Source organism: Chiloscyllium punctatum, chromosome 20, assembly GCF_047496795.1.
Source record: "Chiloscyllium punctatum isolate Juve2018m chromosome 20, sChiPun1.3, whole genome shotgun sequence".
Lineage (NCBI taxonomy): Eukaryota > Metazoa > Chordata > Chondrichthyes > Orectolobiformes > Hemiscylliidae > Chiloscyllium > Chiloscyllium punctatum.
Genome location: NC_092758.1, coordinates 90,116,588 through 90,188,676, shown reverse-complemented (window position 1 = coordinate 90,188,676; position 72,089 = coordinate 90,116,588). Strand labels below are relative to the sequence as shown.

General features: G+C 41.8%; 1 protein-coding gene across 1 annotated transcript; it reads left to right on the top strand.

Annotated features, from left to right (window-relative positions):
* The first annotated feature begins 22,600 nt into the window (after positions 1-22,600).
* On the top strand, positions 22,601-55,122 carry LOC140492266 (rab11 family-interacting protein 2-like). The gene is made up of 5 exons (XM_072591201.1): positions 22,601-23,039; positions 34,813-35,026; positions 40,865-40,913; positions 53,098-53,437; positions 54,851-55,122. Exons 1-5 carry the CDS (start codon positions 22,705-22,707, stop codon positions 54,852-54,854), a joined length of 942 nt encoding a protein of 313 aa, XP_072447302.1. The 5' UTR covers positions 22,601-22,704; the 3' UTR covers positions 54,855-55,122.
* Positions 55,123-72,089: the final 16,967 nt, after the last annotated feature.

Here is a 72,089-nt window from a genome sequence, read left to right as displayed (position 1 = left end):
TTCCCCTCCCCCACCTTACCCCAGTTCCAACCTTCCAGCTCAACACCATCCTTTTGACCTGTCCTGTTAATCTTCCTTCCCACCTATCCATTCCACCCTCCTCTCCAACCTATCATCTTTACCTCCACCTCCATCCACCTATTGCACTCTCAGCTACCCTCTCCCCAGCCCCACCCCCTCCCATTTATCTCTCCACCCCGAGGCTCCCAGTCTCATGCCTGATGGAGGACTTTTGCCCGAAACGTTGATTCTCCTGCTTCTCAGATGCTGCCTGACCTACTGTGCTTTTCCAACACCACTCTAATCTTGACTCTAATCTTTAGCATCTGCAGTACCCACCTCTGCCCTGTCTAATATAGAACTTTGGCCAGCAATAAGCAGGCTGATTAGTCTAGTGGTATAGTGACCAGTTATTAATGACATCTGCCTGCCAACAGCTATGTAATTGGCTCCCAGATCACTGAACTGCTTATGGATGTGAATGTTTGAGGAAGAAATCATCGGATCTCCAAGACAAAAGGAGCTGTCTCTTTTCTCTGCAACAAAAACCACCTGAAGGCCAGCTTATTTTTCCCACCAGTTGCTGTAAGATGTGTTCTTTGAAACCAGCAAGTCAGATCCCTATCTGAGTGTGAACGAACCACCCTGTGCCTCTTGCAAACAAGTGGAAGCTGGAGAAGGAAGATCAAGGAGCAACATCTTCATAAGCCAAATAAACCACTTCATGAACCCTGTGGACAGGGATCACTGAGTTGCCTTCCAGTCTTTCCTTCTGTGCATAACACCTATGCTTTTTTTCCTTGTAGGTGTCTCTCTGGATGTATGAGGAGAGTTATAAGAGGGTTAAAGTTTTAACTACACGGTTTTATGTTTACGGCTCATAATTGTTTATTTGAGATGGAGTTATTCATTTGTAAAGAATTGTGTTTCTTGTTCAGTACAGAAACCTGTTGCATGTTTTCTGTCGATCTGTGTCTAAACAGAGGGAAATTGGGGGATGATGTTTACTATTATACAACTTTTAAAAAGATAGGAACAGAAGTAGGCCATTCAGCCCCTCAAGCCTGGGTCCATCATTCGATGAGATCACAGCTAATCTGTGATCTAACTCCATATGTCTACCTTTGGCCGATATCCCTTAATACCTTTGTTTAACAAAAATGTATCTATCTCATATTTAAAATGAACAACTAATCCAGCAAACATTGCTGTTTGTGGAAAGGAGTTCCAAACATTTTCCCAAGTATTTCCTAAAATTCCTCTTGAATGGTCTGGCCCTAATTCTCAGACTATGCCCACTCGTTCCAGAATCTTCAATCCATGGAAATAGTTTATCTTTATCTAACTTGTCTTTTCCTGTTAACATCTTGACAAATTTGATCAGATCATCCCTTAACCTCCTATATTCTAGAGAAAACAGAGCTACTTTAGAGTCATAGAGATGTAAGCACAAAAACAGACCCTCCGGTCCAACCCATCCATGCCGACCAGATATCCCAACTCAATCTCGTCCCAACTGCCAGCACCCAGCCCATATCCTTCCAAACCCTTCCTATTCATATACCCATCCAGATGCCTTTTAAATGTTGCAATTGTACCAGCCTCCACCACTTCCTCTGGCAGGTACCATACACGTACCACCCTCTGCAGGTACCTTTTATATCTTTCTCCTCTCACCCTGAACCTATGCCTGGACTCCCCCACCCCAGGGAAACGACTTTGTCTATTCATCCTATCCACCCCCCTCATAATTTTGTAAATCTCTATAAGGTCACCCCTCAGCCTCTGACACTCCAGGGAAAACAGCCCCAGCCTGTTCAGCCTCTCCCTATAGCTCAAATCCTCCAACCCTGGCAACATCCTTGTAAATCTTTTCTGAATCCTTTCAAGTTTCACAACATCTTTCCGAAAGGAAGTGCAATCTTTCCTCATAACTTAACCGCTGAAATCCAGATAACATTCTTGTTGTACTCCCTCCAAGGCCAATCTATCCTTCCTAAGGTGTGGTGCCCAGATCTGCTCACAGTACTCCATTTGGGGTCTAACCAGAGATTTGTATAATTGCAACAAAACTTCTGCATCGTTGCATTTCAGTCCTCTAGATATAAAGGCCAGAATTCTTGATTATTTTCTGTACCTGTTCTTGACATTTGGAAGGTCTATGCACCTGAAACCCAAGTTTCTTTGGACTTTTACAATATTTATCTTTATACCATCTGGGCATTCTGAAGAAGGATCATAGAGTCATAGAGTCAAGGCCCATATCCCTCCAAACCCTTCCTATTCATATACCCATCCAAATGCCTCTTAAATGTTGCAATTGTACCAGCCTCCACCACTTCCTCTGGCAGCTCATTCCACACACGTACCACCCTCTGTGTGAAAGTGGACTCAAAACGCTAACTCTGACTTCTCTCCACAGATGCTGCCAGACCTGCTGAGCTTTTCCAGCAATTTCTGTTTTTGTCCCTGAATTCCAGCATCGACAGTTCATTTGGTTTGCGTCTAGGAAGTACCCTGATCTCTCCTTTACCAGTCCACAACAGATAATCTAACACTTACTCACACTGAACTCCATGTGCCACAGTTTTGTCCATTCAAGTAGTCTGGGCCAGCATTGGTCCTGACCACCCACCTTCTCTTTTAGCAATTATAACATTTCTTCTTTCTGATATTGTGATGACTCAGGGAATAGTGGGACTTAATTTCTAGTGTACCATCCCCATGACACATAAAAGTACAAAGGGACCGACATTTCTTTGCAATATGCCACTGCAAGTTAACATGTATTCCAGTGAGCTATTAGGAAGACTAATAGGATCTTTGCCTTTATTGCAGATTCGAATGCAGTAGTAGTGAAGTCTTGCTTCAGTTGTATTTGACCTCAGTTAGACCTGACATAGAGTACTGCCTGCAGGTTTGGTCTCCTTCAATTAGGAAAGATATTAAGGCCATAGAGGGAGTGCAATGGAGTTCACCAGACTTATTCCCGAGATGGCGAGCCAGTCCTATGTGGAGAGATTGCGAAAACTGGCCATGTATCCTCTACAGTTTTGAAGAATAAGAGAGATCAACAGGCTAGATGCAGCTAAGGTGTTTTCCCTGGTTTGAGAGTCTAGAAAGAGGGAACACTTTAAATTTAGGGGGATACCATTCAGGTTGCAGATAAGGGGAACATTTTTCATTCAGAAGACTGTGAACCTATGAAATTCTCTCTCACACAGGGCTATGAGATTGATATATTTCTGATTTCCACCAGCATTGTGGAGATGGGATAGATGAAAGGCATAGAAATGTCTGATGAGCCATGATCATCCTGATCAATGGGCTGAATGGCCTACTCCTGTTCTTCCTATATTCCTAATCAGGACAAGGAAATCTCTCGAGGGCTCTAAAGCTAGTTGTAGGTCAGCATCAGTGAAGAGTCCCACCAAAGCACCAGGAGAGTTCAGCGCATCACTATGGCCTGGATTTCCTAAATATTGCACTTGTGCCTCAGACAGTGGCAATCTGACCTCTGGGCTCTAGGTTCACCTGTTCAGCACTAGGTTGACACTCCAGTGTAGTACTGAGGGAGTGCTGTACTGTCAGATGTGCTGTCTTTCAAGTGAGACTTTATATTAAAGCCCCATCTGCCTGCTCAGGTGGAGAGCAAGTAACTGATCCCCAGTACTCTGATCAATATTTATCCCTCAATCATCATGAAAACATTCACTGCCTGGCTACTGTTGCCACATTGCTGATAGGCTGCTAGTGAAGAAAGAAGCCAAAGCCAGTTTTTATTTGGAATATATTTACTTGCAGTGTTTAATATACTTCTCTCGACTCCACTGTGTCAGTAACAGTCTCTTTATGTGTACTCAAGTAACTATCCAATCTCTGTCTTCCACCTATGTATACATGTGTATGTAACCTCAAATGTTACAATTAACAATCTTCACATTGCTGCTTGTGGGAGCTTGCTGTGTGCAAATTGGCTGCTGCATTTCCTAAATTACACCAGTGACTGCACTTTAAAGTACTTGATTGGTTGTATAGCACCCTGAGATATCTGGTTGTGAGAAATATAATGTAAATGCATCACTTTCTTTCTTTTTCTCTGTGAAGATGTGTTACAGGGCTTCTATATTCTGAAGCTGAGTATTTTTCTCTCCCATCTTGATTTGTTTTAATTTGTGCTTTTGGCTAACTAATTCCATTATTGCAGACACATTATTTCACTGTTCACAGCAGTAACAACGCTGGCTCACAGTGACTGCTGACATCAGTATCGGTGTAAGCGCTAATTTTCCAGTCAAAATATTTGCTGCAAATTGGTGTTTGGAAATGAGCATCAGTAAGTTTCCTCTGGACCAGATGACAGCAATTACCACAGAACTTCAGCCCAACGTTGGAGGATTGCAAGATCAATGTTGCCAATGTGTGCTAGCGGACACTGGAACTATCCAAATCACAGTCTGTGTAACACTGACAGGATAGATGAACACCAACAGTTTAGATTTTCTCCTCAAGTGCCCTAAGCTCAAGTCCCTTAGTTAGGCAGATGCTAGAAGGTTTTAAATGCCAGGATAGTATGGTACCATGACACATAAGCGACATGGGCCAACACCTATGATTCATCATCCACTGAGTTCCAGATCTCAGCTGTACCACTGTGTAGAGGCAATGAACATCTCAGAGCTGAAAATGTGTAACAACACATTAACATTTGCCTGTTATTAACAAACTAGGAGTTAAAATTCTGGCTGGTGAAAGTGGAAACTAAGTAACTGGGGGCTGGAAAGCGACAAGTTCTGAGAATTTGCGAGAGCTTCATTTAGTCACCAATTTCACGCAAAACACAACATAGTGGTCCAGCCAATGAAACTCCAGAGTATGTAAAGTGCATGTACAACGTTTTTAACACAGGCACTTAAAATGAGTTTTAAAAGGCCACTTAGAATATCGTTCTGCTAAGATGGGATATCTTCAAGAATTGTTCCTGCAGTTTTGTTCGTACTGTACTGTGATTTATGGGAATTAGTTTCAACTCTTTCCTCATCTATTGTGAAGAAAAGGATAATGGAGATCGAGGAAGATATTCCAAACCTATCTCACCTTCTAAGAGCTTGTGCTTACACCTATATTTTCCAAAACCAACCTGTTCAGAGATGTTGTTACCCCACCCTCCTCACCCAGTGCACCCCAAGACCCCTCATGCTTATATTCTACTTCAAGCCTAATTAGAAATTTTACCTGGTTTTGGGTCCTACCAATCCATTTTGAAAACTTCTGCGTGAAACTCATCCTTTGGAATACGAATTGCAGAACAAACTGCTCCAATATATCTGCTTGGTCAATAGTTTTTCCATCAACCGTTCTTTCTTTACAGATTTTCTATTCATTATCAATTGACTGTGAAACCTTTCTGTGAGCAAATTGGTACATGTGTTTTCCACATTGCAAGAAACATTCCACTTCAACAGAACTTCACTGACCGCAAAATGCTTTGCGATTAACTGAAGTCAGAGGTGCAAGCTTTTCTCTATGTCTCCGCAAGACAAGGCAGAGAAAGCTCTTGCCACTGGGCTGGCAATTCCTAGCTGCTGTTGACACATGTATGAAAGAGAGAGAAAGAGAAATGACAGGGAGGTTGTTTCCACTGGTGGGTGAAACTAGAACTAGGGGGCACAGCCTCAAAATAAGAGGGAGCAGGTTTCGGACTGAGTTGAGAAGGAACTTCTTCACGCAAAAGGTTGTGAATCTGTGGAATTCCCTTCCCAGTGAAGCAGTTGAGGCTTCCTCAGTAAATGTTTTTAAGGCAAAGATAGGTAGAGTTTTGCAAAGTAAAGGAATTAAGGGTTATGGTGAGCGGGCGGGCAAGTGGAGTTGAGTCCATGAAAAGATCAGCCATGATCATATTGAATGGGAGAGCAGGCTCGATGGGCTGGATGGCCTACTCCTACTTCTTACGTTCATATAAGATTTACCATGCGCATTTGCTTGTGGAATTACAATACTTCAGGCCACTTGGCAACCAGATGAATGACAATGATTCTAAGCTCATGTTGCTGCTTGGACAGGTTAACACTGACATTTGAACATGCCAATATTGAGAAGTTTTGAAACATTTTAATGCTGTGTTTGGACCAATAAGACCAGAATCAGTTTGTCAGGCACAGAGTATGATGAATAATCACATGGTCAAGGTACAGCCTATTGAAGAATCACTCCCCAAAAGCAGAGATATTCCAAGTTGCTGTAGCTGAGAACAACAAATCCAACTTTGAGGGTCCTGACTGAGGTGGTGGGGTATGGAGGTGAGGGGCAAGAGGCAATACTGCTCAGAAAGGCTTTTGCACTTCCGTGTCCCATGTTCCCATCATCTCCCTCCAGCACCAGCAATAAAACACTCCCATGCTGCTGGAGACTAGACCAGCTTGGTCAACATCACTCACATTCAGCATTTGTGTCCAGGTGCTGATCTCTGAAATGCAAACTCTACACAGATGTCCTCATTAGGAATATCTGTCTGTGTTATCCTGGGAGTTTGAAATTCCAATCAATGGTCTGACTTGACTCACCAAAGTGTGGGTATGTGTGGTGGAGTTGGCGAGGAGGCAAGTCTTAAACACAGATATGGTTGAATCAGCAAATCTGCTCACAATTCCGGGCTTGGTTAAGTCATTAAACTTTAACCAAGGCCTGGGTACAATGCTTCAGGCGCTCACCCACAAAGTTACCCCCCAGCAGGTGCTTTGTTTGTGAGCCACAGCTTTTGTGCTCCTTTCTGGGGAAACACTTGTCCCCACCAGTCCCGAATTACATCTGGTCATTCCAGTGATACATCACCCAATCTGGTTGCCGCCTTGCCCTGTGTGTGGCAAACATCACAAACACTCCTCAGCTTCTTCCATTTCCATTCGCACATTGTCCTTTGAAATAGAACTGACATAATGGGCAAGTGTCATGGCCCCTGAACAACTCAGATGGGAAAGCCTGAAGACAAAATGTTTTGACTCAATTCAGTTGTAACTGGAGCATTCACACTGATTAAGGAGTTTCAGTTTGTACCAGAACAGTTAAAAGATCACCAGTACCAGCTTATTATTATTGTTACTACCAATGATGGACTCCTGATGAAACTGAACTCTCAGGAATCACACTTCTGAATTTTCCATATCTCCAATACTATTGACAATCTATTAAATGTATGATGTCAAATAGACATTTCACCCACTTTCCAGATTGAATTATAGAATGTCTCATGCATAAAACCAGCAAGTAAACATGTTGCTTCCCATCAATAAGTAAATGGAATCTAAAAATGACAACAAATAATCTAATTCTGTCCACAGATAAACAAGGCGGACTTCCATGCACACATCTCAAGGATTTGGCTTTGATCTTTATGTCACCATTGTTGACAGGAGTAGTGCCAGAAGACTGGGGGATAGCAAATGTTCTTCCTTGTTTAAGAAGGGGAGTCGAGACAACTCTGGTAATTATAAGCCAAAGTTAAAAATCACACAACACCAGGTTATAGTCCAACAGGTTTAACTGGAAGCACACTAGCTTTTGGAGTGTTGCTCCTTCATCAGGTGATAGTGGAGGGCTCCAAATCAATTATAAGCCAGTGAGCCTTACTTCGGTTGTAGGTAAGGTGTTGGAAAAGGTTATAAGATATAGGATTTATAATCATCTGGAAAGGAATAATTTGATTAGAGATCGTCAACACAGTTTTGTGAAGGGTAGGTCGTGTCTCACTAACCTTATTGAGTTCTTCCAGAAGGTGACAAAACAGGTGGATGAAGGTAAAGCAGTTGATGCGGTGATTATGGATTTCAGTAAGGCATTTGATAAGGTTCCCCACGGTAGGCTATTGCACAAAATACGGAGTTTCGGGATTGAGAGTGATTTAGCGGTTTGGGTCAGAAATTATCTAGCTGAGAGAAGACAGAGGGTGGTGGTTGATGGGAAATGTTCATCCTGGAGATCAGTTACCAGTGGCATGCTGCAAGGATCCGTTTTGGGTCCACTGCTGTTTGTCATTTTTATAAGTGATCTAGATGTAGGCAAAGAGGGATGGGTTAGTAAATTTGCGGTAGACATAGTTGTGGTTAGTGCCAAAGGATGGTGTGGGTTACAGAGGGACATAGATAAGATGCAGAGCTGGGCGGAGAGGTGGCAAATGGAGTTTAATGCAGAAAAATGTGAGGTAGTTCACTTCGGAAGAAGTAACAGGAATACAGAGTACTGGGCTAATGGTAAAATTCTTGGCAGTGTAGATGAACAGAGAGATCTCGATGTCCAGGTGCATAAATCCCTGAAAGTTGCAACCCAGGTTGATAGTGTTGTTCAGAAGGCATATTGTGTTGGTGTTTATTGGTAGGGGGATTGAGTTTCAGAGCCATGAGGTCATGCTTCAGCTGTACAAGACACTGGCAAGGCCGCACCTGGAGTATTGTGTACAGTTCTGGTGACTGCATTATAGGAAGGATAAGGAAGCTTTGGAAAGGGTTCAGAGGAGATTTACAAGGATGTTGCCTGGTATGGAAAGTAGGACTTCCGAGGAAAGGCTGAGGGAACTGAAGCTGCTTTCGTTAGAGAGAAGAACGTTGAGAGGTGACTTAATCGAGACGTATAAGATAATCAGAGGGTTAGATAGGGTGGACAGTGAGAGCCTTTTTCCTCAGATGGTGAAGGCTAACACGAGGAGACATAGCTTTAAATTGAGGGGTGACAGATTTTGGACAGATATCAGGGGTAGTTTCTTTACTCAGAGAGTAGTAGGGGTGTAGAACAGCATGCCTGCGACAGTAGTAGACTCACTGATGTTAGGACATACACGTGGATAATAATGGAACAATGTAGGTTAGACAGGTATCAGATTAATTTCACAGGTCAGTGCAACATCGAGGGCTGAAGGGCCTGTACTGAGCTGTAAGTTCTATGTTCTATGACTTGTTTGCATGTCCTCTGCGCAGAACATACTATGTCTTTATGTTACCGATAAAATCTGACTATTTACCAATAATCAATGGATAATTTACAATTTAAATCAAAGGTCAGTAAAAGCTAAGGCCAAGGAAACCATCTAAAATTCAAATTCAAGAGGGCAAACCCTTCAGACTGTCTGAATATTGCACCAATAATATTCTTGATAGTGATTCCCTCCTGCTACAGTCACCCTGCGACCCTGCAGTCGCTTAGCTTCTCCAAAATGAGTTGGCTTGCCATTTTCCCATGATGATTCTCCCTCTGTGATCAGGAACTCACCACAGGAGAGTACAGGAGCAAACTTCCATCCTACATGCTGTGGCAGAGAGTGCTGGCACAGTAACCTGCTATGCCACAGCGATGCCAACAACAATTAGTTGTGGTACTGATCTCACAGTCTGCAGAGCACGCTGTGCTGCTTGACAGGCCAGAGTTGGAGAAGCACAGAAATATCATGTGACTGGGAAATTATCAATGTCACAGCTATGTGTGCTCACTAAGGAGAAACATTCTTCAGGGCTAGCGGGATAACAAACTCAGCGGGGCCTGTGGACAGACAATGTGTGTGCCGTATATTCATCAAACTTGTATTTAGGAATTGGATGACTTCCCTATTGAACAGAGAGTTGTTTTCTCCACAAACTATCTGCAGACACTAATGATTTGGAGATGCCGGTGTTGGACTGGGGTGTACAAAGTTAAAAATCACACAACACCAGGTTATATAGTCCAACAAATAAACCTGTTGGAGTATAACCTGGTGTTGTGTGATTTTTAACTCTGCAGATACAAAGTATGTATACAAAATATCTCACACACAGACGAGAAATTATAATGATGGCTATTAACTCATAGCACTTAAAATGTGCCAAACGATCAGTTTTTGAAATTAATTTTGTGGGATGTGGGTGCCGCTGGCTGGGCCCAGCATTTATTGCCCGTCCCTAGTTGCCCCCTTGAGAAGGTGGAGGTGAGCTGCCTTCTTGAACCGCTGCAGCCCACCTATTGTGGGTTGACCCACAATGCCCTTAGGGAGGGAATACCAGGATTTTGACCCAACGACAGTGAAGGAACAGATAAAGAGCTTTTGTTTAAATGGACAGCAATGATCATAAATATGATGTAATATTAAAGCAGATTATTCTTGGGATTTGTGCAGGATGAGTCAAGCAGCACTTCGTAGTTGAGAACACTTCTAGTCAACTCTATAGTGTGGGACTATACACATCTAGAGGCCAGGCTAGAACAGGATGAATGTTTATTTGTTGAAGCGTAGGAGTAAACTAAGTAGATTTCTGCAACCCAACAACCGTTATGAACATTTTATTTGATGCCAGCTTACAAACGATCATATATGTTGGACTTAATGTCCCAACTTGCCAAGATGTTATCAGGCTTTAACCTTTGGGCTGCCAGTCCAGTATCAAACCCACTCCTCTGCCAACACTCTGTCCCTGAGGACCAACTCTTCAAGGGCCAGTCACAACATAAATTGTGTAACCGTATATGGTTGTTTGTTCAGCAATCGGACAGTTAATATGCTGTCCCAGGGGACAATGCAGTGGCAGTCCAGTAACTTGGAGCACTAAAGAACCGTGTGTTGCCTGAAATCCACCAATCCCAGCCACAATTTTCTTGGGAGTAGTTGAGCCCCTGGCTGCCCTCAGCCAGTCATAACGGACAGTGTGGAAAGACCTCACAAGGGCAAGAAAAATCTTATCCTATGGTTAGATAATGAAAATGCACACACTTTGTTCAAAAACTGCTCGTTCCATGGTTGCTGCAAGGTAAAGGTTATTTACTGTGTAATTATTGTGTTCATTTAGGAAGGAAAGAGTTAAAAATGCAGCCTTTTAAAAAAATTGGTGTATTTGTGCCAAACATTTTGCACTGTCGTATACATCGTTTGCAAAGCTTCCTTTTCATAATGGCATGCCACCATCCTTCAATTTCAAGGCAGTCATACAATGATTCTTTTGCTTCTCCGCCAGGGCTGAAGCAATAGTTTTGCTTCTTTTACAAAAGCCTGACTAATTAAGTTGTGTTGTGTCTCTGCGTCTGCAATCAAAAAGCAGGTAATTATTCGTCGGATCCAATTTCACATCCCTTCAATGCATCTTACTCATAACAGAACCATAATTAGCAGATCATGGGCATATGGGATAGAAGAGTGTCGAAGCCACAAACCCGCACTTGAATTTATACACCATCTGTCTGCAATATAGCGCAAAATGTAATTGCTAATCCATCTCTGAACTAATGTTCTCATTATCCCACCACGAGACAGTGCAATCATCACAACAAGTGTAAAATTTGTACTAAAATGCTAGCTGGAGTTGTAATGGACTAGAAAATCTGTCTACTGTGAAAGGCAATTCACACTCTTGAGTTAAACACTTACTTTTGTTCAGTTTCTGTTCAACTGATTCGCTGTCCTTACACAATTTCAGTTCGATAACTTGCGCTCTTAATTAGAAGTAGCTTTGGTATTAGGGGTGGGATTAAAGTCAGGGTTAGGGTTGGCATTATGATTGGTGTCAGGTATAGGCACCGAATTACAATGAGGTAGAAAGACAGGTTGTTGTAATATTGCCTTTGTATAGTTGCTATGCTGGTTCTATCTTTTGTGTTACTTGTGATTTCTCACTTTGCATCTGCTAGCCCCACTGTATCCCTTCATTGTTGTAAAATATAAAAACATACCCCATTGCTGATCTCAATAAATGCAACACACACCAGCACCATGATCAATGATTTATGAAAGTTAAACTGAGTATTTGGGAGAACACCCACACAAAATCATTTAACACCAGTCAGCTGGACGTGTGATTTGAGCAAGACAGCTTTAATACGACCTGGTCTTGTGGCTTTTGCATGGGTCTACAATACAAGTTGCAAAAACAAAGCTGCTTAGCATTAGCAAACTGTGTCTCATGCAGTATTCCTTTAAGACTGAATATCCACTATAAATAAAAACTTGATTGGTTCTTCATAGGTTGATCAGGGAAAGATTGTCGATGCTTGGAAAGAAAGATTACTTGACATTTTAATAACCATTACCAGGATCAGCCATTTCAAGATCATGAGGTAAAATGTAAGATGTTCATTGATCATTGCTGGTTACTGGTGAGGAATGTCAGCATCAGATACAGGGTAAAATTCCTCCATTATCACATCAAATACTTCCAGCAGTGTAGGGTATGCCAGATACTATCCCTCATCACTTCAGGGATTTGCATCTATTAGGAAATCCTAACTACTTGACATCTTTGAATATTCTATACTTCCAGCTGGGTAGTAAGTAAATTCACTTGACAGCATGATTGTCTGAAGTAATTGAATGCCCGACGATCCAAATATAGCCCTGTAATAACTCTGTGAGGCCTCAGCTAATTGCATACTAAATGAGAATTTTATATCTCAAAAATAGAGCTAATAGAATCAGAATGACTGAAACAGCCCATACTAACTCATTCAAGTGTGTGTGTAATATGTGCTCATCCCTCACTATTTCATTTAATAGAACTGTAACCAAACCAGACTAACTGACAAATATCATGTAATCTGCAAATAACAAGCAGGTATTCAAAATACCAATGGTAAACATTTAAAGCACATGAGTCTGATGTAGGCAGTTAGCATCAGCTACCACCAAAAGCTGACTCAAACTGTTTCTTCATTTTAAAAAATCACAATCTCGTTTTTTTTATCGTACTACAGTCACCACACTTTGTTATGGATGCAAAACAATCTTAACAAAGTGAGATAAATTTATGACCCGCAGTCATAAATTTACAAGTACTTCCTTAACTGCACAGCTCCCTCAGCCATCCACAGTTAAAGGTGATTGTTTAATGAACACAACCTCAGGGTCCATTAGACTTTAAGGCCTCAAAGGAACACAGCTCAGCGGTAGCTGCAAAACAATGAATCTTATGGTGGAGCATTCCCGTATTTGTAAAGTGTTATTTAACTTTCTGAAAACAATTAATTGGGCTCAAAAGAAACAATGGAATTTGGGTTAAATGAAAATGGTTAATTTTCAGCCCCACTTCTCACTTTAAGACCTCATGAAAAGCAAAGATTTACACTGGCACCTGATAGAAGTACTTAGTCTAAGGAATCTGTGAGAGCTGTTTTCCAGATAGGGTTATAACCTCTCATTACTCATACCCAGGATATTACTCATCTCTAATAATCTTTCATAAGTATCTGTGTGCAGGATGCATGTGGAGCATTGTGTAATTTGTAGTACGTAAAACATTCCTCAACTATGATATCCAGCAATATTTCTGATGTGAAGCTGCTATCACTAATTTTCAACTGTATTCAATTCCAGATTGGCCAATATGTTTCAGTATAAATGGGCTGTTTTTAATGACAAAAATATGAAAAGGGTGGCCTTTACTGGCCTGGAGATGGGATTTTAATTACTCACTTTCATTGACATATTCAAATATGCAAAGATAATCAATGTTTAGCTATTTAAACAACGGAATGCAGGTACCTTTAGATGTCCAGAAACCAAGACTTTCAGCAACTAACTAACACTGGAGACAGTTTGTAGTTTTCTAGGAAACAGCCAACAGCAGCACCCATAAAGAGCCAGAAAAATCTCACCACCAAATATGATTTCACCAAATTGGAGTAAAAGATCTGTTTGACTCCCAAAGCAAAGGTGTCTGTTCATTTATTGTTTTATAAGATAGGCAGGTTTGGAATTAGGAATATAGAAAAGGAAATTATGTTGCTACTTACATTTAGAATAAAAACATTGCCGATCTATGTTGGTTGATTTGCTCAGTTTGGTATTAATTGGAACACTGTAATCTGGAAATTTGGTCTTTAAGGAACAGGAACAAAGAAAGTAATGTTGTGAAACATTGCCTGAAGGCAGGAGCCTTCACATTCAAGATCTCTCACTGCTTTGCTGAGCGATTTCATAAGTGGAAAACTCAACATGACCTTATTGTCTAGAACTAGTCTCCTAACTTAAAACTGCACTTATCTGATCCTTAGCTGTACTGAGGCCTATCCTATAATCCATCAGAAACTAGAAAAGCAGATTCAAATCTGATTGTGGAAATTACCTGCCATACTTATTAACAGAACGATAGAGCACTAATACATTATGGGCATGACTTATCCTTCTCATCTCTGGTACTGGATTAACCAGCAAACAAGTTCCTTTGTTCCAAGTACTTTGTGTCGCTGCGGCAAAGCCTTTGTGTGTTGTCTTTTCATTTTCTTCCAGTTAAATTTGAAGATAAGTATCTACTAATGAGCAATTAAAATACTGGCAAGGACAGTACATGAACATGAGTGCACAGAAGGTAAACTGTATTTATACAATGCAATTCATATAATATTCCAGATTCCTCCGTGACCATGTAGGAGCACATCGCTGCAGCTGCTGGAATCTGTACCGAAAACAACAAATTCTGGAGATCACAGCGGGTCAGACTCAAAACATTTGCTTGCTCTCTCTTCATGGAGGCGGCCTGACCCGCTGTGATCTCCAGCGTTTGTCTTTTTCTTCCTTGACCATCCTTTGTTCTGATCTGTCTCACAATAAGGACATGGTGCCAAAGATGGGAGCACATTGATACAAAGTCAATGGGGTGGGGGGGGGGGAAACGAGGGCAATGTGTCTCTGGAAGTCCTCAGTAATCAGGCAGCATGAAATCTCATGGCTTTCAGGGAGACAGGGACAAAGAAACTGGCTGAGGTTTACGACTTTGAACACTGCCTGAGACAATGAGAAAAATGATCTTCCATGTTGAATGTCACTTGGAGAAAAAACAGAGGTAGCAAGGGCATTGACTATGTTATGGTTATCACAAGAGTCAATACCGTCTCTAATTTTTTGAACTCCCAAAGGGTCTGGTTGTCAGGTTGGACTTGGCAACTAGCAGTGAAGGAACCAAGATGAGGAACCAATCTACATGACATAGTGCCAAACAACGTACCTGTCACAAACGTATTATGACAATTGTTGGTGAGGCTACCTAACAACCTTCATGCAGGTTATCAGTCTTATCTTCTGATAGAGGGCTCCATCCATGATGTGGCACAAGGACCATGGCTAAGTGAAATTAACAAAGATCAGCTCAAGCTACTCAAACGGGCATCCATCAAGCAGAAGAACTGTGTGTGACCATAATAACTTCATGGCCCAGAATATCCCCCTCTCTGTGGTCACTATAAAATCAGATAGCACTGCTGCCTCACAGCACCAGGGTCATGGGTTCGATTCCCGCCTGACTGTGTGGAGTTTGCACATTCTCCAAGTGTCTGCGTGGGTTTCCTCCCACAATCCAAAGACGTGCAGGTTAGGTGAATTGGCTATGCTAAATTGCCCGTAGTGTTAGGTGCATTAGTCAGGGGTAAATATAGGGTAGGCGAATGGGTTTGGGTGGGTTTCTCTTCGGAGGGGCAGTGTGGAGTTGTTGGGCCAAAGGGCCTGTTTCCACACTGTAGAGAATCTAATCATCTAATCTTATAAGAGCAAAGGAGCATGCAAAGAACTTTACAAAGGATCACAGAAAATGACGTACCGACCGGTGAAGCGACAGCACATAATTATTTGCATCGACAACAAAACCACACTTTTATAAATAGAAGCAACTAACATGCATGGTTAAAGTCCTGTAGTTCTAGAACATCCATTGTGGCTATCCCGCGAGGTTGAGGATGATGGTTGTCATTCCGTTGATCTGTTAATGGGCTCTCAGGTGGCTTATGAGTTCAATCTTGGTTCTAAAAGTTCTTTTGCATTCAGGGCAAGTAGCTCCAGATGGTAGAATGGCCTTTGGTTGTTGCTGCCTCGCTTTCCGTTTTCTGCTCTTTTCTTCTCGTTCTGCCCATCTGTCGGCTTCGGAAGTTGCTGTTCCTTCTCGGATGATGGTTTGCCAGAGATTCCTGTCCTCGGTATTGGTTTCCCAATTGCTGATGTTGATGTTACATTTCTTCATGTTGGCTTTTAAAACATCTTTGAATCTCTTCTGTTGTCCGCCTCTTTTACGTTTGCTTTCCTTAAGTTGGGAGTAGAAGATTTCTTTCATCTAAACAACATGACCGCTCTATCTTAGTTGGTTCTTGATGACGTAGGCTTCAGCGCTTGGTGTTTTTGCTCATTCAGCAAGCTGACATTGGTTATCCTAACCTTCCAGCTGATAGTCAAGATGTTTCGAACGCAGCGTTGACGGAACTTTTCAAGTGCCTTCAGATGTTGTCGGTACATTGTCCAAGTTTCTGATGCATACAGGAGCGTTGGAATGACCACTGCTTTGTACACTAACATTTTGGTGTCTCATCAGATGTCGCGATCATGAAAGACTCCATTTTGGGGACGTCCAAAAGCTGTTCAAGTGCACTTAAGACAATGTTGGTACATGCTTTCTAGGGCTGTTTTGCCAAGTTGAATTGGTGGTTCTATCTGATTTGTCTCAGTTGGTGATGATTGGTAGATGATCTGAGTCTTCTTGGGATTGATGGTAAGTCCAAGTTTCATATATGCACAGTTGAAGGCAGTCAGAATCTGTTGTAGGTGGTTTTCTGAGAGAGCTGTAACACTGTTATCATCTGCGTATTGGAACTCGATGAGGGAACTCAGATGTCTTGTTTTTGGACATTAGGTCATGAATAAAAATAGAAATTCCTGGAAATGCTCAACAAACTTGGCAGTAACTGTGGAGAGAAATTAAAGTTAACGGTTCCGATTGAGTGACCCCTCCTCAGAACTGAATACCAGTGTACAATTAAATGAGTAAAAAGAGAAGGCAGGCCCATGGATATCCTTATCTTAAACTTGAGTGTAAAAGGTCAGGCTAAAATGTTTGCAGTTATTTTAAGCCAACAGTTTTTATTCATTATAGGGATGTGGACGTCACTGGTTGGACCAGCACTTTGATGAGTGGATGTTTCTTCTTGGCTTTACTGAGATCTCTAACATTGCTGATATGAGAGATTGATAGGGTTGTAAGTTTGCTCGCTGAGCTGGTAGATTTGTTCTTAGATATATCATTACCATGCCAGGTAATATCACCAGTGTTCCACTTCATCAAGTGACTTCATGTAACATATTGAATTGGCTGAGTGCACTGGTCACAACAACATCTTAACTGTTGCACTGAAAAACTAAGACAATCTTTATCCTAGCTAAGCTAACCCAATATAGCTACAAGTCTGACATCTGCCCAATGAATTGAAAATTTCTCAGGCAATTCACAAAACATCTGTAGTCTCTGTTTTATCAGCTTGCTGTCAATCAGCAGCAAAGTAATGATGGAATCACAGACAGTGCTATCAAGCAGCACTTACTCAACATGAACCCACTCAAAAATACACAGGTTAGGTTCTATAGGGCCTCTCAGTTATAGAATATATCACAACCTTGACCCAGGTATGAACACAAAACCTGAACTGCAAATATGATGGTAAGGTGACTGGTCTTCAGGTCAAGACAATATTTGGTTGAGTGTGGCATAAAGGAGCCCTGATATTGTCACAGGCAACAAGAGGAAACATGTAGAATTACTAGGGGATTGGTGGCTTTCCCCATTCATGTGCATTCTTGCAAATGTCCTGGTGAGTGCAACTTGAAAATCTTTGGTAAAATGTATACTGTTTCAGCAACACTCAAGTTCTGTATTACCAAATGATGATTAATATGGTTGTGATTATTGGAAACCAATTATCTCAGCTCCAGGACATCGCTGTAGGACTCTGTCAGGTTCATGTCCTAAGCCCAACCATCTTCAACTGCTTCAACAGTGACATTTCCTCCATCACAGAATCAGATAGTGTACCATTCACTGATAATGTTGTCCTCATGAGATAATCCCTTTATCCCAGGAAGCAATCGAGATAAACTTCTCCAAAGATTCTAGTGCAATGAAATCCTTTCTTAAGTAAGAAGACCAAATTAAGTAACATGAAACTTATGCACAGTACTGTAGATGTGGCCTCACTAAATCCCTGCAAACCTGCAGCAACACTTCCTACTGGAAACCAGAAGATCATAAGATATGGGAGCAGAATTAGGCCATTCAGTCCAAGGAGGCTGCTACACCATCCGACCATGGCCAATGTATTTCCCAACTTCATCCTCTTGCCTTTCCTTCATAACCTTTGAAACCCTCACTAATACACTACTTGCCTGTAGTTTCCTGCTTTCTGTCGCCTTCTGGCCCAGAAGATGAGGAAAGGACAGAAGATTGGATTGAGGCCATGGGAAGTTTTCACCTATTTTTCTAATCAACCTGTTCAAAGATACAAACTCATAGAGCACTTGGGGTTTGAAACCAGGCCTCTCAGTCTAAGGATTGGGGCAGTACCCCCTTGCCACAAGAGGGCCCTCATGGACAGTTTTCAAAACAACACTGCTACATTATAATTCAATACATATAGAGTTATGTGAATGAGGTGAGGATGGAGGAAAGGACCTAGACTGAGATTGCTGATGGGAGAAAGTGAGGATTGCAGGTGCTGGAGATCAGTGTTGAGTGAGTTTTGAGAAGATTTGTAGCTCAGGTTGAGGTTTTGGATGTTGGTTTGCTCGCTGAGCTGAAAGGTTCATTTCCAGACTTTTTTTTACCTTACTAGATAACATCTTCCGAGGGCCTCAGGCGAAGCAATGCTGAAAATTCCTGCTTTCCATTTATATGTTTGGGTTTCTTTGGGTTGGTGATGTCATTTCCTGTGTTGATGTTATTTCCTGTGGTGAAGTCACTTCCTGTTCCTTTTCTCAGGGGGTGGTAGATGGGATTTAACTTGATGTGTTTGTTGATAGAGTTCCGGTTGGAATGCCATGCTTCTGGGAATTCTCGTGCATGTCTTTGTTTGGCTTGTCCTGGGATGGATGTATTGTCCCAGCCGAAGTGGTGTCCTTCCTCATCCGTATGTGAGGATACTAGTGAGAGAGGGTCATGTCGTTTTGTGGCTAGTTGGTGTTCATGGATCTTGGTGGCTAGTTTTCTGCCTGTTTGTCCAATGTAGTATTTGTTACAGTCCTTGCACAGTATTTTGTAAATGACGATAGTTTTGCCCATTGTCTGTATAGGGTCTTTCAAGTTCATTAGCTGCTGTTTTAGTGTGCTGGTGGGTTTGTGGGCTACCATGATGCCAAGAGGTCTGAGTAGTCTAGCAGTCATTTCTGAGATGTATTTGATGTAGGGGAGAGTGGCTAGGATTTCTGGGCATGTTTTGTCTGCTTGTTTGTGTTTGTTGCTGAGAAATCAGCAGATTGTGTTCATTGGATACCCATTCTTTTTGAATACACAGTACAGGTGATTTTCCTCTGCTCTGCATAGTTCCTCTGTGCTGCAGTGTGTGGTGGCTCGTTGGAATAATGTTCTGATGCAGCTTCGTTTGTGAGTGTTGGGATGATTGCTTCTGTATGTGGGATATAGGTAAAGTAGTGTTACTTCTGCAATCATAATTACTTATGCAAGGTAAATGCACTCACACCAGTGTATAATTGTTTCTACCAAGAGCTGAGTCAACAAGAATGAAAACAATGTGAAGGAAACATATTATTGTTTTTGTATTAGCTAAAATGTGCATACAAGAATGAAACATGCCTGTAAACAATGGTAGATGTTACAGACAAATAGATAAGGTGCTGTGAGGATGTAGGTTAAGCCAGATATGCTTGTACAAGCAGTAGTTATAAGCATCTGTTTCCCACTTCTGCAAAAACACAAAAACCCCAATTAAAATGTCATAAGGATCAATATGGTTGGGGAAAGGGAGGAAATGTCACAAATGGGGTAAATAGATAGTAGTGAAGGAGGATATACCTAACAATGGACCACTGCAGGATGTGGTGAAATGGCCAAGTAAAACTTGTACTTTGTTATGCACAAGGCCGGATAAGGCAAGAGATAAACAATAGTAATGGGCACTGGGTTTGGAGTAGTGAATCCTATATAAGATATGTACTTGCTAAGCTCTGGGTGTCTATTTTAGACACCACGCTTGCAAGCGTATAAAAAACATAATGATTGCTTCAGATCTTGTCTCGGACTGAAATTATTGAAGTGAGTGAGCTTCGTTTCTCACGTAGTTCAATATTTGGTCTGTATGTGTTGTTTTTCTGTAGACGCCGGTTTGAAGTTCCCAATTGGCTGTTTGCTCTACTGTGACATCTAGGAACGGCAGTTTGTTGTTGTTTTCCTCCTCTTTAGTGAATTTTATGCCAGTAAAGGTTTTATTGATAGTCTTGAAGGTTTCTTCTAACTTGTTTCATTTAGTGATAACAAAGGTGTCATCAGTGTTGAAAGGTGTGGTGCTGAAAAAGCATAGCAGGTCAGGCAGCATCCAAGGAGGAGAGTTGACATTTCGGGCATAAGCCCATCATCCGAGACCTGATGAAAAGCTTATGCCCGAAACGTCAACTCTTGAGCTCCTCTGATGCTGCCTAACCAGTGGTGCTTTTCCAACACTATTCTTGTCAACTGAGATTGCTGATCATCAGGATAAGGGGGAGGCAAATAATTTTGTACAAGTTGCAGCTTGCAGTTAGGTAGAATGAGACTTTGAAAGTTTGCACAATGATTGGAGAAAACTGCTGGTAACAATAATATGGCTAAAGATCTCTGGATTGGGGTTAGGATAATAGTTCAGAAAAGAATCTAAATAGGTTAAGAGCAGTGGTGATTTACTGAACATGGAAGCAAACACTCTTGGTAATGTTATGGATTTGATTAGTATGAGAACATTTGAGTAACAAACACAACTGCTTGTAACACTATTGGTTGAAAACTACCATGTAATGCTTAATTGTGAGAAACAGAAACACAGGCCAAAAATTTGCCACCAGGAAGCATTTGTTTAACCAGAAAGATGGTGAGTTGCTCATGTATCATAGGTTTAAGTAAAAATGTTTAAGCAGGACTTATAAACTTAAAAGTAAGGTCCTAGGGAGTGTTGCTGAATAAAGAGACTGCGGAGCGCAGGTTCATAGCTCCTTGAAAGTTGAGTCGCAGGTAGATAGGAGAGTGAAGAAGGCATTTGGTATGCTTTCCTTTATTGGTCAGAGTATTGAGTACAGGGGTTGGGAGGTCATGTTGTGGCAGGACAGGACATTGGTTAGGCCACTATTGGAATATTGCGTGCAATTCTGATCTCCCTCCTATCGGAAAGATGTTGTGAAACTTGAGAGCGTTCAGAAAAGATTTACAAGGATGTTGACAGGGTTGGTGGATATGAGCTACAGGGAGAGGCTGAACAGGCTGGGGCTGTTTTGCCTGCAGCATCAGAGGCTGAGAGGTGACCTTATAGAGGTTTACAAAATCATGACGGGCATGATAGGATAAATAGACAAAGTCTTTTCCCTGGGGTCAGGGAGTTCAGAACTAGAAGGCATAGGTTTAGAGTAAGAGGGGAAAGATATAAAAGAGACCTGAGGGGAAAGATATAAAAGAGACCTAAGGGGCAACTTTTTCACGCAGAGGGTGGTATGTGTATGGAATGAGCTGCCAGAGGATGTGGTGGAGTCTGGTACAATTACAACATTTAAAAGGCATTTGGATGGGTATATGAATAGGAAGGGTTTGAAGGGATATGGGCTGTGTGCTGGCAGGTGGGACTAGATTGGGTTGGGATATCTGGTCAGCATGGACAGGTCTATGTTTTAAAACTATTCAGCTGTATTCCTGATGAAGGGCTTTTGCCCGAAATGTCGATTTTACTGCTCCTCGGATGCTGCCTGAACTGCTGTGCTCTTCCAGCACCACTAATCCAGAATTTTTAAAACTATTATCCAGCCCAGTATAGACATTTAACTGCCTCTTACATCAGCCAGTGATGAATGTGTTCAGTTGGAAGAAACACCTATTTATTTGATCCAATGTCATCAGTACCACTATCACATTTGCCCTTTTTTTCTGCTCTATATTTTTAATCATATCAGTTATCCAAAATCTTAATCTGAAACGTGTAGTAACAAACATCTAAACGATTACTGTCTGAAACTATCGTGCCATGAAACAGCAGAAAGCCAGTTCCAAAGGCTGTAATAAAAAGACAGGAGATGCACCCGGAAGAATGACTGTCCGCTCATTCATTACTAAATCAAGCAATTGAGCATGCGCGCGCGGAGAGAAAAGGCGTGAACCTCCGCATGCCCAGATTGCTAGCGCTCATCCTCCAATGAGCAGCGTGAATGAAGGCGCGCTGCGCAGGCGCACTGAGAGTAATAGAGGTAAATGGACAGAAGATGCGCCGCGCATGCGCAGACCTGACAAACCGGGGCATGCGGAGAAGGCGGTAAGGATGGCAGGCGGTAAATGGGTGGGCGATGGAGATAGGGGACGGGGGCACAGAATAAAGGGATAAAGACGGTAGGAGTAAGGGATAAAAAGGCCTGGGGTAAGGGATTTAACCTTTATCTCTTTAACCCGAACCCTTGCCTCATGCCCACTTGCTCCCTGTTCTCTTTATCCCATGACCCCTGCCCCCTGAAAGAGGGCAAGGGAGTCAGGGGTCAGGCGTGGGGGTGGTGAAGGGGCGCGACGTCACAAAGTGGAGGAGGGGCCAGCGTAGCGCAGGCGCACAGCGGCCCGCTGGTGACGCGCGCGGCTCGGGCGCGGGCCCGCCCTTCAATGTGTCCCGCGCGAGCATGAGTGCGCGTACAGCGGCGGCGTCCGGAGATCCCGGGTCAGTGCGAGCGCTCGGCCGGTGCCCGGCTCCCTGCCCCCGTTAGTTCCCCCTCCCCAGGCCATGGAGCAGAGCTGGTTCCCCACTCACCTCAGGGTGACAGTGATCGGGGCCCGACACCTGCGGGCCAAGGGTAAGGACGGTCTCAATGACTGCTACACGGTGATCCGCCTGGGCAGTGACAAGTACATGACCTCGGTACAGAGCGGTACCCTGAGCCCCGAGTGGAAGGAGGAGTGTACCCTGCAGCTGCCCTTGGTCCTGGATAACTCGGACAGATGGACACTGCACCTAACGGTCAAACACAACAACAGCCGCCTTCCCGTCGACGCCTTCCTGGGTCACGTGGCGCTGCCCATCGCCCACCTGTATGAGGACAAGAGCAGGAGGCGGAGCGAGTAAGGACCACACCCCAACCCTCACACCACCCCTACCCCCACCCTCACACCACCCCCCCCCCCCCCATCGCCCACCTGTATGAGGACAAGAGCAGGAGGCGGAACGGGTAAGGACCATACCCCTACCCTCAGACCCCCCCACCCTCACACCACCTCTACCCCCACCTTCACACCCCCCCCCCCCCTGCACCCCTCACACCCCCCCCCCCCCCACCCCTCACACCCCCCCCCCCCCCCCCCATCGCCCAGCTGTACGAGGACAAGAGCAGGCGGCGGAGTGAGTAAGGACCACCCCCCCACCCTCAGACCCCCCACCTTCACACCCCCCCCCCCCCCCCCCCCGCACCCCTCACACCCCCCCCCCCCCCCCCCCACCCCTCACACCCCCCCCCCCCCCCCCCCCCCATCGCCCAGCTGTACGAGGACAAGAGCAGGCAGCGGAGCGAGTAAGGACCACCCTCCCACCCTCTCACCACCCCTACCCCCACCCTCTCACCACCCTCACCCTCCCCCTATCGCCCAGCTGTACGAGGACAAGAGCAGGAGGCAGAGCGAGTAAGGACCACACCCCTAACCCCACCCTCGCACCCCCTGCACCCCTCACATCCCCCCTCGCACCCCTCTCACTCCCCCCATCGCCCAGCTGTATGAGGACAAGAGCAGGAGGTGGAGCGAGTAAGGACCACATCCCTGCACCCCCTCGCCGCCCCCCCCTTGCCCCCCTCACCCTCACCCCTTCTTCCCCCCCCCCCCCCCCCCGTCATGTCACCCCCCCCGTCACCCCCACCCTCACTGTCACCCCCACCGTCACCACCCACCCTCACCTTCACCCCCCCCCTCACCGTCACCCCCACCCCCCCCATCGCCCAGCTGTACGAGGACAAGAGCAAGAGGCGGAGCGAGTAAGGGCCACACCCCTACCCCCACCCTCTCACTCCCACCCTCTCATCCCCCCACCCTCACACCCACCTGCACCACTCACCCCCCACCCTGCACCCCTCACATCCCCCCTGCACCCCCACCCTCACCCCCCACAACCTCACTCCCCTCATCGCCCAGCTGTATGAGGACAAGAGCAGGAGGTGGAGCGAGTAAGGACCACACCCCTACCCTCACCCTGAACCCCCCCCCCCCCTCGCACACCGCTCCCCCCCCCAAGGGTGTTGGTGGAATTGGGCTATGTTGTCAGGAGTGGATAATGAAGCCTTGAGCTGAAGAGGATGGTGGGGGTTAGAGTGTGGGTTGTGGTGGGGAGATGGTGAATGGTATGGAGTTTGGGTTGGGATGGAATCAAGTTTAGGGGGTTTGAAGGGATCGAGTCTAGGTGGGAGCTAAAGTATAGGTTAAGATATCAGAGATGTGTCAGAGTTGGATTAGGTTGTTGGAGATAGGCGATGTTGGGTTGGGGGGGAGCGAAGGCTAGGTAAAGTAGCGGGGTTGGTTGGATGGATAGTGGAAAGAGCAGTTAAATTGTGTAGTTACTCAAGAGTTAGTTGTCTTTTAATCTATTTAGCGTTTTTCTGATTAGCTATCCAGGCACATATGTCAAATCCTTACATGTCTCAACTCTAACCAAAAGTCACAAGTTCTGGTGAAAGTTTTTTTTTGGTAACCTGGTATAGGTTTTGGGGGAAAGACACATTCTAGAGGAGATGGCTACCTTGAGAAAGACTGTGTACTTTAAGAATCAAATTGCAATCTGATTTCTGGTTTGTGCTGCAGGTTGGGCACCTGTGAATTGTCCTTGATGGCACATGCCACCAAACCAAAATATGATGGTGAATGCATCTGTGTGACTGACCATGGGAGGCTGGGAAATCCCTTCTGTTACACTGTAATGTGAGGACCCAAGCAACTCATGCATTGGCCTTAGTGTCTACCTTTCTTCTTTCAGTAATTTCCCTTCTGCATGGTTGCTTATATTTCAAATTTTTTTGTAAAATTCTATGAAGTTCTACGTTATTCAGGACAATATTAATGTTGGCTTCTGTGCCAAAAGAGGTTTCTGCTTTTCAGAGTGAAACTTTTGAGTGTAATTCCCGCATTGTCAGATAGGGTAACAATTGCTGTCAGGGTTCCTGATTGTTAAACTTAGCAACTATAATTTATAGTTTTGGGACAAATTGCTTCATTTTTTGTGATAAATGTTTGATTATTTTAGACCAAGCAATCTTCATCAAATGATCTATTGTAGAATGGAGTTCTAGTTTACAGGGCAGGGTAAAGAATATGAAACATTTCATTTTTATTCATTAGGATAAAGCTGACCCTATATTAGTACAGAGTTTCTTCCTATTGAACAGAGCAGAATAAAGGGTTAAGTTTTGATCACAAAACAGAAATTGCTGGGAAAGCTCAGCAAATCCGGCAGCATCTGGAAAGGAATTAGTTATTGTTTCAGGTCCAGTGATCCTTCCTCATTGGAAGACCCTTCTGTTTAATGATGACTAGAGGAAAGTAGCTGTGACTGAATTTGTAAATTAATCAATCCAATGTACAAGCCCTGAGTTAGGTATATTTTCTACGTCATTATAAATACTATCAGTGAACGGCACTGTATTACAACAAAAGGAGCTGTAGTTATATACAAGGTGGTGTGGAATTTACATTAATATGTTACTGAAAAATCTGTACTTAATATGAACAACTGTCTTTAGTCTTTTTGTTCAAACCAGTTCTGATTAAATGTATTCTGAAATGTTAACATGTCTATTCTCTTTACTGATATGCTGTATATATCAACACATCTTGTTTTTACTTCAAATTTAGTGTTTACATGTATGTTTAAGTGCTTTTATATTCATGGTTTTTGGCACAGTGAAGGTTGGCCTCTGTTAAAACCTTTAGTGGAGCTAGCTTTGAAGCATACTTGCAATAGTGTATTACATTTTAGGCTGCACCTATAAACTGGAGTCCGTGCTCAGAGTTTGCATGACCGGCTCGAGTACAATAATGTGTTATCCGTCTGTAAAGTAGTTATGTTGTTTATAGCATAATAACGTGTATGGTAATAGCACACTTTTTTTTTAAAAAGCATGATGTCACATTATGTAGCTTACTTGTAGTCATTTGAAAAGTATTATCAGTGTTGGTTGTGTGATTTTTAAAAGAATGTCCTGCTGTTTTTCACTATTTTTAGCATAAAGAATTATGGGTAAATTGAGAGGGATTACAGTTCCTGCTCCACCCACCACCTGCCAAATTATACGTTAATACTAAATCCCTTAGCTCATGTCTTGAAAAGTAAAATAAGGTGAATTTTATTAGAAAGGTCATTAATTATTGCCCATCACTAATTTGCCCACATGAAGTTGATGGTAAATTGCCTTTTTGAATCGCTGCCATCCAACTGGTGTAAGACCATGAGAGAGAGGAGCAAAATTAGCCCATTTGACCCATCAAGTCTTCTCCACCATTTGATCATAGCTGCTGTTTCTCAACCCATTCTCCTGCCTTTGCCCCACCCCTTGACCCTTTTACAATCAAAAACTTGTCTATCGCTCTCTCATATATACTCTATGATTTGGCCTCCACAGCCTTCTATGGCAATGAGTTTCTGTGGCTGAAGAAACTCCTCCTCATCTCGGTTCTAAAGGACCATCCCTTCATTCTGAGTTTGTGTTCTCGCTTCCTCCTCTCTGCTACTAGTGGAAGCATCTTAGGTTCACAGAGTTGTACAGCATGGAAACAGACTCTTTGGTCCAATTTATCCATAATGACCAGAAATCTTGTCCCATTTGCCAGCGTTTGGCCCCTAACCCGCTTAAACCCTTCCTGTTCATATACCCATCCAAATGTCTTTTAAATGTGGTTGTACCAGCCTCCACCACTTCCTCTGGCAGCTCATTCCATACACGCACCACCCTCTGCTTGAAAAAGTTGCCCCTTAGGTCCCTTTTAAATCTTTCCCCTCTCACTTTAAATCTATCCCCTATAGTTTTGAACTCCCTCACTCCAGGGAAATGGAGATTGTTCCATCACGCTAGAGTCATCAGTCTTGTGGATGTGTTAAAAGTACAGATTTGAGACAGCCCGGGGAATCCCTTGTGGACTCAACCTACAAGCCTCTCTTGGTTTGTCCTGAAGATTGTACTCCTTGGAAGTCTGGAATAAAAAAAACCTCTTACAGACAGTTTAGTTTAATTTTAGTCATCCCCTTTATTTATTAATAGCATCACTGTTACAACATAACACTGATACCTATAAGCTAAGCTAACTGGGTTCTAATAACACAGGAGAGTAGGATATCACTCTTCAAGGGCCCTGGCAGGCTACTCTGCTGTACTGTCACAAACTAGCTTCCTTTATACAAAAAGTTTACAAAAGCACTGCATGTTCTTAACTGGACAGGTAACAGTGAAGGACAATAATTCGGGAGAGAAGTTAATTGATACCAAGTTTTATTTCAAGGTCAGAGTCAAACACTTAATTTCACAAGGGTGAACTTGCTCAATGACACTGAGGTTTGGGTTCCACCAGGACCATTTGGCTGCTGACCTCAAAAACAGACTCCATGACTCCAGAAGTGAGAGTGACTGTCCTTCACAGCAAGAAGCACTGAGAACTCTAAAGTAAATAGGAACTGGGGGAAACGCCTTTATGAATTTGAGTTCATGGCTTACCCAAATAAGATGGTTCTTATTTTTGCAAGCCAATCTAAGCTCCCAAACATTGGAGTTCCTTAGCGTGGTGCCCTAGATGCAGCACTCCTTAACAGTTTCAATGACCTTCTCTTTATCATATGGTTAGGAGTGCAATGTCACTGATGATTACACTGTTCAGGGCCATTCAAACCCCCCTGTTACTGAAGCAGTCTGTGTCCATATGCAGCCTCACTTTATCACAGTTAGACTTGGGTTGATAAGTGATAAATAACATTCATGTCACACAAATTCCAAGCAATGACCATTTTCAACAGAGGAGAATCTACCTAATTCAACAACATTACTGTCATGGAATGCACGATGATTAACATCATTACAACCGATCAGAAATTGATCTGGTCATACAAATACTATGGTAACAAGTATAGGTCTGAAGATGGACATTCAGTAACTCAATGAATTAGATTGGCTTGCAAAAATAAGAACCATCTTATTTGGGTAAGCCATGAACTCAAATTCATAAAGGCGTTTCCCCCAGTTCCTATTTACTTTAGAGTTCTCAGTGCTTCTTGCTGTGAAGGACAGTCACTCTCACTTCTGGAGTCATGGAGTCTGTTTTTGAGGTCAGCAGCCAAATGGTCCTGGTGGAACCCAAACCTCAGTGTCATTGAGCAAGTTCACCCTTGTGAAATTAAGTGTTTGACTCTGACCTTGAAATAAATGTCAACCAGTCTATAGCCTTAAAACTTGCCCTTAAGCATTTAGACTAAAACATAATGTTGAATTATAGAACACATTTGCTGCACACTAGAAAATAGACAGGCAAGGAGGGTAAGGCAATTAAAGAACATTTGCCTTAACATCAGTGAATCTGTGTAAACAGGACACCGAGTGATAACCATCTTATTTGGGTAAGCCATGAACTCAAATTCATAAAGGCGTTTCCCCCAGTTCCTATTTACTTTAGAGTTCTCAGTGCTTCTTGCTGTGAAGGGCAGTCACTCTCACTTCTGGAGTCATGGAGTCTGTTTTTGAGGTCAGCAGCCAAATGGCCCTGGTGGCACCCAAACCTCAGTGTCATTGAGCAAGTGCTGTTTGAGAGCAACTTCCATCACTTTGATCAAAAGTACCATGATAGTGATGATAAATGCAGTTGGATTTGTCCTGCTTTTTGTGGAGTTCATTCCTGGGCAATTCTCCACATTGTCTAGGCGAAGCTATTGTTGAAACTGTACTGGATCAGCTTGGCTAAATGCACATCTAATTCTGGAGCACATCTTTGGTACAATAGCTGGAATGTTGTCAGAACCCTTGGCCTTTTAAATATCCCTTGCTTTCAGTTGGTTCTTGATTTCACGTTGATTGGATTACAACCAAGAACAAAGAAAATTACAGCACAGAAACAGGTCCTATGGCCCTCCAAACCTGTGCCAATCCAGATCCTCTATCTAAACCTGTCGCTTGTTTACTAAGGGTCTGTATCCTTTTGCTCCCTGCCCATTTATATATCTGTCCAGATACATCTTAAATTATGCTATCGTGACTGCCTCTACCACCTCCGCTGGCAATGTGTTCCAGGCACCCACTACCCTCTGCATAAAGAACTTTCCATGTATATCTCCTTAAACTTTTCCCTTCTCACTTTGAACTTGTGACCCCTAGTAATTGAGTGCCCCACTCTGGTGGGGGCAAGCTTCTTGGTATTCACCTTATAGACCTCAATCAGGTTCTCTCCTCAACCCCCATCTTTCTAATGAAAGTAATCCTAACCTACTCAACCTTTCATCATAACTAGTGCCCTCCATGCCAGGTAACATCATGGTGAACCTCTTCTGCACTCTCTCCAAAGCATCCACAATCTTTTGGTAATGTGACGACCAGAACTGTATGCAGTATTCAAAATGTGGCCGAACCAAAGTCTTACACAACTGTAACATGACCTGCCAACTCTTATGCTCAATATCCTGTCCGATGAAGGAAAGCATGCCATATGCTACCTTGACCATTCTATTGACCTGCATTGCCACCTTCAGGGAACAATGGACTGAACACCCAGATCTGTCTGTACATCAATTTTCTCCAGGACTTTTCAATTTACTGTATAATTTGCTCTTGAATTGCGTCTTCCAAAATGCATCACCTCCCATTTGCCTGGATTGATCTCCATCTGGCATTTCTCTGCCCAGCTCTCTCTCGTCTGTCTATATTCTGCTGTATTCTCTGACAGTCCCCTTCACTATCAGCTACTCCACCAATCTTAGTGTCATCTGCAAACTTGCTAATCAGGCCACCTATATCTTCCTTCAAATATTGTCTAACATATGATTGGCTGAGGATCCTGGGATTGTATTCATTTGAGTTTAGATCTAATAGAAACTTACAAGATAATGCATGGCTTTGAAAGGGTGGATGCTAGGAAGTTGTTTCCATTAGGCAGGGATACTAAGACCTATGGGCACAGCCTTAATATTAGAGGGGGTCAATTTAGAAATGAAATGAGGAGACATTTCTTCAGCCAGTGTGTGGTGGGCCTGTGGAATTCATCACCACGGAGGCTGGAACATTGGGTGTCTTCAAGGCAGAGATTGATAAATTCTTGATCTTGTAGGGAATTAAGGACGAGGGGGTGAGTGCAGGTAAGTGGAATTGAAACACCTATCAGCCATGATTAAATGGTGGCATGGACTCGATCGATCGAATGGCCTTACTTCCACTCCTATGTCTTATGGTCAAACAACAGTGGTCCCAGCACGGATCCCTGTGGAACACCACTGGTCACAGGTCTCCGTTATGAGAAACTCCCTCCACTATACTCTCCCTGTTGCCCAGCCAGTTCTTTATCCATCTAGCTCAAATAGCCTGGTCCTCCAATGACTTCTCCTTCTCCATCAGCCTACCTTATCAAACACCTTACTGAAGTCCATGTATATGTCATCTACAGCCCTTCCCTCATCAATTTTGTCACTTCCTCAAAGAATTCTATTAAGTTGGTAAGACATGACCTTCCCCGCATAAAATCATGTTGCATATCGCTAAGCCCATTTTCTTTCAAATGAGAATAGATCCTATCCTTCAGTATCTTCTCCAGCAGTTTCCCTGCCATTGACGTCAGGCTCACTGTTCCATTATTGCCTGGATTATCTCTGCTCGCCACCTTAAACAAGGGGACAATATTAGCAATTCTTCAGTTATCCAGGACCTCACCTGTGTTCAAGGATGCTGCTTACATTGTTTAAAGACTGGTAGTAGTGCTTTTGGGGTCTTCAGGAGGAGGCAGAGTGGATCATTTAATCAGTACTTTTCGTTCAAATAGTTGCTAGTATTTCATTATTGACATTTGCACTTATGTGCTGTGCTTCATCGACTTTGAGGATGGAGTTGTTTGTGGACCCTTCTGTGAATATTTACTTGTCCACCGCCATTCACAACTGGACGTAGTAGGACTAGAGAGTCATAGTCATAGAGATGTAGAGCATGGAAACAGACCCCTTCAGTCCAACTCAGCCATGACAACCAGATATCCCAACTCCATCTGGTCCCACCTGCCAGCACCCAGCCCATATCCCTCCAATCCCTTCCTATTCATATACCCATCCAAATGTCTTTTAAATGTTGTAATTGTACCAGCCTTCACCACTTTCTCTGGCAGCTCATTCCATACATGTACCACCTCGGTGTGAAAAAGTTGCCCCTTCTGTCTGTTTTATACCTTTCTCCTCTCACCCTAAACCTATGCCCTCTAATTCTAGACTCCCCCCATCCCAGGGAAAATACTTTGTCTATTTATCCTATTCATGCTCGTCATGATTTTATAAACCTTGATAAGATCACCCCTTAGCCTCCAACGTTCAAAGGAAAACAGCCCTAGCCTATTCAACGTCTCCCTATAGCTCAAATACTTCAACCCTGGCAACATTCTTGTAAATCTTTCCTGAATCCTTTCAAGTTTTGCAACATCCTTTTGATAGAAAGGAGACCAGAATTGCATGCAATAGTCCAACAGTGGCCTAACCATTGTCCTGTACAGCCGCAACATGACCTCCCAACTCCTGTACTCAATACTCTGGCCAATAAAGGAAAGCATACCAAACACTGCCTCCACTATCCTATCTACCTGCGACACTACTTTCAAGGAACTATGAACCTGCATTCCAAGGTCTCTTTATTCAGCAACACTCCCTAGGACCTTACCATTAAGTGTATAAGTCCTGCTAAGATTTGTTTCCCAAAATGCAGCACCTCACATTTATCTAAATTAAACTCCATCTGCCACTCCTGAGCCCGTTGGCCTCATTCTAATCTAAGGTAACCTTCGCTGTCCACTACACCTCCAATTTTGGTGTCATCTGCAAACTTATGTACTATACCTCATAAGCTCACACCCAAATCATCTTTGATTTGATATCTTGGTTGTGAGAGCTCTTGGCTTTCTTGCATGCTGCTGTGCTATTTGGCTTGCATGTAATCCTTTGTTGCTGATGGGTATCTTTATTTTTAAGTATGCCTGGTATTGCTTCTGGCATGTTCTTCTGTACTCATTAAACCCAATCTAACAATTAACACCCCTCATACTACTTTTTATAAGGTTTGCTAGTTGTGAGTAAGCCTGTATTATGTATGATTTTCACTGGCAAAATAGTACCAGAGGGGCAGAATTATTATATTACAGGAGGATGCCATTTGCTTCATTTTATCTGCACTGGTGACCATTATCAGCAATTCTCCTAGCGCCCTTCCCTTGTCTTTTCCCCATAATTTTGCATGTTTCATGTTATAATCTTTAACGCATTGATTGAAACTGCCTTACACCACACTCTCGAAGTGTGTCTTGATCATAACTGAGGTGAAAGTTTCTCCTTTGCTATTGCTTCTTTTTACCTTGAATTTGTGCCCTTTCACTTGATCCTGTGAGAATGTCTTTGTGCTTGACCCTGCTGTGCAGATCCCTCACAGTTTTGAGCGCCTCCATCGAATCTTCTTTCAATCTTTCCCAAGAAAAGCAATCCCAGTATCTCCAGTCTATCTATCTTATCCCTGGAGCCATTACTGGATTTGGTTCTGCAGCCTTTCTAAAGTATCCTGCTCAGAACTGAGCACTCTTCCAGTTGAGGACAAACCAGTGTTCTATGCAATTTAACATGACTTCCTTGGGCTTATTAATAAATCAGCTTCTATTAATAAAGCTGTGGATGATGTAAGGTTTGTTAAACACTCTAAGCCTGTGCTGTCACCTTCTGTGACTTGTGTACCTATACTTGGGTTCATTTACTTCTGCACCCCCTTCTGTCTCCATGTTCATTCTACCAAAGTGAATCTCTTCACACTTCTCTGCATTAAATTTCATCTGTCACTCAATCACCCTTTCCTCCAACTTTATGATGCCCCTTTAAAGGGAAGACAGCTGTGGCTCATTTGATAGCATCCTTGCCTCTGAACCACAAAGTATGGTGCCCAAGTTCTATTCGAAGGCTGAAGGTCCATAAAGAGGCTGAAACCTTAATGTACGAAGGAGAGAAGGCTGCAGGTGATGGATTCTCCCATGGCCAGAACTTCCAAGCAAGCATCAAAGCCAACTTGGTTGCTGGCAGGAAAGGGTCATTCCATCATAACTTTCACGCACCTGGATTCTCCAAAGTACTTGATGGCATCCTTGAGACAACTGCAGTGGAGAAGAGGCAATTGTCCACCTTCTGGAATTTGCATTTGCAGAGTGAGTCTGGAAAAGATGCGGCAGTTTCTTTGTCAAACATAATCCTGAGAAAGTCTAAGGTAGATTTCTGTGTAACATAAGGTTTTCCCAGGGACACCCACCGCAATAAACGTCAGCTGCTGATGAAAGACCACAACGAGGTGAAAGATGCTCCGTGGTCAACCTGAAAGTTGCTGGTTCTCCATTATGAAGAGCTCTCCATGAGTTTGTGATGCAAACTGGCACATTTCATGATCTAGGGCTACGTGCCAAGCGATGGCAAGTTTGGCACAGCTACTTCAGAGGGTTAATGGGAAAAGGTCTAAAGATGGTCCACCATAGTACATTGAGGGGCCTCAACCTGTGCAAAATCCACTGGATTGTATGCAGCAAAGAATGTTTGACATGAAATATAAATGTATTTGTAAGTATGTAATTGTAAATATGGTGAAACACCTGAATCCCATGTACTACATTGAAAGAAACAACTATATTATTTTAATTAACATCAATTTTGAACTCTTATATAATGTGCCTTTATAACTTCTATAAATAAAGTATATTTTTGAAAAATGTTTGTTGGTAGAATTTAGCATACAAATGTTTCATCAGACATGTATAAGACTTGTTGTGAAATTGATGTGTGGAATATGGATTTTTATTTTCTTCATGGGATATGGGTGTTGCTGACTAGGCCAGCATTTATTGTCCATCTTGAATTGCCATGGAGAAAGTGACAATGAGCTTCCTTCTTGAGCACAACATTCCTTGGCATGTAGGGAGCCCTCAGTTCAGTTAAGGAATTCCACGGTTTTGACCCAGTGACAATGAAGAAATGTCCAGGTAGGTTCAAGTCAAAACTATGTGCGGCTTCCAGCCTCATTCCTGATGAAGGGCTTTTGGCCAAACCGTCGAATTTTTTTTTCTCTCTCTCTGCTCCTCGGATGCTGCCCGACCTGCTGTGCTTTTCTAGCACCACACTTTCAACTCTAATCTCCAGCATCTGCAGTACTCACATTTGCCTTGAAGTATGGTGTCTTGAGTTTTTAAAAAAATTTAAAGATATTGTAAAAAATGGTGAAATCAAAGTGAAATGGAATAGAAAAGGGAAGGCTAAAGGTTAAGGGAGAAACAGCATTAACAAGAAAACAATCTAAAACTCATTAGCAGTCAGTTAGTCAGCATGTGATTGGAGGCATTGCATCCCTCTTTGAGCTTACCCCTTTCTCTGGAATCTTCTGTATTTGTCATCTGCCTTGAAGCAATTGCGCACTGCTGGCCCAGTGTTGAAGTCAAAGCTGATTTTCTTCAAGTGCGATTTCAGGGTACCTTTGAAATGTGTCTGCTGGCCACCATGCATTCTTCGCCAATTACAAATTGGGTGCAGAGTGTGACTGGGTTTACACCTTTTATAAAATGGATATTAAAATAGTTAGAACTTTGAGGCCTCAGCATTTCTCATTTCACATCTTCTTTGTAGGTGGTATGATCTCCAGTCAAAACCAAACAAAGCGGCAAAGAACAGAGGTCAGCTGCAACTTGCATTTGAGTTCCTACGTAACAACACGACAGCAAGTTCATATGAGTTATTCAAGAGAAGACCTCAATCTGTGTTTGATAAGTTTAAGGACAAAGTAACTTCAATAAAGTATGGAATGACTCATGAAATCTTACCATCTGAAAAGCCCAGCACTGTGAGTAAATAACTAATTATTTTCACCCTGTGATTGTTTCTTCAAGCTGAAGAGAATGGAGTTGGCATTTTAGCATATTTATATTTAAAAGATGTAATGAAATCCTAAAGGGAGTGCAACTTGGAGTGAAATTTGGAGGGAGTCTTCTTGAAAGGCATCTTGTGCGTAGACATCCTAGGAAAATAGCCATTTACTACAGCTATTTTATTTATTTCTCACTGTTGAGCTCTCCTTCAACTACAAAAGCTGAATGAATCATGCTTCCTTACAACTAGGAAGCCTGGTTGGCCTCAACTGGCTACATTTTCAGCAAAATGTTCAGGCTAAAATTTTTTTCCTGACATACAAGGCATTGGATAGTGATCAAAAAATTAGACTGCTTGGTACTTTTCCTTCTTGGCGGTTGGCCAAGCTGTCTTTTACCAGAATTAGATTGTTTCCTCTTGTCAATGGGGTGGTGGGGTCGAGGCTCCCGGTTTTAGAGAGGAGAATGCAGAGTAAGCAAACATAAGTCCAAAAGTAAAGTATTACTGTTAGCAGTCTGTTTCAGCCTAGGCACCTGAGGATACATATTCCATTGAAATTACTAGATTTTACATTGTTCCAGGCAAATGGAAGCTATTCTGGGGCTCCGCTGGCTCCAAGTGTAAGTTGTGATTTTCTTTTTGTTTCTTTATATTTTTCCATTCCAAATTTCTGCAGTTTGTTTGGTGGGGCCAAATAATCCACATCTCCTACATATCTGACAGTGGTGACAAATTTGCTGAAAAAATATGATCTAGAAGATATAATAGTGTTGGGTACTGTGATAATTTCTGGTCTGTATTAGAATTGCACTAGCAACATGGAGTACAAAATGCTTTGGGAAAGGATAGGCTAAAGAACTATTCCGTGTTGTACGTTGAGGCATGAGAGTTTCCACTGAGATTTGAAGTCCTCTCTGAGATGAAACATTGAAGCAGATGATGAATTAATTCCATCAACAATTTTTTTCTTCATTTCTTTTAATCTGGGCACTTTAATATAGACTTGCTGCATGCTTGTGAATGTTTCATTTTGTAATTTGGATTCTGACGCCGGTTTCCACAATGGTCAGCCTTCCCCAAAAGGGCTTGTTTTCTATTGGGAAGGTGAAAACTATGCTTCCGCCTGTAGCAATCTATTTTGTTCGATAACAAAGGAACTGTTATAAATTTATTCACAAATGCCCAACAGTGGTAATGAAATAGAGAGATAGAGACAAATTGAGAAAATATACTGAAATAACAGTGGCAGAATGGTGTATTTGTTTTTTTTTAATGATGATGATAATGCCCACCAAAGGCAAGTATCTCAGTTGAAGGTCTTCATTCAGGGCATGTTGTAAGGGCCATTGGGACCTTGGGGTAAAGGACACTGCTAAGGATTTGTTTGCAATCACTCATCCTTCACTAGCTGTTGAGTATAGGCTAAGCAAGTTATAATCATGGTTCTGCTAATTATTCAAATGAGTGTTTGAGTAAGAGGTAGAACATTCCTGAGTAAGCCTTTTTCAAATGTGGTTAGCACTGCTGCCTCACAGCACCAGGGATCCGGGTTCACTTCCAACTTTGGGTGATTGCCTGGAGCTTGCACATTCTCCCGGTGACCATTTGGGTTTCCTCTCATAGTCCAAAGATGTGCAGGTTAGGTGAATTTGGCCATGTTAAATTATCCCATGGTGTTCAGGGATGTTAGGGGAAATGCGGTGCAGTAAGGTAGGGGAATAGGTCGGTGTGGACTTATTGGACCGAATGGTCTGTTTCCACATTGTAGGGGTTCTGTATTCTATGATTTGAATGTTTGTTCTATTTCGAGCTCTAGTGTGCAGATGTTCAAAAAGCTGTGTAAAGACTGATCCTTTAGTTTTCAGTCATTTGTTGTGGACTAAAATAGGAAAAGAACTGCTTTAAAACATAAAGATTGTTGAATAATTGTACTTTTTAAAGCAAGTAACCTAACATTGTTAAGTACAGGGGACTCCTGATTTACAAGCATCCAACTTAATGATTTGTACTTAAAGATCTGACATTTGAACATTTCCTGTACTTACAAATGGCTACTTTATATCTTCCTGCATGGTCATATAGTTATAGAAATGTACAGCACAAAAACAGACCCTTCGGTCCAACTCATCCATGCCGACCAGATATCCCAAACCAATGTTGTCCCACCTGCCAGCACCCGGCCCATATCCCTCCAAACCTTTCCTATTCATAAATCCATCCAGATGCCTTTTAAATGTTGCAGTTGTATCAGCCTCTACCACTTCCTCTGGCAGCTCATTCCACACACACGCATCACCCTCTCTGTGAAAACGTTGCCCTTTAGGTTTCTTTTATATCTTTCCCCTCTCACCCTAAACCTATGCCTTCTAGTTCTGGACTCACCCACCCCAGGGAAATGACCTTGTCTATTTACCTTATCCATGCCCTTTATGATTTTTATAAACCTCTATAAGGTCACCCCTCAGCCTCCCGCACTCCAGGGAAAACAGCCCCAGCCTATTCAGCGTCTCCCTATAGATCAAATCCTCCAACCCTGGCAACATCCTTGTAAATCTTTTCTGAACCCTTTCAAGTTTGACAGCATCCTTCCAATAGGAAGGGGACCGGAATTGCATGCAATATTCCAAAAGTGGCCTAACCAATGTCCTGTACTGCCACAACATGACCTCCCAACTCCTGTAATCTATACTCTGACCAATAAAGGAAAGCATACCAAAAGCTGCCTTCACTATCCTATCTACCTGCAACTCCACTTTCAAGGAGCTATGAACCTGCATTCCAAGGTCTCTTTGTTCAGCAACACTTCCTAGGATCTTATTATTAAGTATACAAGTCCTGCTAAGATTTGCTTTCCCAAAATGCAGCACCTCACGCTTATCTAAGTTAAACTCCAATTTGGTGTTCAAATTTGCTGACAATCAACTTGTGAATGGACTCTAAAATGGAACCCATCCACCATCCAGGGATTTCTGTTCTGTTTACACAGCTTCTTGTTTAAAGAGTAATGAAACCCTAGTTTGCAGATGAACCGGGATCAAGGGATGTGCACAGATGGAGCTTTTACTGACTACAAGAAGCGGATTTCTCTTTGGACTTCTGACTTGTCATTGATGTCAAAGCTTTCTGCAAAATAAGTGAGGGTGACTCCTAGGTAGCTGAGCAACTTAACAATGTGAATTGTTTCTTCAAAACAATTGGATCTCAGCAACAGCAGGAACGGTCTTGTTTTTATTTGTCTGGTGAAAGGCATCTCAAGCCCAAAGAGAGCCAATTTATTTCCTCTTTCCAGTTGCTGTAAGCTGTGACTTTTATTTGGCAAGTCAAAGACCTTTAAGTGGGAAGCAGTCGCAGTGTATCTCCTACAGTAAGTGAAAGTATCTGTTGAAGGAAGATTGGGACAAGCAGTATTCAGATCTGCACAAGAATCATCTCAGAAAACCCTGTGGACAGGGAATTACTGATGTGCCTTCTCAATCTTTTGCTCCACCCACAATACCCTTTTATTTTCTGTGTGTAGAGAGAGAGTTCATCAAAGTGTGTCACACGGGTGACAGACACACACACACACACTCTCTCTTTATTTTGTCCTTTTTAAAATTGTGGGCTTAAACAAGAGAGCCATTTTAAACCCTATGTTTAAAAGGGTGGCTGAATTCTTAAAAAGCGAGTAACCTGCCACCCATAGTAGATATTGTAAACAACTTTGGGACAAGCAGTAATTGAGGTTTAAGTGGCAGTGATTTGTAGCTGAGGCAGAGTACAGATACAGTTTTTGTTGATTAGTATATGGAACAGTGACCAGTTATCAATGACAGACCCTTTAGTCTGCCACAAGTCTGTGGTTAGTTCTTAGGTAACTGAACAGCTTAGAGCTGGAACAAGTTATAGAGAGAGAGGTGTGTCCAGTTCTGACCCTGATTGGGGGCTGTCTTTCTGTTCTCTGCCATCAACACTTAAACTGGTGCTCTTGATGTTTTCATTATCTTCCCCGCAACAGTTGTCATAAGTCATGAGTTTCAACTGATATATCAGTTTTTATGAGTGAATCAGGCACCTTGTGCTTTTTAGCAAAAAGTGGAAGGGTCTGGTGAAACAGGACTGAAGCAAAAGAGACATAAAGATAATCTCAGTAAAAAGAACTTAGAAACAAGTTAACTGAAGTGTCTTTCCAGTTTCTTTTTTCTCTGTCTATAACCTATTTTATCTTGTCTGTATGTGTGTGACATGAAATTTATAAAGAGATTAGTTTTAATTAATTGTATTGTGTACTGATGGTTTCCAACATTTTTTTATAATAAATAGTGATTCTTGTTCAATTTAAACAGTCAGTGCTTACTATCAATCTGGGTCTGAAAGTTGGATAAATGAGGGAACTTTGCACACTGTGTAAAACCTTTAACCTTTATGACAACTCTGGGAATAACCTGGTTTGATTTTCAGTGTTAATCTGAGCCATAGCAGCGGAGTTAGAGTTTTAACTAAGAGACATGCAACAGTTTTGGCCTCTTTCAGCGTTGTAGTGATTTTATGATTTAATAAATAGTAATTATTGCTAGGTACAGAAACCCTACTGGAACTGATTGTCCTCGTTCCTATAAATATATGTTGACTGTAGACCAGTTTGTCATGTTTTATGTGGGGTATGTGAAAGTGAGAGAGAAAATCTGAAGTAGGATTTATGGGAGGATTGTTTGGTATTTCCCAGCATTCTTGGTTATTGATGTAAATAGCCATGTAATCACAAGCCAAATTCTTTCAGTGGGGTTTCAACAGAAGTGGAAAAAATATAGATCATGGGTTCAACTTTGAAATCCCAAGTTCTGCAAGCAAACCACCATGAAACCTGTATTCTGCTTATCCTGCACATGGTCTGGTGGAACGTATTAGAAGTGTAAAGAAAATCTCCAGAGTAACCTTTATCCAAGTTCCCACTGGCTCAGACAAGAAGCAGTCTAGTATAGGTTTGTAATTGTTTCTGTCTTATCCCTTAATCTCCTACAAGTTAAAATGATATTCTCACCCTTCCCAGTAGAATGCAACAAGTTTGAGGGACTGAAGCGCTAGTGAAGCGCTCTCTTTCGTCCAAATCCCAGTTGTCTATAATCACTGACATAGACCTTCTCCCAATTTGCAAGGATGAGTTCATTTCACTAATCAGAGCCAATGCTTCGGATTGCTCTGTACCTGTACTTATTCAGCAATATTTTAAGATTGGGGGAAATAAGCAGATTCTGACATTTTTGAATTAATTTACTATTTTTGTCTTTTCTCTCCTCCTAGCCCACCTCAGTTTAACCTTATTATTCCTGAAGATCATTAATTGAACTAGATATTGTCTCAGTTTCAGTGACTCACTTTGGGTGGCTGCATATTTGTTCATGGAGGGTGTTGGTCTCAAAATCTAACATTCTCAAGTTAATTTTCCAGCAGGGAACATTACATACCGTCAGAATAAATAACCCTGAAGAGTTTTCCTCTTGCTAGCCCACAGATGTGAGACCAACTGCATCCCCCCATTATCTTCTCAGCTTAGATCAGAGAAGTATGGACGGACCCAAATTAAACCTTAGACCTTCGCGATTGTGTAGGAAAGCTATGTACTGCTATTTGCAGCTGGGCCAAGAAACAGGAGAGTGGGTATTTGGGTAACTTTTTAAGTTACCACCGATAAACTATTCATTACACTCGACAGGAGCTGAATAATATAATCTTGACAATAGAAGGTCACATGATGAAATACAACATTGAAAAGTATTTAGTCAATTTGTTAGCTTCTAAGATTCTAAGCTAATCTTGGTGTTTCATTGAATAGAGCCTCAAGCATCACAAAAATGGAAAAATGTCGAAATCTCTCAGTTACGGTAAGGAACCAAATTCAATTCAATTTATAGTTCACTTGTTTGATCGTATTGGACAATGTTCCTCAAAGGAAAGTCCACATTTTTAGCGTGAACCTAAAGGTAAGACTTTGCTTCTCCCAAACATTTCAGGTCAGTTTCCTAAATAACTCATTGTTCCATTGTGTGAGCCTAACATTGGCCACTAAATTTGGCTTTACACAAGCCTGCACAGTGCTCATAGATTTCTATCGTTGATGATATTGCTTATTGTGGATTGTTCTGTTAATCTTTTCTCTGGCAGATCTACTTTAATATTTAAATAAGACTTTTAATGCATTCCCTCATTTACAATGTGGACTACGTTACATACTGAACTACTCCCTCTCATTTTGAGCCCAAGGGGAAAGCTTGATTTTAAAAGAAGTACTTGTAGAGGTACATTAGTTGCTGAATGAATATTATCCCGACTTTTGGTTATTACAGTTGGTTTACACTCTGCTATTTCTGAGACTTAGCTTGCAGTCAGAACACGTATGGGAATGATATTCAGAAAATTATCTGGGAACTCTGTCATTAAAACATTAATAAAAGTGCAAGTAGATTGCTAAAAATATGCAAATACAAACTTCAATCACAACTCTGAGAAGTATACTGTTTGACTATATTCATTGGGTTAGCTCTGTTGACTTGATGGCTGGTTTGTGATGTAGATTGATGCCAACAATGTGCATTCACTCCCCATGCCAGCTGAGTTTACTGTGACGGACTCTCCATCTCAGCCTCATCCTCACCTGAGATGTAGTGACCCTTGGGTTAAACCACTGCTGGTTGTCTCTCTCAAATGAAAGAGTATCTCCATGGTTCAGTAGGACGATGGTGACTTCACCCCCATCGTAGTAGTTCATGATTGAAGTGACACAAATTTAAAGATTATATTCCAGGGAGGGAGTAACCATGACAGCTTAATAACGACCATTATCACAGCAACCATATCGACCTGCTGGGGCATGTAATCCCCACTCCACCAAAAAAAAGGTTGTCATTGTAATTGTCTAGATTCTCATTCATCAAGTCACATAAATGTGCATTTGCTACAAGGAAACCTACAGCATTGCAATAACTTCCTGTCACCTTTTTATGCTGCAGTATCAGTCATTCTGCTCTCCAACCAAATACCAACAGTGACTGATGTACTAATTAGAATGGCTGAAATGTTCTCACTGAGCAATGACAGTACTTTGCATAAATTTAGCACATTACTGTAGTTTTAAAATAGGAAGATCATTGGCACTCATATGCATTTCCTAAGTAACATGTTCCTGTTCTTTTTTTGCTATCACTCATCGATAACTGTACTTTAATTCATTTGATGATACATTCTCAAACTAATTGAACGTTTAGGGCATGTAATTGTTTTTTATCTTTGCAAATGTTGAAAAGGATGCTTTTAAGTAATCTCTTTGTCGACTATTGACAGTGTTTGCAGGTTGCTATTCAAGGCTGACAATGACGGCGAAAAGCCAAATGTTAGAAGGCTAGGTCCAAAGTATAGCTGTTTGTAGAGCATTCCAGAATACTGACCATTATGCTTGCCTCTTCAGAGGCACTCGCCTCCTAAGCATATCTGTCTTTTTGGAAACTGCACATTTAGATTCCCCAATTGGATTGCCACGTCTGCAATAGTACCACAATTGCTGTAATCGAAGTAGCAAATAACCTCAAATAGAAATTTGTTGAGGACCTGCACACTGGCTGGAGAACCAGAGGGTGCCCAAAATCGCATTTCTATGAGAGGTACAATACTCTTTCTGTGCAGTCTGACACTTAATTGGGCAGTGTCAGATCTCTCAGTCACATTCCCAGCAGAACAGAAATTCCAACCTTGAGTTGCTGGACAATCCAAAACAACTTCTGTGTCTCCCCTGTCAAGCCCCTTTTAGAATCTTGTAGGTTATAATGAGAGCAACTGTTGTTCTTAACTTGGATTAGTTATATTCAGCTTCTCATAGGCCAGCCCCTCAACTCAACAAACAATCTAGTAAAACTTTGCTGTATCATCTCAGAAGTCAGCATGTTTTTCTTAATGGCTGGAATTTTAAGAAATTGGGGCAGACAAGTGAAGGTGCGAGGCTGCTATGAAATTTGGTCTCAAGCCTACCGCAGTTCTACCTAATATGGGGATGGCATGGAATAGCCTGCTAATGGGAGCCATTTGAAAGCTCTTAATGATTGATTGGAGTAAAACTTGCTTATTCTTGTACTCCAATCCATGTGCAATAAAGATCAATACATCATTTATCTTACCAATTACTTCCTGTACCTGCATGCTGGCTTTCTCTCTTGTGTGCATGCACCCAACGCCCTCTGAACATCATTTATAAATTCACACATTTAAAAGTTTGATCTAGCTACTGAAGTGAATGCCCTAAAACCTCTCCACATTATACTCTGTCACCCTGATGTCCAATCACTTAACCTATCTCTATCTCTTGTAGCTTCCCTGTCATACTCACAGCTTGCATTTCCACCTGGTTCTGTATTGTTTGCAACCATTACGCAGACAGACTGAGTAATATCTAATACATTGATATAGATTGTAAGAAGCAGAGGCTCCTGCACTGAGCCTTGACTTTCAATAGTCATTGCCTGCAAACTTGAAAATGCTGTTTGGTCCCTATTCTTTACTTCCTGTCAGTGCACCATTTAAAGGTATATTTTGTAACATTTTTCTGAAGTCAATTGCCTTAAATTTTCCTATATTGAACAAAACTGTGGCAAATTAATTTTTGTTAAATTTATCAATTGAGTTAATCTAGAAATGTCTCTGCAACTTTGTTTCCATCTGCACTGGTTACAAAACCATTTATTGTTGTCATTGCCAGATTTTGCTGTGACGTTCTATCCCACCATCCAACTCCATAATAAATATGGTCAGTAGTTGAGCTCTGCTCCAAGTCTTTCTGGGAAATGACTAGTCACATTCTGCAATTTAGAATGGGTGGCACAGTGGTTAGCACTTTGTCTCACAGCGCCAGAGACCCGGGTTCAATTCCCGCCTCAGGCGACTGACTGTGTGGAGTTTGCACATTCTCCCCGTGTCTGCGTGGGTTTCCTCCGGGTGCTCCGGTTTCCTCCCACAGTCCAAAGGTGAATTGGCCATGCTAATTTGCCCGTAGTGTTATGTAAGGGGTAAATGTAGGGGTATGGGTGGGTTGCGCTTCGGCAGGTCGGTGTGGACTTGTTGGGCCGAAGGGCCTGTTTCCACGCTGTAATGTAATGTAATCTAATCTAATACCTGCATTATAATCACTAATTTGCTCAACTAATTTTCTAATCAAATCAATAATTTGTTTACAATCCCATGATTGCAAATAGCCAGTTATGAAGGAATCTAATACTCAAACATTTTCATCTGTGGCCTCTTAGACAAGGCAAAAATCTGTGGACCATTTAACAGTTGTCACCACCCAATTTCACTTACCGTTGCAAATCAGTGCAGCAGAAATCAGTGAAGCAATATATATTTTGTTTTTTGCTGCAGTGTTACATCTAATGTTTGTCTTTGTAATTGAATATAGTAAGTAATTCATGTCAGATACAAAAGTATAGACATCTTTATATTATGAAGAAAATTAAACAAACCGTTTATTTGAAACATTTCTTTTGAAAAAGCAACGCGGTCATTAACAATGTTAATCAAAACAAATCAATAGGGAAGTGGATCATTTAAACTACATTGTTACTTGCATATGCTGTGTACGTAGAAACCAGTTTGGTTGTGTAACATCACATGAGTATTTGGAATGAGGGTTCCATCCTGCTCGCTTTTTATACTATATGGTCTTGGCTTGCATTTTGCATCTGACCACTAAGCACCTGGGGGACGCCAGGCACCACATTTTGAATGCCTTGTAGAACTCATATAAATAACATGTATAGCTATTTCAACACCGTTTTAGACATCTGTTCAAAAAACGTCGCCCAGTTTTGTCAATCATGACCTACTGTTTATAAACTCATGCTGATTCTCTCTGATCAGTTGAAACATTTGAATGCAATTGGCCACCTTTAATTATAGACTCCAGTGATTTCCTAATAGCAGGTGTTAAATTAAGTTTTCTTTAATTCCCTTGTTCTCTTCCTCCCCACCCCCTTAAAAAGCAGAGTGTCATGCAGTTTTCAATGAAAGTGAATGGTTCCTGAATCAAGAGCGTGTTGGAAGATTATACTTGGGGCACCAGCAACATTCTCAATCTGTTTCCTTCAAAACTTTGGGTTGGATCTGTATGATCAGCATTGAAGTTTGTCACAGGTCAACAATAAGTATGCCACAGCTTCTGTTTGCATGTCATGGTAGATCATCTTGCAGGACATCTGATTTTGGCAGCCTCCTTACTGTTCCCCTATTGTTCCTATTCCTCTGATTATTACATAACAGTGCTGAAGATGGCATCTCTTTTCAGGTAAATTTGCACTCAATTTTTGTGGAGTGCACTTTGGACCAGTGTGAAGTTAGTAAAAGGTGAAAGCCAAGATTGAAATACTTAAGAACATTGCAAATGCTAAAATACTTTTTACCTTCATCTTAATTGCAGTAGCCCTTTAGAATGCTGGCCTTTTTAACACCTGTCCACAACCTACCTCTCTTAATGATCCCTATTATCTGATGCAAAATGGGTTCATTGAATATTTGGTACTCAAACACATGCAAAGCCAATTCAGCAGCAAATGGGCAAAAGTTGAACTTTGGGGACTACAACATTTTTCTAGAATATGTCCAACGACGGTTCCTGATTTAATCAAAAGCAAACTGCAATCTATTTTGAACCTCAGAAAATTAGTTTATTCCAGGGAAATAGGAGCACATTCAACTCAGCTTTTTAGCTATCTTTATTTAGACATCAGGTATGATGAAATGAGGACAATTACCATAACATTTTTTAATGTAAAAAGTGTTCCAGAACATTGAACATTACAGCGCAGTACACGCCCTTTGGCCCTCGATGTTGCATCGACCAGTCATACCAATCTGAAGCCCATCTAGCCTACACTATTCCATGTACGTTCCACTATTCCAACCACCACCCTCTGTCTTCTTTCAGCAAGCCAATTACTGTTGGTGGAGGCAAGGTGATGACAGTGTGTGTTTGGGTTTTAGCTCTGTTTACACTTAGCGAGGTTTGAGAATCCACAGTTAGAGAACCGAATCACAGCCCTACTCAACAAACTTCAGAAATCTGGAGGAGTAAATAAGACTGACTTCCAAAAAATGAAAGCAGATGGATCCAACACACCACGCTTCTATGGATTACCCAATATTCACAAACCAGGAGCCCCCCCCCCCCCCCCCCCCCCCCCCCCAGACCCATAGTCTCACTTCCTGGAACACCAACTTACAGATTTGCCAAGGAGCTACACCAAAGACTAAAACACTTAGTAGAAGACTCATGCCACTCCACCCAAGAATTCCTGAAGACCATCAAAGACACTCAAATAGAAAAGGATGAAATAATGATCTCCTTTGATGTAACAGCCCTGTTTACATCAATCAACATTACCCTGGCCAGGGAAACACTGACTACACTATTAGAAGACCCAAAGACACCTACACCAAACACCACTAACTTCATCAACAAGGACAGTATCATCAAGCTAGCGGACCTATGCCTTACCACGCACTTCACCTTCAACAACACCTACAGACAAACCAAATGAACACCCATGGGATCTCCGATGTCAGAGTTCTTCGCAGAGGCAGTAATGCAGAGACTTAAACAAACAGCTCTGCCAACCATCCAACCCAAACTTTGGGTTCGCTATGTGGATGACACCTTTGTCATCACTAAATGAAACAAATTAGAGGAAACCTTAAAGACCATCAATAATTCCCTTACTGGCATAAAATTCACTAAAGAGGAGGAAAACCACAGCAAACTGCCATTCCCAGATGTCGTAGTAGAGCGAAGAGTCAATGGGGAACTTCAAATCAGCGTCTTCAGGCAAACAACACATACGGGCCAAATATTGAACTACAGAAGTAATCACCCCAACACCCGCAAACAAAGCTGCATCAGAACATTATTTCAACGAACCACCATGCACTACAGCACAGAGGAACTATGCAGAGCAGAGGAAAATCACCAATACCATGTCTCCAAAAAGAATGGGTACCCAATAAATACAATTTGCTGATTTCTCAGCAATAAACCCAAACAAGCAGACAAAACATGTCCAGAAACCCTAGCCGCTCTCCCCTACATCAAAGACATCTTGGAAATAACTTCCAGACTACTCAGACCTCTTGGCATCATGGTAGCCCACAGACCCACCAACACACTAAAACAGCAGCTAATGAACTTGAAAGACCCCATACAGACAACAACAAAACTAATGTAATTTACAAAATACCGTGCAAGAACTGTAACAAACACTACATTGGACAAACAGGCAGAAAACTAGCCACCAGGATACAGGAACACCAACTAGCCACAAAAAGACATGACCCTCTCTCACTAGTATCCTCACATACGGATGAGGAAGGACATCACTTCGACTGGGACAATACATCTATCCTGGGACAAGCCAAACATAGACATGCACGAGAATTCCCAGAAGCATAGCATTATAACCGGAACTCTATCAACAAGCACATCAAGTTAGACCCCATCTACCACCCCCTAAGAAAAGAAACAGGAAATGACTTCAACACAGGAAATAATATCACCAACCCAAAGAAACCCAAACCCAAACATATAAATAGAAAGCAGGAATTTTCAACAGTGCTTTGCCTGAGGCCCACTGAAGATGTTACCTAGTAGGGTGATGAAACGTCTGGAAATGAACCTTCCAGCTCAGCGAGCAGACCTACATCCAGAATTCTGTTTACTCTCCCAGAGAAATTATGTTGAAGGCTGGGAACCTGCTGCAAGACCTTTTTTATTTCCAGCTTCATATTTATACATATTGTTTGCACTAGCTGAGAGCTTCTGAAACAAAATCGGAAATTGCTGGTGAAACTCAGCAGGTCAGGCAGCATCTGTGAGGAGAAATCAGAGCTAACGTTTTGAGTCCACTGACTTTTCAGAACAGTTCTGATGAGTCACCAGATTCAAAACATTAATTCTGTTTTGTCCCCACAGATGCTACCAAGCCTGCTGAGTTTCTCCAGCAATTTAGTTTTTTCACATCTCCAACATCTTTATCCCTATTCTAAATACCAAAAGAATTGTGGATACTCTATAAGTCAGAAACAAAAATAGAAATTGCTGGAAAAGCTCACCAGGTCTGGCAGCAACTGTGAAGAGAAACCAGAGTTAACGTTATGGGTCTGGTAACCCTTCCTCAGAACTACCTGTTGTATTTAGATTCTAAAATCTCTCCCCAAAATTTCATATCTTTCAGGGTCATTCTCTGATGTTTTGACCAATCTTGTTCTAATCTAATCCTGAGGTTGAGTATGTTCTGCATTTTCCTTTTGTCAGAGAGTGTTCCTCTCCTGGGTGGCTATAGAGATGGGTTTTTTCTTACATGTCAAGAAATAGTTTCTATTGATGTTCCTGTTCAATGATGATTCATTGCAGATTCTCTTAATCCCATGCTCTCTTCCAGCCATATGTGATCCTGACTGTGATGTGTTTGTTCTAATACTTTCTTCTCTTGTTTGATCTCTTTCCCATTTTCCTCCCCAAGCTGAAGCTTTAGTAATATTTGTGCCCTTTACCTGTTGACTTTTCAGGCTTGGTTGCCCCCTTTGCTCCACTTCAGTCTGCTTCTCTCCTGTTTTGGTCATGCTTGATAATGTGAGGCATTTCTGTGGACTAGATGGAAAAGATGAAGGTAATAGTGGTTCTCTTTTCTCTTGGCTGTTTACAGTTCATGGAGTACAATTAGTAGTAATTTCTCTTAGAGTGCAAGTCACCATTCTGATTGTTGCACCCTCACATGACGCTTTGCAATTCCCAAATGTCCTTGATGAATTATTTGAAGATTCACAAGTTGATGAGCTCTTGATACTACCAATCTAATCTGTTGAAAACTAGCAAATCATCAGTGATAGTTAGGTACTGTTGTGGTATTGGCTTATTAGGTATGTTGTCTGGTCATCCTTCCAGACAGTATTTCCACATTTTGTTACATTTTTCATCCTGTTCTCCGGCTTCTCGTACGTATTGCAGATTCTTTCAGTAGCTGGTGATTGTTTAGTAACTTCTGATGTGTGGCATTAGCCTCTTAGGTGAAATTTAAATCGTCTTGTTCTGTTCCATTCATTGATATCCCCAAGAATGCCGTTGTGTGATGCTTCCCCAGTATATATTCTCTAGTTGAGTTCCACATGTTCCTTAATCCGGACTGCTAATTTCTGGTTGGCATCTTGGCAATTTCTTGTGTTCAGAAGCATGCCCAATGTTTTATAGTTTCATTTTGAATGTAAGCCCATCAAACGTTCTGAAGTTTTTGTACACCCATATTACTACTTTCTTAATTTTGAAATGAGGGGAAAGTGAAGACTGCAGATGCTAACAAATCAGAGTCAAAGTGTGGCACTGGAAAAGCACAACAGGTCAAGCAGCATCCGAGGAGCAGGAAAGTCAATGTTTTGGGCTTATGCCCTTTATCAGGAGTGTGGCGGTCTTGGGGAAGGGGCTGAGAGATAAATAGTGGGGGTGGAGGTGGGGCTGGAGGGAAGGTAGCTGGGAAGGTGATAGGTGGAGGTTAATTGACAGGGTCAGTGGGGAGGATGGAGCAGATAGTTGGGAAGGAAAATGGACAGGTTAAGAGGGTAGTGCCAAATTGAAGGGTTGAACCTCTGATGGAGTGGGGAAATTTGGAAATTCGTGAAGTCGACGTTGATGGCGTATGGTTGAAGGTTCCTAAGGTGGAAGATGAGGCGTTCTTCTTCCAATTATCAGCTGGCTTGGGTTTGGCAGTGGAGAAGGCCCAGGACTTGTCCATCCTTTGTGGAGTTGAAGTGGTCGGCCCAAGAGCGGTGGAGTTGTTGGGTGCATGTGACCCAGAGATGTTCCCTGAAATGCTCCCATGAGTTGACATTCTGTCTGTATGACATGATATCATTTTGTGTCTTAGTGATCTAGAGACATTGTAAACTGGTCTAAACATTTCAACTTTCTCCACTTTACAGTACAGTCACCAATCTGGTTGAAGATGCATCAGTAGTTGGTAAATATGGATCATGTGCCAAGATTCCTTAAGAGATCAGGAGTTGTTTGATGTTGTGAAATGCCTTTTCTTACTTGACATTCTAGCACTGTTGTTGAGTATGGCATAAAAGCTGTCTCAAAGGCTTGTTAATTTTTGCCAAATTTGTTAGCAACCTGTTCACTTGATTTACCATCCCATGAATCTTTGAAATCCTATGACGTTTCCATTATTCTCTTACTGCTTTGTCTTTTTTTGTGTGTGGGTTAGCTGTGATTCTGGTCTTTTGGGTAATGTGCCCAAGAAATTTTACCTTTGGTTTTGCAAGCTTGCACTTGGAATGCAGGTTTAACACTGAACAATACAAGTCTTTTACTTTTGGATAATGTTCCTCCTTTGTGGGTCTGTGTGGCATATTACACTGCCATTGCCTTCCAATGTGTTTGACAATTTTTTTCTGAAATGTTTCTGGCATGAGAGCAATTGCAAAAGGTAATTTGTTGGGACAATAATGGCCAAAATAAATAATAACTGCATTTATTAAATTAATAATTAAGTTTTGTAGAGTCTTAGTCCAGAGGTAATTACCAAAATTCCACTTCTAGATCCAATTTTATGAACACTTGACGAGTTTTGCTGGACCTTTCCAGCACCTGAAGCAATTGGATCAATCTTGCATTTCACTGTTTTGTTGAATAGTTAACTCCACACAGATTCTGATCAAAAACTATTTGGATTTGGAACGATAAACATACCTGCACACTGTCTTGTTAACATAGCCAGTGAAACCACTCCCTGTCAGAGCATATGCTGTATACCTTAAACTTTGTCCAAGACCACTGCTGTCAGTATATAAGTAGATTGGTTTAGCATCATCCTGTGAGACAGTGATACTGTGGCTTCAGTCTTCCAAAACTTGAATAATTTTGGAATTAATTTGCTTACCTTGTTTCTGAAATCCCATCTACCTTACAGATTCATTACAGTTTTAAGCTTGCCTTTCTGTTTAGTAGAGAACATTCAGTATTCTGATTGAGGGAGGCATTCCAAGGCTTCTATTCACTTCTACCCTGAACTTTGACATGAGTTGGCCTGTTCCTATTAATAATTTTCCTTCAGGCCCTTGCAATTTCATGGATGATGGTTGTAATTTTATTTATTTATGCCATTTATGTTTACATTGCAATACTGAATCATCAGCTCCTGCATCCAGATTAAACTGTGGTGTGTCAGTTTACTCCCAGTTTGACACTCAGTGTTTGTTTTCAGAATCATTGATTTTTTCTAAAAGATTTTTTTCTGACTTGTGTAGTTCTTCAATTTCTTGAATGTTGCTTTACTTTAGGAATTTCTTCATTTATTTTCTATTTATCTGTAGTTTAAACTGACAGTGCTTTAAAATAACTTGTTATTCTATAGTTGGTGCTGAGCTGCTTCTGAATATTCTTCCTATTTGTGTGTCTTGTTTATGCCATATCAGGCACATGCAACATGGCAGTCAGTGCTCTTTCTGTTATGGTGGGCTGCGTTTCAAAGAACAGTACAGCACAGATATAGGCCCTTTGTGCTGACATGACGCTTTTCTAAACTATAAACTTTTTGTCTCTGTTGTTTGCATCCCTCTATTTGCTGCCTGTCAAGATGCCTCAAATTCTGCTGTTGTATCTGCTTCCAACACCACCTCAGACAGCACATTCCAGGCACTTACCACCCTTTGTGTAAATTTTTTTAAAAATCCTTTAATTGATATTTCTAACTTGGGGAAGAAGACCCTGACTATCCACGCCTCTCATAGTTTTGTAAACATCTCAGGCAACAACATTCAAGTGAAAACAAATCAATTTGTCCAATCTCTTCTCATAGCTCATACCTTCCAAAAAGGGAAAATCTTTCTGTACCCTCTCCAAAACCTTTATTCTTCTGGTAGTGTGGTGATCAGAACTGTATACAATATTGCAAATGTGGCCCAAGTAAAGTTCTATGCAGCTGCATCTTGACTTACCAATTTTTATACTCTGTCCTGAGAGATGATGGTAAACATGCCATATGCCGCCTTCACCACTATATCTACTTGCGTTGCCACTTTCAGAAAACTATGGACCTGTATATGAAGATTTTGTACAAGACCCCAGCAATTTTCTTCTTCCTTTCCCTCACTTCTCTGGAATGCATCCCATTAGGTTCTGGGGACTTGTCTACCTTAATGCTTTTCAAAACACTCAACACTACCTCCTTTTTTTATATATCAGCTGCCCTAAAATAAGAACACATCCTCCTCTAGACTCACTGTCCACCATGTCCTCCTCCTTTGTGAATACCAATGCATAGTACTCATTTAAGATCTTGCAGCTCTACATGTAAATTCAGTTGCTTGTCCTTGATGGACCTACAGTTTTCCTAGCTAACTACTTGCTCCCTAAAATGCCTTGGGCCTTACTTAATTCTGTTGCTAAGGGGATTTCCTAGCACTTTTAGCCCTCCTAGCTACTTGTGTAAATCCTTTCCTGCTTTCTTTGTTCTTCAATGGCTGTTTGTGTCTTCAGTTTATTAACACGTTTTTTTGGTTTTGCAGCCCAGAAACTGAATTGCCTCCTTCATTCCCTTTCGATGATGCATCAGTTCCTCCCCCTAATGGTTTCTGAAATTCTGTTTGCCTAATAATTTGCAGAATTTTCTACTACTATGTCCTCTATCTTCTACAAGTTCTGACAGTCCTGTCTGCAACTCTATGTTCTGGTTGTAAATAGGGCTGCCGCACCTGCCCTATCTATCATCCTGACTACCTCTGGCCCAGAAGGTTCCGGTTCACGTCTCCATCGTCCTGGAGGTATGGCAGAATATATTTGAATAGCTTGATTGAAAGTACTAAGTTGAGATGCCTTATGTTATTTTGAAAATCTTGTGGTTCACTTCAAGCCTACGGAAGCTTTTATGTAATATTTGGGATGGAGATATAGACATTTATAAATGCTACCTGTAAAGAACCCTTAGACTTGAGTTGAAATTTGTGGTTTTCTATTTAAACGTCTTTTTTGTTTTCACTGCACAGCGCAAATGGACTCCAGGGCTGAAATGTTAAATGCACCAGGGATAGGCACGCAAACTGGATCTGAGGTTCTCTCTCTCGTTTTCCATAAACACTCTGGGGATGAGCAACCTAAGGTACATCTGAAAATGGCAGATGTCCATACAGACTCTGCAGATCAAAGCCAGTCAGACAAAATCGCCACTTTGAAGCTGGAGGAAGCATCTGTGTTAAAGCTACATTCCAACAATGTTGAACATATGTTTCCTAAATGTGCTACTGAAGCTGACAGGTCCTATGTCTCAGCCACTCACAGCTCTCCACTGGAAAAGACAAAACCCCGCCACTTTGAAGATAACCCAAGGTTAGCATCTTTTGTAATCGCTGGTGGAGGTAGAGATGTTTCATTTGAGGGATGGAAAGTAAAGCCTACAACTTGTTGCACCCATTGTTTTCATCAAGCTAATTCAAAAAGCAGGTGATAGCTTTAACACTTCTTCATGGCACACTGTTCACACCCCCTTGGGCGTTGCAGCATCTTTACGAAAGAACACCTCAACATACCTTTCTTTAGATATGTTCAATAAAGCGATGGTGCGCACTATGTCTGTCTTTTTCTTCATTGAAGCAAATATTGAGATCAGTGCAAATCTAGAATAGCAAAGCACATTGGAATAGCTCTGAAATCAATCCAAAGTTGGCACAGTTTGGGATCTGATTAAAGTTTGTTTGGAATTTGTTAGCTTTTCTTAAAGGGGATCCTCAGAACCATCTGCTGCCTTAAAATGTGAAAAATGTTATTTGCTTACTCACAAAATCATCTGCCAAATGTTCTAAGCTGCATGCTGTTGGGTCTTTTAAGAGCAAGCCAGCTCTAAACGGGCTTGTATATTTTCACAATTGAGGAGATGGTGGGAGAGCAGCAATAGCACTCTTCCACATCCCACCACCCCATGCATTTTCATAAATGGAGTTTGTGTCAATCATTTTTAAAATAACTATTTTATGCTCAATGCTTTGTGAAATTGAGGATCTGCAACTGCACTCAAGTGGTGCTGTTGACATCCCATTTAGAGTTCTCTTCAGGGAAGATCACTTCAGAAAAAGTTCAGAATTGGGCAGTGCATAGCAGAAACACATTGGAGGCTTCTGTGCCATGTGAAAAACTACCACTATTCTCCAGACTTTCCAGATTGAGCGTGGTTAGGAACACTTAGCATGGTTATGAACACATCACATCTGATGTTTCCATTTGTGTCATCATCACTCCCCATGGTGAGGTGAAAATGATAGCCCTTTAAATTAAGATCATGTCTGTCTAAGTGTGGCATGAAGCACCCTGAACAAAATTCAGTGGGATAGCGGGAAACCCCTCCACTGGATCGTATGTCGTATAAAGAATAATACCACATCATCCTCCTATCAGGAAGTCCTTGTTCTGGGTCCGAGGCCCCATATGCCTTCAGTTTTTTTAAACCTCTGCTTACATTGTTAGAAATGGGAGTGGTCATTGATGATTACAATTTTCAGTTCAGCAGCAACTCACCAAGTCCCCTTCAGCAGTACCTTCCACCATTGTGATTGTACAGTGCCTTTAAGAGGGACTTGTTCTCTGCTGTTTCTCTTGGAGAGGTGGTGGCAGAACCTCTGCTTCAGGCACAGAGGGTAAACATCTCTGAGCTCCCTGTGTGTGTGTTTTTGTTAATATTTAGACAAAAGCAGCATGAGTGGATGGAGTTATATTCACGCAGACCTAAGGTGTTAGTTTTGTTTTCAGCTAAAGTTGGGATTTGAAGCTGATGGATACAGCTATGTCTCTGCTGCAGCAAAACACCTGAGTTCTCCCTGCTCTGCTAGACAGTAACACTGAACGGAACAATCTCTTCCCATCCAGGAGAAAGGAAGTGAGGAAAATCTGTTTTGCTGAATTTGCCAAGGGTATGTTTATGGGATGCTACTATATTGGAGCAGTTGATGAATAGTAATTAAATAATATTTAATTAACTTTAATTCTATTGAAATGCTGATGTTTTTTGTTTTGTATTTTAACTGTGGTGTAAGAATAAAATGTGTTTTGCTTAAAGCTGAGTAGTCGACCAATCAAATTATATCTGGAACACAGCACCTTACATTTTACTTTAAATAAGGTAAAAGTTAGGGTCTAGGCTATCTTTTCGATAAATTTTGAGGGAGTTTGGTGTGGTCCATAACTCTTCCATCAATTGTTTGTTTTTTGAAATATCAGCCTCAATAAAAAGCATGAATGTTCACTGCAGGCATAAAAACCATTGAACATGACAGTGGTTTTCTGGCAGAATTACCTGAGTAGCTGTATGGTATCTCCGAGTGCCTGTTGGCGATGAACATGACTGATCAATAGGTCACTATGAAACCCAATGGACCCATGTTTGTCCAAATCTCCCCACTGACAGAACCTCTGACAGTCATGTTTCGTGACAGTTCCCTGAATTGGACCACGTTAACAGATCCACTTGGCTGATCTCATTACAATCGCTACACTCCTTTCTCTTGTATATTATACCCATCCTTTCTCTTGTATAATATACAAGTCATGGTGGACGATTTCTCCCTTTGCTGGAAAGTGGCTGGAAACGTGCTGAGCCAAGGCTCCATTTAATTAGTAGCACTCTTCAATTGAATGAAAATATGGTGTGTTTAAGTCACACTCACAAGATAAGAGCTTAGAAATCTAGGCCAGTGTCTGAACTGCTGTGCTTTTCCAGCACCAAACTAATCTAGACTCTGGTTTCCAGCATCTGCAGTCATTGTTTTTACTTAGGGATGCTGAAGACCAGTCAAGGGAGGGGTAGGTGGAATGGTGACCCTATGACAGCACAGGATGAGAGCGGAGGAAGGTGGGCTACTTTTTCATCCACAGACATTTCCACAGGTAAAAAGGCACCTATTATTCCATGTTTTTTCAAAGCAACAAGGATTGGCTGGCTAAGCTAACCCCACTGTTAAACAGCAAAGGATTCAAAGGGTCCACGCAGCTGTTAGCTTTGGAACAATTGGCAAACAAAAGGCTTTGGGTTTTGCCAAGAGTGCATAGACGTTCTAGTTTTAATCTGATAAAATTGTGAACTCAACAGCACACAGCAATGAGAATCATTCTTTTGTTTGAATTTAACCAACTAAGCTCATGACAAGTGCTAGGGTAGAGTCTTATAAGGGTATCTACAGCCAAGTGTGAAGAATTGCAGTCACCAGTGATAGATCGACTGTTCCAGGTCCTGTGATGAGCCAGTTTGGCTAGTCAGTGATCGACAGCTGTCAGTGGAATGCTATAGCTATGTCTCACTTAGGTGTCTTCAGTTCAATCTTCTATCATCACATATATCTACTTAGAAACTTGCTTGACTACAAAGATTCCACTTAAATTCCCTCTCACCCATTGATTGTTAGACAAGTGAAATCAGAGACAGCTACCTAGGCACTATGAAGCAGATACTTTTCATAAGTAGTACAGTTTACCATTTTTTGTTGTGAATGTGTGTTAAAATTGTCATCTGACCCTGAAGGGGGATGTACATAAGTAGTCAGAGTGTAAGCACTTACTTTCCAAAACACAGCATCGATCAGCCGTACATTACTGATATGTCTTTTTTTCTGCCCTTTCCATTGCTGGTCTACCACTTGGAAGTTCCTGCTGTTGGAGATTGTACTATTGGCATCTTGTTCTGATGTGACAGGCCAGCATCTACCCATGGGATTTGTTTTTTTTCTTATTTTGGCAGTAAACAGATAGTCTAATTGTTCGATAGTCCTCCAGATTGCCACAGGGAAAGGCTTGTTTTGTCAACTCACTAACTGATATTTATCTTTGTACCAAAAGGAAACTTGACATGATGGATCTGATTTTTTTCATGTTAAGTAGCTTGTGTGCAGAACCCAAGTTGTATTGCAGTGTTGGGGAAAGCACAGACTGGAAAACAGCCACCAAATCCATCCTTGAAGATTAAATGCAGAGTAATAAAAATATTTAACATGTGCCTGAGGCTGTTACTTAATCAGCGCCATTTCACTCAGTTACCTAAAGCAAGATCCCAAACTTTAAACGCTTGATGGTTTGCACCATTTGTAAAGCTTGCAATCAATATTCAAATAACATCTCAAAAATTAAAGCATATTCTTAGAATTATAATGAACAAGGGGTGCCATAAATGCCACAGCTGATTTGAGCTTAATTTCTGGATCACCAGGTGAAGTTTCCCTCTTACATTACGGATAAGTTCCACTAAAATGTGAAAGCAATAATTCAGAACCATTAAACTAGATAGCAGAGAGAACCTGGATGAGCAAACATGTAGTTTATTATTTTCATTGTTTCTGTGTGGAATGTGGGCTTTGCTGGCTAGGTCAGTATTTCCTGTCTATTTCTAATTGTCGTTGAGAAGTTGGTGATGAGTGGTGGTTTTTGTAGTGTAAGGGCATCTATAGTTCTGTTAGGAAGTGTGTTCCAAGATTTTGACCCAGTGTCAGTGAAGGAATAGTGATGTTGATCCACCTCAGGTTATGGTGTATGTTCCCATCCGTCTGCTGCCCTTGTCTGCCTAGTGCAGGTTAAAGGTTTGGAAAGTGCTATTGAAAGAGCCTTGTTGAGTTACTGAAATACATCTTGTAGATTGCTACTTACTGCTGCCACTGTGCATGATGATGAAGGAAGTGAATGCTGAAGGTAGTGGAAGGGGTATTAAACAAGCAGGCTGCTTTGTCATTGATGGTGTGAAATTTCTTGAATGTTGTTGAAGATGCACTCATCCAAGCAAGTGGAGAGTATTTCATACAGTTCTGACTTGTTGGCTTGTAGATTTGGGGCAGGCACTGTGGAGACAGGAGGTCCTACATTAATCCTAGCGTTTGACCTGCTCTTGTACCCCTCATAGGGGGGTTGGTTAGTTCAGGTGGCTGAATGGCTGGTTTGTGCTGCCAGCAGTGTGCGTTCAATTCCTGTACCAATTGAGGCGATGATGAAAATCCTCCATTCTCAACCTTGCTCCTCACCTAAGGTATAGCGACTTTTACCTTTCACCACCTGTCATCTCTCTCTAATGATGTTCTGGGACTATCGTGACTGTGTGCCTTAACTCCGCATATTTAATTGGCCAGTCCAGTTCTGTTTCTGATTAATGGTAACCTCGAGGAGTAAATGGTGTTGGATTCAGTGATGGTAATGCCATTGAACACCAAGGGGCCATGGTTAGATTCTGTCTTGTTTGGGATGGTCATTGCCTCGCAATTGTGTGGTGCAAATTTTATTTGGCCTTGCTGCATTTGAACATGGACTTTTCAGTATCTGAGGAATCATGAATAATGCCTAACATTGTCAATCATTACTGAATATCTCTACTTCTGACCTTATGATGGAAGGAAGGTCATTGATGAAGCAGCTGAAGATATTGGGTATAGGACACTACACTGAGGAACTCCTGCAGAGATGCCTTGGGGATTAAATCATTGACCTTCAACATCCACAGCCATCTTCCTTTGTGCTAGGTGTGATGCCAGCCAGGGAAAGTTTCCCACTTGAATCTCATTGACCCCAGCTTTGATGAAGCTCAAGTATGTCATTATCGGTCAAATGCTGTTTTAACGAGAAGGGCAGTCACCTATATCTCACCCCTGGAGGTCAGATCTTTTGTTCATGTTTGTGTTAAGGCTATTGTGAGATCAGGAGCTGAGTAACCCTGGTGGAATCAGAAATTAGCACCAATGAGCATTCTGTTATGTTGCAAATGCTGCTTGATAGTTTTGTCTATGACACCTTCCACACTTTGCTGATAATCAACAATAGACTGTTGAGGTGCTAATTTGTGGGTTGAATTAGTCCCAGGACACAACTGGATAATTTTCTGCATTGTCAGGAGGATGCCAGTGTTGTGATGTACCAGTACAGCTAGCTAATACTAACAAACTGACACAACCCATCACTAGACTTTTCAGTGCTATTGCCAGAATATTGGCAGGATCCAGAGCCTTTGCAGTATCCAAATCCACATATATGAATTGGATTGGTTGAAGACTGGCATCTGTTATGCTGAAGGCTGAGATGGATCATTCAATTGATAATTCAGGCTGAAAATGGATGCAAATGCTTCAGCTTTGTCTCTAGCACTGATGTGCTGGTTTCCCCCTTTTTTGAGGAATGGAGATGTTTGTGGATCCTCCACATTTTAGTATTTAATTTTATGTCACAACCATTCACAGCTGGATTTGGCAGACTGTTTAGTTCTGGTCCTTTGTTTGTGGAACCCCTTAGGCCTGTCTTTTGCACACTCCTTCCACTGTTTAGCATACAAGGATTGGACCCTCATCAGGGTGACACCTCATGTTTAGATGTGCTTGGTGCTGCCTTCTGTCCTGCCCTCCTGCACTCTTTGTTGAAGTTTGTGAAGACGTGGAAAATATCTGTTAAAGTTTCAACTTACTTTGTTTAATTGAAAACCAAGTGGTTGCTAGGGTGAGTATATAGTTTTGAATACTCCCAGCTTGTGTTGAATGGTATGTCAAAGCTGCTAACTGGTTCATCCTGATGCAATGTGTAAGGGTTGGATGGAATCAGCAATGATTTGGATTTTGAGACCATCTTGGCAATTGCCCAACTTCGGCTCCTTGTGCAAAGTGATCATTACTGACACCGAGAAGGAAAAATAGAAAGTGCTGGAAATACCCAACAGATCGTGCAGTATCTGTATGGAACGATAACGTTTTGATGGTCCAGGTTGGAACATAGAACAATACAGCACAGAACAGGCCCTTCGGCCCACGATGTTGTGCCAAACCTCTATCCTAGATTAAGCACCCATCCATGTACCTATCCAAATGCCGCTTAAAGGTTGCCAATGATTCTGACTCTACCACTCCCACAGCCAGCGCATTCCATGCCCCCACCACTCTCTGGGTAAAGAACCCACCCCTGACATCTCCCCTATACCTTCCACCCTTCACCTTAAATTTATGTCCCCTTGTAACACTCTGTTGTACCCGGGGAAAAAGTTTCTGACTGTCTACTCTATCCCTCTGATCATCTTATAAACCTCTATCAAGTCACCCCTCATCCTTCGCCGTTCCAACGAGAAAAGGCCGAGAACTCTCAACCTATCCTTGTACGACCTATTCTCCATTCCAGGCAACATCCTGGTAAATCTTCTCTGCACCCTCTCCAAAGCTTCCACATCTATCCTAAAGTGAGGCAACCAGAACTGCACACAGTACTCCAAATGTGGCCTAACCAAAGTCCTATACAGCTGCAACATCACTTCACGACTCTTGAATTCAATCCCTCTGCTAATGAACGATAATACTCCATAGGCCTTCTTACAAACTCTATCCACCTGAATGGCAACCTTCAAAGATCTATGTACATAGACCCCAAGATCCCTCTGTTCCTCCACCTGACTAAGAACCCTACCATTAACCCTGTATTCCGCATTCTTATTTGTTCTTCCAAAGTGGACAACCTCACACTTGGCAGGGTTGAACTCCATCTGCCACTCCTCAGCCCAGCTCTGCATCATATCTAAGTCCCTCTGCAAACGACAAATGCCCTCCTCACTGTCCACAACTCCACCTATCTTCGTATCATCTGCAAATTTACTGACCCACCCTTCGACTCCCTCATCCAAGTCATTAATAAAAATTACAAACAGCAGAGGACCCAGAACTGATCCCTGCGGAACTCCACTTGTAACTGAGCTCCAGGCTGAATATTTACCATCTACCACCACTCTCTGACTTTGACCGGTTAGCCAGTTTTCTATCCAATTGGCCAAATTTCCCTCTATCCCATGCCTCCTGACTTTCCGCATAAGCCTACCATGGGGAACCTTATCAAATGCCTTACTAAAATCCATGTACACTACATCCACTGCTCTACCCTCATCCACATGCTTGGTCACCTCCTCGAAGAATTCAATAAGACTTGTAAGGCAAGACCTACCCTTCACAAATCCGTGCTGGCTGTCCCTAATCAAGCAGTGTCTTTCCAGATACTTGTAAATCCTATCCCTCAGTACCCTTTCCATTACTTTGCCTACCACAGAAGTAAGACTAACTGGCCTGTAATTCCTGGGGTTATCCCTATTCCCTTTTTTGAACAGGGGCACAACATTCGCTACTCTCCAGTCCCCAGGTACAACCCCCGTTGACAGTGAAGACGAGAAGATCGTTGCCAACGGTACTGCAATTTCCTCTCTTGCTTCATTTTTCATTTTTGAATTTCATTTTTCTTTAGAGCAGCCAAATCCATCAGCAAACATCAGATTCCCCACTATCATCCCTGTAAATAACCTCACCCACCTAGAGAGTGCACTCACAAAAAATGGGGCCATTGGTATATGATTGCACAGGTGTACCTTTTTTTAAATCCTCAGTGGTCCTGCGCTATCTTTGGATCAGAAGGCTTGAGTTCAAGTCTCATCTGCTCTAGAAGTATGTTATACCATCTCTGAACAGGTTGATTAGCAAATATCTAACTCTAGATCACATGAGTCTTCTGGCTTTAAGTCACACAAGGTCAAGGGACCACCTTGCTGATCATCACTGACTGTATACCTCCTTGACTGATGGCTCAGTTACTTTTCCATAATGAACAATACCTCTGTGAAGCAACTGCACAGAGACTATTGTGGGCATCCACCAAGAGAATTTATGATCAAAGCACATCAACTTTTAAAAGAGAAAACTCCCAAACTAGGGGTGGAAGCAGAACAAGAAATAAGGCAAAATGGTTGTACATTGAAAATGTTACTGGACTATGCATATAGAATCCCACGCTGAAGATATGGATTCAATTCCCATCACAATTTGGTAGAATTTGATTGCAAATGCATAATGAGATCCAGAATTAAAAGTTAGTCTCAGTAATGGTGACCTTGAATTTATTATTGATCTTATAAAACTCCATCTCTTGGGAGCGGCATGTTAGCTCAGTGGTTACAGGACTGCTTGGTCACAGGTATTTGTGGGCCAGAGGAGGCGAGGTAGATCAGTGAGGAGGAAGACAGGAGGGTGGGTTCGTGTTTTTCCCTACTGTAGACACAGTACACCCTCCTCCACTAGACATTCTCCAGTAGGGCCTCCACCCTGCTCATACTCCCTGCTGTTATTAGACTGCTGACTGGGCCTCTCAAACATCAAATAATGTTAACCATGATATGGAGGTGCCAGTCTTCAATAAGGTCAGAAGTCGCATAACACCAGGTTATAGTCCAACAGGTTTATTTGAAATTGCAAGCTTTCAGAGCACTGACCCCTCACCTGACGGAGGAGCAGCACTTCAAAAGCTTGTGATTTTAAATAAACCTGTTGAACTATAACCTGGTGGGTGTGACTTCTAACCTTCAAATAATGTAGATCTTGCTCTGTGCCCCTCCTGTGCAGTGTAACCTTGTGTACCTCGCTCTAAGCACCCTATGATCTGTACACCCTTGTTTGCTGTGGTTTGCCTGTACTGCTTGCAAAACAAAGCTTTTCACTGTACTCAGGTTCATGTGACTACAATAAATCAAACCAAATCAAAAATGTTGCACTCGCTACCTCTTTGCCCCTGAGGTATTTTGCAACCTGTCATTTCTGAGCCAGCCAGAGGTGTTAACACCTTCAGAACAAGTAGGTGTAAGAAATCCACAAAAATTGTATCAAATGAGTGGGTTTCATATGTTTAGTTCCTCCAGGCAGGTTAAAATTATGGTAATTAGGACTGGGTATTGATCCAAATACTAACTTTCAAACAAATAAATCTCATTGCACTACAGCTACCTCATGATTACTTCATCCTTGGGCTGAAGTAGCTCTATCTGGGTAGTTAAACCAACTACAAAGGTTACTCCTTTAAATTCTGGGACCCACAAGTAAAACAAATTTCAGCACCTTCTACAGAAGCTGGATATATTTCTTGCACCAGGGAGAGACCGTTTTCCCAACGTGGTCAAGCAATTTTTAAATTACCTCTCCATTAATCAGAAGACGGGAGAATGGTAAAAATAGAAGAGGCCATTCCACAAATTGTATCCATACTGGTTTTCTGAAAGTGTGATTGCCAATCCCACAGGCAGTGCAGTACAGAAACAAATGGATATCACAAAACACTGCCTATTCATAGAACCCTACAGTGCATATTGGTTCATCAACTGACCATTCACCCAGACCCACAGGGCTTTTACCATTAACCTGTGCAAACTACAGGACAATTTTTAGCATAGCCAATCCACCTAACCTACACATCTTTGGACTGTGGGAGGAAACCCACACTGATGTGGGGAGAATGTGCAAATTCTTTACAGTCACCCGAGGCTGGATTCAAACCTGGATCCCAGGTGCTGTGAGGCAGCAGTGCTAACCACTGAGCCACCATGCCACCCCAATGCAAGTGTATTATAAATATTCATTTATTTGTTCATTCTTCTGCTTGCGAGCCAGGTACAATGAGCATCATTGTGAAACTGAATGAGACATTTTCTGTTCAGATTGGGCTTTTTTTTTGTTCCTTATTATGGAGGTGGGATGTAGATTGGCCAAAGGTAAACGTACACTGCAGATTAGACTGTACATGGGGATTCAAAAGGGTGAAGAAAGGGTTTACAAGAATTGATCTAAAGATTTTCATGGACAGGTTGGAGAAACTGAGGGTTGTTCTCCTTGGAGAAGAGATGATGGGGTAATTTGCTAAAGGTAGACAAAGTACTGAGATGCCTGGAGATAGGAGATGGAGTGAAACTATTCACATTGGTGAAAAGGTGATTAACAATAGAACCAATGGTGACATAAGGAAGCATTTTTTCATGTAGTGAGTGATTAGGATCTGGAATTCATTGAGAGTGTGATGGTGGTAAATTTAATTTTGGTTTTCAAAAGGGAATTGGGCAATTACCTAAAGAGAAAAGAAAGGGACCTCAAAAGCAAAAAGGTAGTTCTTGAGAAAAATCTGAAGGATTCTCTAGAAGACAATTGACAACCCTTCACCATTTGCATCCTTCAAATTTGCATCCTTATGTTATCTTTCTTCCAAAACATATTTAATTTTCTGTGTGCAAAGATTATCTGCTACTTATTCTGCTTCTGTGTGTATCTGCAAAATAACTATGTTTGGGCGTTAAAAAATAATCCATCACCTGCAAATATCCTAAGGATGGAAATGATTCTGAGGAATGGTTCCATTTAAAGAGAACTCTCACTTTATTTTCTGAAGTTATACCTGAGGGATGTGTGTGAAAACTGCAACTTGTTTGGTAGGTCTTTCTCACATGTAGACAGAACTTTTAAATTTAAGCTCAAACAGCTTCAAGTTTGCATTCAAGTGTGGGATGTGGACATCACAGGCTTTAATATTGTTTATTCCTATCCCCAGTTGCCCTGGAGGTGGTGATAACACTTTGCCTCATTAAACCGCTGCAATCCTTGGAGTGTAGGGATACCCATTGAGCTGTTAGGAAGGTGGTCCAGGGTTTTGACCCAGTGACAATGAAGGAACAGCAATATTGTCCAAAATCAGGGTGATGTGTGACTTGGAGGGAGGTGCGTGGTGTGCTCCCATGTACCTGTTGACATAGAGTCATAGAGATGTACAGTATGGAAACAGACCCTTCGGTCCAACTTATCCATGCCGACCAGATATCCCAACCCAATCTAGTCCCATTTGCCAGCACTTAGCCCATATCCCTCTAAACCCTTCCTCTTCATATACCCATCTAGATGCTGTTTAAATGATGTAGTTGTACCAGCCTTGACCATTTCCTCTGACAGCTCATTCCATACACGCACCACCCTCTGCATGAAACATTTGCCCCTTAGGTCTCTTTTATATCTTTCCCTTCTCACCTTAAATCTATGCCCTCTAGTTGTGGACTCCCCCACCCCAGGGAAAAGACTTTCTCTGTTTATCGTATCCATGCCCTTCATGATTTTATAAGCCTCTATAAGGTCACCCCTCAGTCTCTGACGCTCCAAATAAAACAGCCCCAGCCTGTTCAGCCTCTCCCTACAGCTCAAACCCTCCAATCCTGGCAATATCCTTGTAAATCTTTTCTGAACCCTTTTAAGTTTCACAACATCCTTCCAATTGGAAGGAGACCAGAATTTCACGCCATATTCCAAAAGTAGCCTAGCCAATATCCTGTATAGCCGCAACATGACCTCCCAACTCCTGCACTCAATACTCTGATCAATAAAGGAAAGCATACCAAACGCCTTCTTCAGTATCCTGTCCACCTGCGACTCTACTTTCATGGAACTATGAATTTAATTCTCAGGACTCTATTCAGCAACAGCCCCCAGGACCTTACAATTAAGTCTATAAGTCCTTCCCTGATTTGCTTTTCCAAAATGCAATACCTCACATTTATCTCATCCTTTTAGCTGATAAAGGTTTTCGGTTTGGAAGGTGGTACCAAAACAGCCTTGAAAAAGTACTTTGGATGGTACATACTGCTGTTGTGGTGGGTTGGTGGTGAAGGGAGTGAATGTATAAGTTGGTGGAGGATGTGCCAATCAACAGTTTGTTTCATCCGGGTGGTATTGAGAATCTTGAGTGTTGTTGGAGCTGTGCCTATGAAGCTAAATAGGGAGTATTCCATTACAATCCTGATTTGTACTTACTAGTTGGTGGACAGGCACTGGAGGTGAGAGAGTTGCTGCAGAATTCCCAGCCTCTGACCGGCTTGTGTAGCCACTATATTTATGTCACAAGTTTCTGGTTTGGTGATTCCCCGAATGACGTAGAATCTGTCTATCCTAGCCTTAAATATAGACAAGGACTCAACCTCCACAGCTCTCTGGTGTCCTGGTGTTAAATGCGGTCACTCTCACTTCATTCCTGAAATTCAGCTCTTTTGCCCAAGTTTAGACTGAGGCTGTATTGTGGTCAGGAGCTGAGTGGCCCTGGTGGAACCTGAACTGAGTGTCAGTGAGCAGGTTATCACTAAGTAAGTATGGTTTGTTTGCACTGTTAATTACTTCCACTTCTTTACTAAGGATCAAGAGTAGACAGATTGGTTTGGTTGTATAGGACAGACCTGGGCAATTTTCCACATTGTTGGGTCAATGCCAGTGTTGTAACTGTACTGGAAGAGTTTGTCTAGGGGTGTAACAAGTTCTGGAGCACAAGCCCTCAGCATTGTTGTGGGAATCTGTCATGGCCCACAGCCTTTGAATTATTCAGTGCCCTCAGCTGACTCTAGCTATCACATGGAGTGAATCAAATTGGCTGAAGACTGGTATGTGTTATGCTGGAAGAGGTCACAATGGTTTGTACACTTGGCACTTCTGATAAAGATGGTTACAAATGCTTCTGCCTTGTCTCTTGCACTAACATGTTGGGCAGCCCATTCATTTACAGATAGGAATCTCTCTGAACTTCCACTGCCTGTTAGTTAAATTCTGAGGAGGGGCCAAAACATTAACTTTGATTTCTCTCCACAGATGCTGCCAGACCTGCTGAGCTTTTCCAGCATTTTCTGTTTTTTTGACCTTATGCTACTATTTGGAATAGAATTCCAGAATTTGACCAAGTGACAGCGAAGGAATGGCAATGCTATTCAAAGTCAAATTGGTGTGTAGCTTGGAGGAGAGCTTTGGGGTGCTGGGTGTTCTGCTTTCCTTGTCCTTCTGGGTGGTGGAGGCCGAGCGATTGGAAGTGCTGTTTTGAGGAACCATAGAATCATCCAGCTCAGAAACACACCCTTCGGTCCAACCATTCTACACTGACCATGTCCCAAACTAAACCGACACTTGACCTATAAACCCTCTAAACCTTTCCTACTCATGTTCTTATCCAGATGTCTTTTAAATGTTGTAATTGTACCCGCATCCATCACTTCCTCTGGCAGTGCATTACACACACAAACAAGTCCCTGTGTAAAAACATTGCCCCTTGTGTCCTTTTTAAAATTTTCTGCTCTCACCTTAAAAATATGTCCCCGAACTTTGAACCCCTGTGCCTTAGGGAAAAGACCCCTGTCATTCACCTGATTTGTACCTTGGTGAGTTTCTGCAGTGTATCTTGTATCAGGGAATTTGACTGCATGGCTTTACATTTGTTGTTGTCCGTTCATCCTAACTGTCGATGAACAGAAATTTTCTTCAAAGGTTTTCACTCAATTGGTAAGACATGGGATTTTCTGTTTTTTACTTTAATTTGAGAATTTTGACCAACCAGTGCAGTTTATTTAATAAATTATTTCAGCATGTTGATATTTTCACCCTGCTTATAATTTTGAGATGCAATGTTTTGAGCTAAGACTCCTTTAGAAGGTGTGAGATTACAGATATGTGCTTGGTAGAAGATTGATTAAACTTAAAAACTTACACATTTTAACAAGCAGTATGTAACTAACACAATGAAATGACTTCAATTCGCAAAAAAAGCGAAAGGAAGAATCAGGTGTAAATATTTGGATGATTGTCAAAGGCCTCTTAACTTTAGTTCAAAACAAATTATTCAAACTCTGGATGATCAGTGAGGCTACAAGTGAAGTATTTAGATTATCAGTTTATGTACCTTGAATGCAGAACAATAGGGTATATGCAGAAAATTAACATGTCTCATTCTTAAGGTGGAAAGAATGTTTGTCCATGCAGTTGTTAAAACATAGATGATTACTGCTATATGGAAGTTGATGGTTGCTGCACAGTTATTAATATCAGTCAGAAGTTACATAACACCAGGTTATGGTCCAACAGGTTTATTTAAAATCACAAGCTTTCAGAGCGCTGCTCCTTCATCATCTGACGAAGGAGCAGTACTCTGAAAGCTTATGATTTTAAATAAACCTGTTGGACTACAACCTAGTGTTATGTGACTTTGGCCACCCCAGTCCAACACCGGCATCTCCACATCATGGTCATCAATATCATATGAAGGAAGGCAACCAGTGTGGATTAATCGTACAAGTTATTAGCTCAGTTTAACTTGGGAAAGGGTTGGAAGGGATGGGTGGGTTTGGGGATTAGCAGTGGAAAGCACAGGAATACAACAGAACGTTTACTCAGATGATGAAATGCATTGGACAGGGTCCAATGGTAAAACAGCTTGTGTATGGAACAAACAGCATGAATGGGCTAAATACCTTTTCTTGTCATGTGCCTTAGTTCTTGGCTGTGACCTGCTTTTTCTTCCATTCTTGGCAGTTGGTCTTTTTTCCCATACCAGAAAAGGTTCTTGGTTATTAATTTGGTTTTGTATTCAAAGTAATTGGTTCATTTGGTCTCCAGTGTGGAACAAGAAGCAAGTGGAACTCGTTTGAGTTCTTTTTTTCTCAATGATTGTTGTGACATTTTATACAATTTTCACTGATCTTATTTAAAGCATCCTACTCTGCAACCTTCTCCAGTGACTGATTCATACTAAATCTACCTCTGCCACAAATACTTGCCAATTTTCAGTTCTTTGTGGGAATAGCCATAGAGAATAATTAGGTGGCAGCTAAACTATGACAACATTCCAAATAAGTGACCAGATCAGCTCTGGATATCAAACTCTGGATATCAAGCTATTACTGTGTGAGGAGTAGACTTGCTCTCTGCTTCCAGTGGAGCCTTGCTGATGTATGCTGCGTTGTAGAGAGGAAGAAAGTAAACCACAGCAACAAATAAACCAGATAATGTAACGCCAAATTAAAAGAAAGTTAGTGAATGGTGACAGCAAATGTATAGGTAATGACATCAGGAACAATCCAAGCATCGACACTTGCTGACGCTGGTGATAATTAATACAGAGGAAGACTGGCCAACTGATCTTGTGGCAATTCTCTGGTGGGTGTAGATCTGGAACATTTCGATTGTCATTGTGTTTGGAGCCTGCTCAAAGTGAAAGTTCAGCTGTTTTAATTAGTGCATGAACATCTGATGAAGTCTTACACCCTTCGTGTGTATTAAGGTGCTTTCAATTAGTGAGACATGGAAGTCTGTAGGAGACATCTGCCAGTAATTTATGAAAATAATACCCCCTTAAATAGGCATGCGAAATGCAGATTTTGCCCTGAAATAAGAAGCATGTATCAAGGTGTATATCTTTGTTAACAGGGGAGGACCCTTATGGAATATTCAGTCTATATCCACAGACATGACCCAGTATAATATGATATTATCAATTAAAATCCAGAAATAGTTTAAATTAGCACATCAATGTTATGTCCTCTAGCTCAGCAGCAACAAACACTTTACTCCATCCAGCTCTCTATTTCTCAACTAACTGGCTAAGTTAATTGGAGTCAATGCAAAGCACCTCATGCTGACTTGTGTTTGACCCAACTGATTCACATTGAACCTAGTTTAATTTGGATTGGATTAGATCCCGTTGAGAAAAATTTGAAACCATTTGCATTTAAAAGCAAAATAATTTTTAAAAAGTACAATTCCTTGTTTCACTTTAACACCAGAAAGGGATATGACACTGCTTGAGTTCCCCGGGAAACAGATGATAAATATGGAGTTTTCCCCTTGCAAAGCCTTATTGACTGAACTCAGGTTCAACCACAAATAAGGATAATATATCCACTGGGAATATATCAGAACTAACTATTTAAGACATATTTAAGTTAGGTATCTTGAAACTGACCTAAAGTTATGTAACCCAGCAAAGCTCCTGATTAAGTGCCTCATTTCATATAAAAATGTTCCATGATATTTCACAAAGTTATGTGAATCAAAATTAACATCAAATGAAAGAGCAGGATAATATGAGAGGTGACCAATGTTTCGATTCAAGGGATAAGTTTTAAGGAGAGGCTAAAATTCATTAAAGAGCTCTATCCTAATAAGTTTAGCTTTTTAAAAAAGTAAGTCTACACTTTACAAGTAATTTATTGTAAAACTTTGAAACAATTCTATCTGCAAAAAGTTTTGTACTTAAATTCATTCATATGCTTTTTCAAGTATAGGACATAAGTAAATATGCTTGGAAATATGATTTGAGAGAAATTGCTCACATCCCTTTCAGAGCATTTAAAGAGTTTGAAACCCCCCCAGACCAATCAAATTTCAATCCCTGAATCAAAATGGTTCTTATGAAAGTCATAACTGTCATCATGTATGATTTTAGATTAGATTAGATTCCCTACAGTGAGGAAACAGGCCCTTCAGCCCAACAAGTCCACACCAATCCTCCAAAGAGTAACCCCCCAGACCCACTCACCTACTCCCTACTAATGAACTTATCACTATGGGCAATTTAGCATGGCCAATTCACCTGACCTGCACATCTTTGGACTGTGGGAGGAAACCGGAGTACCCGGAGGAAACCCATGCAAGCAGTCACACGAGGCTGAAATCTAACCTGGTTCCCTGGTGCTGTGAGGCAGCAGTGCCAACCACCGAGCCACTGGTCCGCCCCAAGGAATTGGACCCGGGTCCCTGGCCACTGTGCCGCCCCACTTGGAGGTGAAAGTGTAGTCAGATAACAATCTTGAACTCCCTGTGTGAATGAAGCACACACTAATGAATGGAACAGCTATTTAAAGTGCAACTTACTGGTGAATTTGAAATATTGTTTGCTTATTGTTTATTGATTAATTGGAATTAGTTTCAATTCACGTTAAAACATGACTTCATTAGCTGTAGTTGGTTAACTTGGATGAGTTTAAAGATGTCTTGATAACATAATAAGGAGCTGTATAAATGTGAGATTAATATGTCTGCCATAAAGCACCTCAAATAAAGAACACGGGTGGGCAGCATAACTGCAAAAATAAAGGAATGTTTCCATATACTATTCAATAGGAAAACACATCCATTCTAGGACAAGCCAAACAGAGACATGCACGAGAATTCCTAGAAGCATGGCATTCCAACTGGAACTCTGTCAACAACTGGACCCCATCTACCACCCCCTAAAAAAAGAACAGGAAATGACATCACCACAGGAAATGATGTCACCACAGAAAATGACATCACCAACCCAAAGAAATCCAAACGTATAAATACAAAGCAGGAATTATCAACAGTGCTTCACCCAGAGGCACACTGAAGATGTTACCTAGTATGGAGACGAAACATCTGGAAATGAATTTTCCAACTCAGCGAGCAAACCTACATCCACATCCTATTCAATAGCATCAAATGAGGACTATTGACCTCATCGTATTTGTGTGCCCACGCAGACTGTCAGAATCACATTGTGATGCAGACACAGGAATGCAATTTTGATGTGGAAGGCACTGGCAATTCCTCTTTGCCATTCCTTTTTACCATTCCCCTTTGCCTGAAACTTAGTGGCTTGCTCAGTCATTCCACAGGGTAGTTAGGAGTCATCTACATCACTGGTGTCAGATGTTGGCCAGTTAATCTATTCATTCACAGGATGAGGACATCGCTGACTAGGCCAGCATTTATTTCCCATCCCAGAGGACAGCTAAAAGTCAACCAAATTGCTGTGGGTCTGGAGTCCTATGGGGGCCAGACCAGGAAAGGATGGCAGTTTCCTTCCCTAAAGGACATTGGTGAACAACATGGGTTTTTAACACCAATCAATAATGGTTTCACAGTCATTATTAGACTCTTAATTCCAACTTTTTATTGGATTCCAATTCCACTATCTGCTGTGGCGGAATTCAAACCTGGATTCCCAGATAATTTCTTGGGTCTCTGGACCAACAGACCAGTGAAAATACCACTAGGCCATTGCCTTTCCATGCAAAGGAGAATAGTGAACCAGATGAGCTGTAACAACAGTTAATGATAATTTTATCATTCCCATTATTGAGACTAGCTTTCGATTCCAAATGTTATTCAATTCAAATTCCACCAGCAGCCTTGAACCCATGCCCCCTGACACCATTAGACTGTGCTTCTGGTTCAACAAGTTTGGCAATATTATCACTACACCACTGTCACTCTATGAAAAAAAAATCAGAAGGAAAATTAATAACTGTGGACCACAATATTTGCAAGAGGCAAAAATAATGTTTCAAACACGTAACGGTGATAATGTTCATGACCTCAATATATCACTATGTACTCCACCAGCATAGGATGAAGTGAACATGAAAAAGACATTAGGACCT

What these genes read in the sequence shown, in the direction of transcription:
- LOC140492266 (XM_072591201.1), top strand. Translation starts at nt 22,705, where the DNA reads ATGGAGCAGAGCTGGTTCCCCACTCACCTCAGGGTGACAGTGATCGGG. An exon ending in AAGAGCAGGAGGCGGAGCGA is followed by an intron (nt 23,040 to 34,812) that starts GTAAGGACCACA and finishes TCTTCTTTGTAG; the next exon opens with GTGGTATGATCTCCAGTCAA. An exon ending in CATCTGAAAAGCCCAGCACT is followed by an intron (nt 35,027 to 40,864) that starts GTGAGTAAATAA and finishes TTCATTGAATAG; the next exon opens with AGCCTCAAGCATCACAAAAA.